A 60,948-nucleotide genomic window follows, 5' to 3' on the forward strand; every position below is an offset into this window, starting at 1 on the left:
AATTTTTAAGAGTCAGATTTTATATAACTCCCAAGCCTGGTCTGGAAATGAATTTAGTTCCTTCAGCATTTTTCTCCCTGAGCTCCCCTGCTCTAACGCTGGCCTGTGTGGCTGTACGGATTTCATGGCAGCAACGATTGTTTACACTCTTCAAGGCACTGACCCCACTTCGTTATGCCCGTACTCTTGTTGTCTCCCTGTGAAAGACACACACCTTCTTTACTTAATTTATGGCACCAGCCTCTGAAAATGTATAACTTCTCTGGATTCTTTCCAAAGCCTTCAGACAGATCACATTCAACAGAGAAACAAAAAGGCCAAAGAAAAGAAAAAACACCCTTCTCACAGAGGAAGAATAGCCTGCGATCTTATAGATGTGGCTTCCAATTTTTGGCAATGGCAGACCCCTAATTTGCATGTTCTAATGTGCACCATTTTGATAGTAATTACACTGCCTGAGGTGCACGTTGAATGAGCCGCCCTTGGTCTCCTGACACAGTGAGTTTCCAGAGGAAAATATAACCCGTTTTATCATTAGCAACAATTTCCCTATTGTCCCTGTTCCCCTCCGAGATATAAAAGAAAACCTGAAATCCTGATTCAGAAAAAAAACTATTAAATAAAACCAACACTTAAAGGTCTTTAAAATGCATAAAATGTTAAGTCTAGAAATTAAGTGCTGGGAAGGGATGGAGGCTGAGGTAAGGGTAAGGTGGACATGGATATGGATTTAAAAAGGGAGAGAGGACCCATGGGTGGGAAGCTGGGTGTAAATGCACATGCTGTACAGGCAGCGTTACTGCACCGGGGGACATCAGCTGCCCCACCTTCTGCTTCGCATGTCCCATCAGTCCCACGTTTCAGTAAATTGCAGACGGAAAATGTGAACGTTTCCAAAACACGAACCCTTCTGCAGCTCAGCTGATGCTGGAGAATGATTTGGTTAGAGGAGAGATGGGAAGGAGATGGCTCGCAACCTGAAGGTCTTCTCAGTCTTCTGAAAACTGTCAGCAGGACCACAAGGCAACAGCCTGTCCCTGAAGATAATCAAGTCCTATGACAAAACACTGGGAATAACGCTGGCAACAGAACAGACAGTCTCTTTCTTGGGGACAAAAGCCAGAACATGCTAATTTATGGCAAGAGGAGAAAGGGGGTTTTATTATTTTTTTTTAACCAAGCCAATCGGAATCACTGTAGAGGCAAGAACTTAAAAATAAAGACCTGATCCCATGTCCTTTCTCGGTTTACTTGCAGGCACTTTAACAGGATTTTGCTAGAACAAAGATGTTTGATATTATGTCTACTCTGAAAAGAAAAATATGTTTTCATTTCAGCTTGGCCAGCCCCAGTGAGCTAGCCTGGGTTAAAATAGAGGTGGAAAGACAAGAACACAAGAACATATGGACTGGTTCAGATCCTTATATGCTCAGGGAGGAACATACAAGCATGGGAAGCAGTGACTAATCCCATGCTATATTCAGCCCTTAGAAACCCACAGCTTTAGAAATGCCTGAAGTCAGAGGTCCCAACTGATGGACGTATTTAAGAGCCTCTCATGGGCCTATCTTTGTATGACAGCTCAGCCTCCACAATATCCCACAGAAATGAGCTCCTCGGTCAGATCATGAATTGCAGGACAAAGTACTGCTGCTCAGTTGGTTGAAACCTGCTGTGTGGGCACCCCAGCTTCTGCAGCCACGAGCCGTGGCCAAGGGGAGGGGGTCAAATCGCCGAACTGAATGAGAGCCTATGCTATTTTTTCCTTCTTTTTCTTCTTTCTTATTTTCCTTACTGTTAATTAATATGAATTGGTTAACTGGCATTAAAAACATCTTTCTGTTTCTGTGTGTGTATAAACATAGCTGAAGATAAACACACCTTAAGCTAAACCAGAATCAGGATGTAGGCATGAGCCCAGCCAAGGATCCAAGCACCATCTAGGTTTCAGGAAAGCCCAGGCTCCAATCTAACGTTTGTGCTTGAAATCAAGACAAAATATATTTCAGATTGGTGAGAACAGTTTATTAGTCTGCAGAATTAGCACTCTACAGATAAGTCTACCTGGGTTTTATTTTAGCTGAGCCTACCTGACTGCAGCAAGGATGAATGACTAGTTTTTTCTTCCTAAGGCTTCAATCCTCATAGCATACAGTCCTTCATTTTTCTTTCTTTTTTTCTTTTTCTTAAGTATTTTTGGCAAATAATTTCCTTCTCTGGCTTCTTACACCAGATTTTGTATAGGAAGGCTAAGGACATGCCTGCCTACACAGAGGGGTCACCGTCCAGGTTACAGATTAGGAAATAGTACAGTTTGTCAACATTTGGCCCTAACAAACTTTTAAAATATAAATACAGATGGTTTTATTTATAAGAGAAAAAATCCAAATTCTCCTAAGGTTGAAGCTAGTTTTCCTTCCAATTTTGGTGTTTTTTTTTCCTCCTGAATGTTTGGTACATTGTGTTCAATTGTTATCAAGCCTAATCACATTTATGTAATAAAATGAAATTAGGAAATGGAAATAGAAATTGAGAGTCCTTTGGTTTTGTGGTTTATTCAAGAAATTCCTAGACCAAACTGACCAAAATTCATATGTCAAATATTTCTGGGAGTATATTCCCAGGTTAGGGGGGAATAAAAGCCTGAGTAAAGCAGAATAAACTCATCTAATTGCTACATCTGTGGACCGATTAATCCCTTCACTCAGTTTGACTCTGAACTGCTGTGGTTGAATTGCTCCTTGCGTGAACTCTGATCCTGTGTAAGTTGCACAGTACCTCCAATGCAGTTCACCTTTTAGCAGTTCTTGCTTAGGTGGACATTTCTACCCCAGAAAATCTAAACTGAAGCTTTTCTGAAGCTTTTACAGTCCAGCCCTGTAACACATCTCTGCATCAAAGCTCACAGGCTGACAGTAGGGTCTTGAATTACCAAAGAAAATTGCACAATAAATTTTGCATAACAAGAACAAACTCTCCACCAAATGCCTATAATTCAGGCCAACTTAATTCGTGTTGATAGCCTAACACATGGCATTCAATAAACCATGTGATCCAGCACCTGAACTTCAAGAATTCAGTCAATGTGTATCTCAGGCCTGACACTTTCAGTGACCTTTGGATGCTACTATTTTAAAAATACCATATCATGCAAAATTCATGCCCCAGGGCTAATAATCAAACAAACTCACATTGCTTCCTGCTTTGCTGTAGCTTTTCATCTCTCTCTCCCCTAACAAAAGCAAAGGGATTCATTCGCTATGTGAAGCACAGAATAGACAACAGCCCTGCACTGAATAAAGTAAAAAAAGTGCTATTGCTTGAAAAAGGGACACACTGAAGTACAGAATCAACATTGCAAAGAAAAGGTCTGGGTTAGGAAAGACCATTGTTTTTATCAAGAGAGGTGAAAAAATATAGCATTCCTTAGCTAAAAGCTAGATCGTGTCCATAGCAGGACACCAGCGAGCACGTAACAGAAACAAAGTTTTGGAGATTTATTTCGCTGCGAATCTTACTGTGCCTCTGCATGACATTTAGGTAAGCTAATATGGGTAAATATGGTGGAGACAAAACCCCTTTAGCATGACTGTGAAACTAATTAAAACATCCTGTTCAATTTCTTCTGGTCTTTGGGGCAGACCCATGAGTCTGTTCTAGGTAGTATTTGTGCTCAGGGCTTGGATAAAGAAACAAAGAGTGAACATGCAAAGGCTGAGATTGTAGCACAGTAGGAAGGTTTGCAAGAGATTTACTAGCCAAGATTAAATTCCAAATATTCTTGGAAAACTGGTGAAATGGGCTGAAACGAAAATTGTCAGATTGCACAAAGAAGAGCGAAGGATTGTGCTTAGCAAAGAGAAAACAAGCGGGAACAGGGAACTGGTGGCAGGGGCTGCACTTGGGTGTGAAGAACCCAGGAGCAGGATGGAGCCGCAGACTGAACAAGTCAGCGGGACAAAGTTGCTTGAGATAAAGCCAACCTCATGCAGTGTTGCAGTAATGTGAGTACTCCAGGGTTACTCCATCCTGCTTGGTGCTTCTGGCTCTCAAACTCAACTATTGCCTTCATTCAGGGATGGGAAAGGTGATGAGAATAAACTTGACATAAGAGAGCAGCTGGGGGAAAAAAAAGTTTGAAAAACACAGTGTACGAACAAGAATTTAATTTGTTTAAACTAGAAAAGCAGCAACAGGAGATGGGAAATGTGTGTTCACAGCTAAGCACATAAAGATCATTATCAAGGAAATAGTAATGAGCCGCTCTCCGAGACTGCTGTGAGGAGCACATGAAGCAATTGGCTTTATTTTCCACAAACACCCTGAACACATCTTGGGGCTTAAGCACTGTGTGTAATAAATACTTTGTTAGGATTTTTTTCTCTCCTTTGCATCAAACATCCTGAAGGCAGCAGTGAACATATAGATATATATCAATAACATGCTAGTTTAGCCATCCACCCCATAGAAATGCTGCAAAAACTTCAGTTTGGCACAGATGCAAAGACATCCCAGCCTCAAGAAGAACGTGGTCCATTTTGCCATGAGGAGACTGGTTTCAATATCATTTTTATACTGAGCCCATAATAACTATGATAGCTGTCCCCTGGACCCAGTAGCTGAAGGAACAATGAGTTACACGTTGGGTTTTCTGTCATCCACACGCAAAGCTCGTTTATGTTATGCAGAAAGCATGGTCCGAATGCATCAAGCAGCACAAAGCATGAATGATGCTTCATGGTCAGATTTTTATTAAAATACAGTTTTGACTCTCCTTTTGGTTTTTGAGACATTCAATTTTAAGAAAATGAAAAGAGAAGTGGGAGGAGACAGCACTTACTATCCTGCCACTTGGAGCTGGAATGTCAAAAGCAAAACTGTGTGTTTGTGTTTCCTGCTAAGGCATGAAGAAACGTCAGCGTTTGTGATTCAGCTGTGGTTGTGCCACCCAGTCTGGAAAGAGTCATTTATTTTAAGAAAGGTGTATGGAAGTAGCAGCCACATTTGCTGCAAGGAACACTAAAGGGCAGCGTGAAGCCCTGCGGTGCCCAGTGGGGAGCGTGTGAGCAGCCGGGTCACTGTCCCACCCAGCGGTGGGCACTGCCTTTCCCACGCACCAGCATGCTTTCCCGTTCCCTGCAGCCACCCTGCTAATGCGCTTGAAGAGCACAGTGACGTTAGGGTGACATTTGCACCCTTGCTAACTGAATGGAGATGAAATATATCATTGAGGGAAGAGCTGAAACTCCCCTGAAGCTGCACCAGTGACCCCAACAACCTCCAAAGCATCCTTTGCACAGGCTACAAAACTCACCCCAAAACGCTGATGTTTGCCCCCTGCTGTGCCTGTGCTTTGCAGAAGACAAAATTCTTGCAGCACCTGTGCTCCTGCAGCACCAGGCAAACCTCAGGGGACGTGCTGGTCTCCCAGCATGGGACAAGCTCCACTATCCTGAACAGGAGTCGAGGTTTGGCTATATGATGTATAACCGTGTTGGGCAACGTTTCCTGAAGCAATCTATCCCCCGACCCAGATGGGAGGTGCTCTAAAAGCTGACAGGGGCTGCAGCTAGCAAATTATACCGGAGATTTAGGAGATCGTAGAAAATATTCCTGAAGCTTTCAACTCCATTGTGCAGCTGCACACAGAAGGCAAACAGGATGCCAGTGGCACCGATAGAGGAATGTAATATGATTGAAAAGATTTGGTTATTATTGCATGAGGAAATGATAAGATCTTGTGCAGAGTGTGGTTTGGTCAAGAAATGATAAGGGAAATAAATTATATCAGTTCTCCAGGGTTAAGACAAGAGAAACATTCAGGACAATGGGCTTATTCTCATTTCTAACAGCCTCTGGTAGATGTACCAGTTGTAACGTTCAAGAGAACGATGCTTTGTGTCTGTTTGCTTTGTCCAGCTGCCAAATGTGAAAAACACTTTCAAGCAAACTCTCAAAAGTTTCCCATTCTCTGTCAGCAAGGCTCTGCAGCCACACACCCAGCCTCACCAGTGCTGCCAGAGCCGGCTCCAGCACCCGGCGCTGCAAAGCACCTTTGGTCTGGGAAGACTTCAAAGCAATGCCACCAGAAACAGTCCTCAAAAACATAAATAAAAGGAAGAAGCTGTCTCCTAGCACCAGGTAACGCTCAGGGTCACCTCTGGTGATGTGGCCTCAGACAGCTCTGGTTTTCATTTGCAGCTGTCATGCAAGGGACTGTGCTCCCAAGATCCCTGAAGCAGCAAACCATTGCCAGCTTGGGCTTCACCCTGAGCAACATTTCACGCTTTGCCACATGTAACCCAAATATTTTGCAAACATTGATTCAACAACTCACCAATGAAAAGAGAGAAAAAGAACAAAACAAAACCGTTACTAAATCAAGCAAGTGACGTAAGGCTGATTAATGAAAGAGATGACTGCTACGCTGCTGTTGGCCTTCTGTGAGGTCAAACCCAGAATGCAGTTGTTGGTATACCTTCAAAAATAGATGCAGCAGCAAGAACAGATGTACTGACATTCATGAAAACACATTTCTGGCCAGATGTTAGCTTTGCTGGGTCAGCCACACATGATGATGTGTCAACCACGGCTCTGAAAAATGTTCATAAAGATCCATATTTAAACTTATACATCTATAATAAAGACAGGACAGCTACAAGATCTGGTTACTGAGAGAGCAGCAATGGTGACACCTGGAGATACCAAATCCCACTTTTCAGATGGGATGAGAGGACCTGGAGTGACTTATGAGATCCCTACAAACCCTTTATCTCCCTTGGTGCTTCTTACACAGCCAAGTCCAAAAACATAACCATTGGTGGCTGCCCTTAACACCAGTTCCAACTGGCTCAGCCTCTCCCAAAACACAGACTTTTCTTACCTCAATTCAGAGCTGACTTCTTCAGGACAATCTTCAAGTGGCTTGTAAAAAATGAGAGATCCCTTCTAAGCTGTGCTTCTTCTCCGGTCTCTCAGCCATCCGTAGAAGACCCTTGGGGTCCCCAGGGATGTCTGTCTGTCTCCAGGGATGCAGAGGCAGCCCAGATGCTCAGCATAGACCACTTGACTCTCATGAGGTGTTGGAAGGTATGAACGATGTCATGGATTCCATCCAGGCCACCAAGCCATCGCAAGCTCAGTTCCAGCTCTGTCCTGGACTCTTTGGTGGTAAATGCTTCTGCTGTGGCGTTTGCTTCAGGAAGGAGAGTCCGTCACCCAGCCATGCCCTTCTCACTGTTAGTGGGCACCGGTTAAAAAGGTGTGGTGGTTCAGTGATTTCCCTGCACTTCCAGCAGTTGTCTAAAACTCTGTGTCTACCAAGCTTGAATGAGTGACAGCTGCCACATTTTAGATCCCTTATTTCACCAGGGGACACCTGACAATAATCCATGGAAACCAGTGGAAATTTCCTAGGTGTTGGTTGTCTAGTGCTTAGTGGTGTCGTAATCTGCTCAAGCACAAGAGCAAGCTTCATCCCTCTCCATTTGAGCTAAACACACCTACCTCTTTTTCGTTCTCCTCTGTATTTCGGTACCTGTTTAGATGATAAAAATGGGAAGAAAAAAACAAGATCAAAACCAAACTCTAGAGGTATATGTAGAGGCACAGGCTTTTCTCAAAACCTCAGTAGTTTTTTTTTTTTCTTACTTTTACTTGTTCTGAGTTTTACAGATCAGCTCTGGTTCTTCTGGAGTATACTTGGATTCCTTTGTACATTTTCACAGTATCAGAGATTTCACACAAACAGCTTGTGTTTTCTAATATCTTCAAGAAAAGAACAAAGAGAAAAATGATGTCTGTGATTTTTGAAAGCATCCCTTTTGCTCTAGTTTGCAAAAGACCAGGCCAGGTTTCTGTCGGAGAAAAATTCACCAAATGGGAGCAATTTGAAGGGAACCTGAAAGTGGTAAAACAGAGAAGGAAAATAAATCAAGGAGATTTATTTTAGTCTATTTTTTTCATCTCTTAAGTCTTATAATTGAGCATTATCTGAATATAGACATAGACACAAGTCATTTACTAAAGCCTTTAGCTGTTTATCTTTTCTGCTCTGTACGCCATGATATTTCTGGCCAGAAAAAGGCTGTATATCAAATTCATACCTTTCTACTAATTTCTTAATAAAAATCAGCTAATTGCATCATCTTTTCTCCCTGCCAAATGGAGACTGTCGTTTTATTTGGCCTACTCCAACTTGTTTTCTGTAGAAGTCATGATATTTCTGGATGTTTCTTTCTCATTTGAGAAAATAAACTTTGCAAAACGGCATAAAACTTCCCCAGACACAAGCTGATTTGGACCTGAAAAATTCTGCGTTCAGACCAGGACATTCCTACTAAGGCCAGCAGAATTATTACTCTGTGTTTGCCAGTGATACCTTCAAAAAAAAGCACAGTTAAATTCTGTCTAAATGTCTTCAACTTGTATTACATCAGGCTTCAGTGCAGTGTTTCGATACTTCAATGAAGAGGTTAAGTAAATGGAAATGTTTGCTGACTTGGTAGATCTTATCTTTCAGCCCTACCAAAAGAACCATACCCTAGAACAGGGCACCCACGTTGCCTAAATGGCTTCTTGGATTAAACAGTTTGTTTACCTCTTCTGCACAAAGAACACATGGAATAATTTGCGTTATCACTTTTACCCTCCCACCTAGCAGAAAGCTATGTTCCTTTCTGCATCTCAAGGCTTTTGGAGAAGCATCCATTAGAAGACAAAGTAGCCTTAAAGGATGGGGTTGGCCTCCTACTGCCTTATGAAGGACAGCTCAGCTACTCCTGAAACGCTGCTGCTCGAGGGAACACAAAGCACTGCTGAAAGGCAAGGTCTTGCCTCGACGTCCAGAAGCACAGACGTCACCTGCATGTGCAGATTCTCCTCCTGGCTCCGCAGTCCCTGAAATCACTACCAGAAACACAGTCGTCGCAACCCAGTGATACAGCTCCCTCTGTGCAGCCATCAACCCTGGCAGACACACCTTCAGCTTGTTGTGCTTGATCATGTTGGTTTTTTTCCTTCTAATAACTGTCTCTAATGCTGGCACCTGCCTCACATGAAACATGACAGAGACGGGGACTCAAAAGCCTTTAAAAAAACCTCTGAGGAGGTAAATGAAGTCAGGTTTGTGGGGAAACATCACAGCTTCATTAGACCAAGTACTTTGGTTGGAGAAGTAAACAAGTGGCAAACCCCATGCGAGTACAGTGCTTGAGACAGAGCTACACAGGAATACTCCGCCTTCCTTACACCCCTTCTTCTGGCAGCTTCTCAGAGAAGGAGGGGTCTCCTGCAGCGTGTATGTACAGTATCTCCAGCCCCCTTTGTGATTAGAGCATTGGTGGCCAATATGTAGTGACACAGTTAATGAAATGCAATTATTTCTCACCAGACTTTCAAGTGCTATTGCACATTTGTATTTCATGAGTATTTATTCTGGGAGGCCTTTTCATGACTGAAGTCTTCTGCAACTTCTATGTGAAATGACAGGACATGAAATGGTGGCCATACCTCCCCTGCAAGGCACCAAGCTTCTTTATTCAATTACACACAACTCCTTTGAATAATGTGATGCTGCTTTTCCTTCGGGAAAGTCTGGTCTGCCCATATCCAAGCAGCGGCCTTTTGATGCTCATGGGCTGCAACGGCTCTGAGGCTGCCAAAGCCAACTGTTGAAGTGCAAACAAGAACAGACCCATCCGTCCCACCGCAGACGTTGCCCTCAAAGACCCTTCCTTTGGGCTATGCTCTTCTCTCGGCTGTGCCGCCTGGAAAAGAAGTCGGGTTACTCACACAGGGGCCGGGCAGTGGAGGAAGGCACCATCTCTCTCTCCTGCTACAGGGCTGAAGGCAGCCTTATATGAGCCTCACTATAATTAAACGGGGTAAAGATGACAGGCCATACGTCAGTGAATTCTGCCTGGTAGTTTCTCTTATCACCTTCCATTATATTAACTGCCTCTCTGCACTTGCATCCCACTGAAGAGGGGCAGGATAAGCAAATCCTCAGCACAAGCTGAGCGGGCGGGCGTTAGGCTGCCTTTTCCTCCAGTACTGCCCTTGGGACCTCCACACAGCCACGGATGGCTCCTACCAGGCATGGAGCTGTAGTCCCCGCTGATGCATCCTCTCCATGTCTACCCCTTTGGTTCCGAGCCCTCTCAGCTGCCTCCTGCATCCTCACGAGCAAACTAGAGGACACTTCATCAACACTTCAGCAGTAGGATCCAAGCGTCTGAGCGCTGCTCCCTGGACAGGCTTCCTCCTGCAGAGAGATAAGAAAGAATAGCAAGAATGTAAACACCACATCGTCAGTGATGCTGGAAGTATCCACTTGGGGGATAAAGCCTTTCCTTTCTAACTCAGGCACTGAGAGGCTGAAAACAATCTGCTGCTGGGAGTTTAGCCTGGTTTTCTAAGGAAACAACAAATCAAATACTGCAAAAGCAGTGAAGGTTGGCACTGGTGCTGTGTGGGTGTTTGGCTGCTTCTGTATTCCCCCACCTCCCTCCAACTCCAATTTCAGCTAATTCCAAAAATGCAACCCAGACTATCTGCCCTGGTTGCTCTTCTAAATTACATTCTACTTGCAGATATCCTTAAATTCGACTCTTATTGACTGGTAGTGTCCAAAAGCTGAGTCAGAGGAGCCAAACACCCCAATTCACCTCCACGGGCACTTCCAACACTTCCAGCCAGTGGCGAGTCCCAGCACCAGCCTTAACGTTACAACCTCTTTGTGCTCCGTGCTAGCGAGAGGATTTGGCCCAAAATTTTAAAGTCAAGCAAAGCTCTGTGCAGATGCCCAGAGTCAGGAAAAGCACAAATCGTTTGCATTGGCCTGCTGAAATGTTGGCCGTGTTGTTTAATTGTACCTTTGCATACCAGTTTCCAAGAAGGACAAAAAAAAAAGCAACTATGTGCATTTTATTGCACATAGGTCAGGTTCCTGTCTTCCCAGTCCTGTTTCTCATCCTCTAATCAAGCCATTACTCTTAATATTACCAGTTCCTAAGAGCCTGTTTTGCCATAAAGTGCTTTAGCCTCAGAATCTTATTTACGATGACCTTAATTGAACTGTTTATTCAGGCTTAATCTATAAACTGTTTTGTGTAATCAGCCGACAACTCAAGATCAGCAGCAGATCTCCAGCCCAGAAATAAGCTGTACCAAACCCAGCAACTCTCAAGGTGACCTTAAACTGGTTAAATAACACTCTTTGGAAGCGCAGACCAATACAGTGGAGTACAGCACGTTTGGAGGAAACCATCCCAGCTACAGCAACATCAAAAAGCCTTTCACGAGGATGTAAGACTAGCCTAAAATAAGCTCAGTCTAAGCCACCTCACCTTCGGACCTAAATTTTCAAGTTCTCTTATGGCGAAGCCAAGAAAAATCTCACCTCTGTGCCCCACTTGGGAAAAGGGACCAGGCATCAGGCATGCACTCAGAAAATCTCCAAGGGAAAAAGCATGAGCTGGTAAATAAGAAATGTCTGTGATCACTTCATCCTGCTGGAAGCAACATAGGAGGGACACAGAAATGCCATGGTCTCATCGTTAATTTCCAAGAAATGATCATCACAAGAATACCTTACTCCAGGCCACTGATGTGGCTGAAGGTACCATTCTTCCGTATACATCTTCAGCTATTGGTTTGTTATGCAAGATGCTTTCTCCTGAATTTTATAAGAAAGAAACCAAGAGAAGTCTCTCATGCTTTATGAGGTTGCTGTGTATTTTTACAGATCACACATTGGTTCCCATACTGGAAGATATTCTGCTCAGCATGAAGCATTCAGCATCATGAACAGTCATGTCTTTATAGTCACAGCTTGAACTCTGCATGGTTTTTTTTCCAAAAAAAAAAAAAAAAAAAAAAAAGTGTGCCCAAACCATGTTTTCTGGAAACATTTCGATTTTCAAACTATTTGGGGATCCTAAAACAAGAAAAATACTTGACAAAAAAGGGCTGCTTGTTGAAAGCATTACTTGTTTCGTATTTCAAAGAAAAAATTGAAAACACTTATGAAGGGTGTAGCTATTTACCAGTCAAGAGTGTTCTTATAAACAAAATAATATAAAACATATCCTCTTTGCTGTTTTGTTGTTTAATATCTTCCAGTGTATCACCATGTAGAGAGCAGAGCAGAGGAGAAAATAGAGTGCATTTCCAAGAAGCCTTGCAATAGATAAAAAGGGTAAAGGGCAATAGTGTGACAGCAATGTGTTTTAGCTTTATATGAACAGGAATTGTGAGACATGAGACAGATACCAATTTTCCATCAGAAAAGCTGAAGAGAGTCTCTCATGGCATCTACCTGCAATTCCAGTTGGGTACATCAGGAAAAGTGATGAAACCTGAAGGCCAAGAGGTGCTGAGTACAGCTTATGGAAAAACACACGTAGGAAATTCTTGAACTTCTTTGACAACCTCTTTGCAGAAATTCAGCTTGAGAAAATAGATTAGTAACAACAAAGTCAAGTTCACCATTAAATTGTTCTTGTTAAACGCTGTTTCCCATTTTATTTACAACTGTTAGGCTCATCGTAATTACTTTACTCGCTCTATTTTACCCACAAAAAACCCTGAGACTATGAAAAGTATATTCATGTACAAAGCCTGAAACACATCTCTTGCAGATGGGTTTCCAGCAGGGAAAGCATGGGAAGGATATTTGTTCTTTCTGCTAGGGTGGAGAGGCTGTGACAGGGCTTAAGAGACTGCATGCTGGAGAAGTGAAGGAGCTGGTTTGTTTTAAAATGAGACAGAACCAAATGGCTTTCCATCATTTCACATCTGTAGAACAGCTGAATTCACCCTGTGCTTCATCCAGCTGTTTTATCACATTTCTGTTCTTTGTAAACCAAGCAAGGGTCTAGAAATAAGAGTATAGTAAGCGAAGAGTGATGCATTTGCTGATGCTGCTCTCTTGATACACCATTTACCTCAGAGAAGCAAGCAGTCAGTTCGAAGTAATGCCATGGGACGTTTATTTCTGTTTCCAGGCCCATGTGATTCCCTGGGAGAGGGCAGCTCTGCCCAAATCCATGCAGCCTTTCCAACCGTAACAGGAAACCACCGTCAGCAACAGCATAATACATGGCTAAAACTTGCAAGCCCCACCGAGTCATACTCTGAACATCGGACAGGGATGAGATTGCTTTTAGCCTAACTTCCCCTGAGTACGGGGCTGGGTTTAGCACGCATGACTTTAGGCGTCTTACTCTGTTAGCAGCAACAGTGCGTGGGTTTTTAGGCTGTAAACACCTGCAGCCAAACTGTGAAGCAGGTCCGTCACCTGCAGTGAGGTTGTGCCAATTTACACCACCTCAGATACTGATGATGGTGGTTTACTGTGCCTTGAAAACCTGAGTGTCCCATTCAGGCACTAAATAAGTCATTTACAGCTTCAATCTCATGGATAACTTGTGGGCAAGAACACAGTCTGAGCCATGTATTCAGGTGCTGCAAACCCAAATATCATTTTTCTTTCATTAGGGAAAAAGAAATTTCTGAGATAAAGCTTCCTTTTAAGATTTTCATTCATTTGGTTAAGAAGTTGAAGTAGGACTACAAACTGTATTTCCCAGATACCTGGGACCAAGAAATCAAAACATTTATCACAAGGCAGAGAAATTGTGTCCATGAGGACATGCTTCTTTGAAACTCAAAAGTACCCTATTATAGCAATATTCAGAGCATAATGCAAGACCGACCTCTCTGGCTGTCCAAATCCATACTGTGCAACATCAGCAGTGTGGGTAGCACACCTACAGGACAGCCTGGAGGGGTTTCTCTAAAGCAAACGAGCAACACACAGTAACTGCACACCAGCTTCTCAGAGCATGGAAGAAGCGTTTCAAGAAATATTTTACTTTCTTTAGTATTTAGATTGGGCATGCTCTCATCTTCCCATGAGAGAACTAAAATTTTCCAGAGAAAAAGTCAACTCCTTACTTAAAATGCCACAAAATTCAGATGTCCAAAGTTGAACTTTCCCAACAAAAAAAGTTTTGATCAGAAAATGGCCACGCCTTAGACCAACGCTGCTAAAGCAGGAACAAAAACTCTCCAAATGACTTGTACATCTCTGTTCCGTATTATATAAAGTTACTGCATGCTCTGATGTCCATTGACAAAAACCCTGTTGCTTTCTTGGGGCAAATATTTCATACAGGAATGTGCAGAGTTCTGTTTATCTGCTTTATGATCAAAAGAATGTCCTGAGTTAACGTGTTTTTTGGAGACGTACCAGGCAATCTTATCTTCATTCCAAAAATAAACCTGAGATGGATACTGGTGGACGTTGTGGCAAAGAGGACAAGATAGGGGTAAAGAAGAGTACAGGAGTGGTGGAGTGAAATGTGCAATATGGAACTGTTTGTTTGTATCCTTTGATGACTGCTGATGGGAAGTTTTAGTTGGAAATCATCCCCACAAGGAACTTGAGAGTCCCACGGAGTGCTTTGGGTGTATTGCAAGCTGTTGGCTTTCTGAGCAGGCAATGCCTCTTTTTCTCTTTCCCGAAGCCATGAGTCAGGCTGTGTACAGGGATCCAACATGAGTAAAAGCACAATGAAGGAAAATCTAGTAAGCTTCAAAATGTGGGTGCTTTTTCTATCTTTTAAGATGTGGCCCTAGGTTTTTTGGCTCAAAAAGCTCCTGGTTAAGACTGGTTCCTCTGCGCGAACGAGGATGTGAGCAGCTCTTGCTGTTATTGTGATGAAGCACAAACACTGCAAATCCTGAATCAGCCAAATGAAGCTACAATGTAATAACATCTTTGACGTTATTGGAAAGATGTTTCACATCTGCCTTCCCTACTTTTGGAAGGGAATAATTGACTTCATTAATAAGTAGACAAGCAACCTTTCTTCTTCCCAGCCCTCCTGTCTAGAATCCACATCCCACTGACCCGGAGTGGTCCAGGCTCCGGCTGACAGGCTGTACTTGGCAGATCCTTTCACCTCCTGACCCGTTTCCCATGGCACATCATGGAGACCTCTATATCTGTTCCTGAGAGTGTCAAAAACTGCAACAGCTATGTCATGCTCTCTCGACACTTTCTTGCTTTTCTTATATATATTGGATCAAAACATAGTCTCTCTTCATAAAAGGTCATTTTATTCCCTCCTGTCTTGTTATTACAGCTACCCAGTACAAAGTAAACTACACCCACGGCCCTAGAGCATGAACTCTAAGCTTGCTACAATGCCAGGTTTGTGGACAACTGTCCCAGCGGTGTGAGGCAGAAGAGTGACTGAGCACCTAAGAGGATGCAACCAAGTGTCAGACCCATCACAGTCATATCCTGTTCCCTGAAGTCAAAACTACTCGGAAATGGCCTTCTCACTTCTGCTGTGCCTCACAGGTCGTCTCCCACAACGCCTTCATTCCGGACTTGGAATCGTAAACGCCTTTCCTGCCCTGCCATAAAACAAGTTAAGAGACCAAAAGCTCATGTTGCACTGATGCCATCTCATCATCCGCTGAGTCACTTGTGTGGCGGTTGGCGTCCCAGCCACCGCGCTGCCAGCAGACTAATGGGGCTTAATGGGGGATTATGTTCAGGAAGAGGTACTACCATGCCCAGAGGGAACCGTCTGTGCAAGACACTCCATTCAAATACCAAATGACACAACGCCCAGACATTGCTCCACATCAGCCCACCAACACTCTGCAGTTATTTTAACAATGAGCTGAAAGCAGGCCTCAATAAAACAAATGAGGAAATGAGCATCGAGATAGTTGCAATTTAGTAAGCGGCTGTTACCAAACAGTGCATCACGTTTACGTAAATCACAGCGGGGCAGTTTGCAGGGTAGGACTTACGCAGCTGCAGTTCAGGTCTGCAGGCTTCCTATGGCACCTGATTGCCTCTTTTTTTGCCATGCAATATTCTCCAACAACTTGTGAGGACCATTTGTGACCCTTTAATTAGAAAGTTCACTGGTGTGCCTCTGTTACAGACCCCCTCCCGCAGCTATGTGGATACCCACAACACACGTTGCCCATACCTTTTGCTTAATGCCAGCTGTAACGGCAGGACCATCAGCAACCAGAGGCGTGGTTTGATGCCATCTCCTGTCCTGCTTCTTCCATGGTGGAAATCATTTCTCTTGTAAAAACATCCTCATCAAGATGCCATCCCTCCAGAAAACCTGCATTTTCCTGCCTGGCTGGTTTAGAGCCTCTAATTTGCGACAAAACCGGAGATCATGTGGAAACCTTAAGCAGACAAATTTAGGGCAGAAGTGTAATGACCAGCTCAGGCCCTGGCTTAATGGTTCCATAAATGAAAACCTGACAGCATTTTGTGAGCCTTTCTTTCAGAAAGGGGGTCTGTGCACCCGCTGCAATACTGGGTTCCTGTCTCAGCCAAAACAAATGTTGAAAGCTACAGTAATTTTCAGTACACTCATTAAAAATGAACCAGTGGTTCATTTTTGCTTCCTCTTCTCACAGTTTTCTTGCCACCCTGCTCTGCCAGGAAAAACTTCCCCCACTGTTAACGTGACAGTGTACCCTGAGCACAGCCTGTGCCTCACGTCACTGCTACCGCTGCCCTCCGTGCTCAGCGCGGCCCTGCCTGCCCCTCTCTGCCACTGGGGAAGGGAGAGGGGATGCAAACGGGGTGGCAGTGGGGAAGTCCCAGGGGCCTCCAGATTGCTTTTAATTAAAGGTAGAGATCACAGAAAACTAGACTGGTCGGCAGGTGATAATGAGAAGGGGCTGGGAGAGCTCAGCACAAAGCGGAGCTTTGATGAGAGATTCACATCTGCCAAAATGACTGTGCCCAGAGGGCTGGTAGTTAAAAGGTGTTGGTGGGAACAGGATTTCCCTCTGCTTTGCATGCCCCCAGCTGTGGGAATGACTCCTCTACCTGCCCACCAAAACTGAGATGCTCTCACGGATGGGATGCAGCTTATCAAGACACAAAGCCTCGCTGCACCCCAGCAAGGGAGCGCATTGGTGCGCCCCAACACATGGGTGTTTCAGCTGGGTCTACAAGCAGAGCAGTTACAAGGGACCATCCATTTGTCAGTGATCACGTAAAAATTAATGATACCTGTAGTTAGTGTAATGGCATAAGCTGGACTTCTGTCCAGGCTTGTAATCCTTGGCAGGTTCAGGGCTGTGTGTGCTATCTGACCAGCTGAGTTAGCTGTTTCACTTCATTTTCTCTGAGGCAGGCCCTCAGGGAAGCCATCGATATGAAGAGGTAGAAATGACAGCCATGCTGTCTTGCCCACTCCTGAGCTGGAAAGATGCCCATTAATTTCCAGAAAGCCCAAACGTTAGCTCAGGAAAAGCTAGGCTGCTCGTGGCTGTCCTTTCCTAGTGAGAAATTTCCTTTACATTGCATTTAGCTGGCAGAGTACCACAATCTGGTATCTCACAGAAGATGGTTTTCATGGAAGAAGGCAGAGACCATAATGGTACTCTTCCATGTGTTTCAGGGGAAGGGTGAAATGTGTCTTCAACATTTTTAGACAATTTCAGCACCGTGTGAGATCTTTCAGTAGAAACTGTCCAAGGCAGGTTTGCAAGACACAGAATTACCTGCTACACCCCTGAGACCCTCAGGTTAAGAGGAAGAGAAAGCTGGCTCCATCTGTACTGGCATCTCCGTGCCAATACAGCTCTCAGCTCAGTAAGAAATATTTCCCCTGGAGCCACAGCGTGCCTTTTCTCTTTGCATTGGATCAAATCCAAGGTCAAAAAGCAAAATGTGAAGAGGAACATCCATTCCCCATTCCCGGAAAGGGACCTCCACCTGCACTGCTGTGCGGGACCAAAAAGCTACCCTCGAGAGGTACAGACCTTCAAGCTAATGTTTGTGCTAATTAATGAATCAAGTGCTCAGAGCAAAAAGCTCTCACGGAGTCCTTGTAAAGCTGGGGTTTAGCTTAAAGTTGCTGAGGAACAAGAAGCCAGAGGTAATTTGGGACCACCTAAGTGGCAGCAGGATCCCCACCACTGTGCTGGACCAGCCTTGGCAGGCTGCGGAGCCAGGGCACAGCGTTGTGGAAATAGGCACTGGTGATGAAACCAAGTCTTTCATAACTGGCAAAATAAAACACTTTTCTTTTAGGGAGGAAGGGGAAAATGCGTTTGTGGGGGTTCAAAGCATCAGGATCACCTCACATCCTGACTTCCACTCACCCCTCTGGTTTTTGGGAACTGGCATTTGTTCAATGTCCAAGGCAAAACTACCCTTAGATTTGACAAAATAAGGTGTCAGACTCCAGTCTGTGTCTTTGTCACAGCCCCTTGCTCTTCACTTCTTTTGCTCCATTCCTCCGAGAAATGCCTTTCTCCTTTGTAGTTCTGCCTGGAAGCTCTGTTTTTCTTTTCTTCTCCCCCCACCCCCCCCCCCCCCCAATTGACACTCCTTTTCCATTTCAATGACAACACCTCAGTCTCCACCACGTGCCTGGTTATACACCGTGGGAAGCTAAAGAAAGAAAAAAAATTCCATTAATGCTTTCCAGTGCCAACAAACTCTTAAGAAGCCATGCTTTCAAACATGAAAAGAAATGACTGAAATAACTGCAATTTCACTTTTTAAAACTCTGAAATTTTTTTTTTTTCCAACAAAACCACTTTTCACTTAAAACTGCCTCGCTAGAAAAATGAGGGGTGGCTCTCACTCCATTTTGCTCCTTAATGTGACAAAAGCGCTTTGGGGGATTGGGTGGTTGCATAAACTTTGCACAAATGCGGTTGGTTTGGGGTTGATTTTTTTTTTTTTTTTCCCCAGAGGTCAGTCTGGTAATGAAAAAAAACCCCTCATTTATCTGCAGTTTGCAAGTATGGAGTCGAACCCCCTGGTTCCCCAGGAGCGCCCCACTACTGACCCCCGGCCGAGGAGCGCTGCTCAGCACCCTGCCTGCATGGATCCCTCCCAGGCGAGCTGCTCCTCGCGTGGGGCTTCGACACCAGCCAGCTCTGCTGACCCCAAGCTCGGAGCAGCTCCAGGCTGCACCTCAGACGTGAAGGGCTGGCACACGCAAGGCAAGAAAAAAAGACAGGAACACATACCCAATTCTGTAATATTACACATTAAAAAGACCTGCCTTACAGATCCTGCTAATATTTCTGTTCCCAATGTATGAATTATTAATATTTAGTATCTGTGACTCAGTAATATTTACTTTAGGAAGTATTTTTATAAAGTTTGACTGGTTTTTTCGATGTAGGAGCTAATGGAAGCTCCTGGTGTTAACAGCCAGGGAGCCCACCCTGAACAAACTTTTCTGGTCACTGTTTAAACTGGGCTGCTGGGCTCTTTTATGGCCCTGAACCTCTAACGCTGAGCGCTGAGGCTGGCAGGGATCGCTGCCGATGGCTCTGCTGAGGCGCAGCTAATTTTAAATCTGGATCTCAAGGCAAAGGAAAAACCTCTCTTTTACTGGCAAAACTGTCACAGTCGAACGCTGTGTTCACATTACGGGAAGAAGCTGCGAGAGAGCATACACAATCCCTTTTTTGGGTACTTGGCATTGATTTTATCTGAAGTCATGGATTATAGAAGAGAAGAGCACAGACCTCACACAAGCGTCTCCTGCGTCAGCACGGGGGGCCTGGGGGGCCGGGGACCCCCTCTGCAGCGTGCCATTGCCTTCGCACCGTGCTGTGCACATGGCCGAGGGGCCAGGGCTTGACCACTTTTCCAGTAACTTGCCTCAAAAAAGGTTCACGAGCATTTTCTGGATCTGCATCCCGAGCTGTCCACAACATCAGCTAGAGTTGGCTTTCAAGATCCTTTTCTTGGTCTGGACTGGAGAGTTTTGAGCTCATCAAAACTCCAGGGTTTTCATAATTTTATTGCTCTTGTTAAAATGGCTGTGTCCAAACAAATTCCAAGTTAGCGCTTTGGATTTACAACAAAAAATAATCATTGTTTTCTGATAAAGATGCTGTCCCCCAGAAAAGCACTGATTGAGCAGCAGGCTGCTTAGCTCTGTGCCTCTGTTTTGCTGTACAGGTTTAAGGCAGCCTGACTTCACTCCTGTGTTTGGAAAGGCGAGCACAGCCTGCTGAGCAGCCCGGCTGCCCTCAGATGCCTGAGCTTATTTCATGACTCTGCAGATGTGAAAATTTCCATGATCTCCGTCTTCCCACCAAAAACCTGTCCTCAGCTGGTGCTACGTGCCTGGCGCTGGGATGAGATGCGTTCCAGCAGTCCGTGCTGCTCTCTGACAGCCAGCCCTTGGTCTGTGTTGCTCTGCTCAGTGACAACCCTACAGGGATGCCCTAAGTCACCCCTTGCTGGCATCTCACATCAGCATTTTTCTAGGGTTGTCCCCAGTGCCTTACCTCAGTCGTGGCAGGAGGCCCACAGATCCATCTGCAAACCAAGCTCAGGGTCCCACAGGACTCATTTGTCTGCCAGAAGACCTACAGGAAAGAAAAAAACCTGAGCAACAAACAGTTAGCAGAACAATGACTAGTTTTTGTCATCTCAGTCCATACCAGCAATGATGCTGCTCACCTTCACCTAAGGCATTTCTACTGGAAGGTGTCTATCTGTATCACCCACGGAACACCACCAGTCCATGGCCGCGCGCAATCCCGATCCGGGTATCTATCCAAATAGGTGATAAACCTTCCCATGTGATTTCATGTTTACTTTAACCTTAAAAATTATAGAAATTACAGTTGGGACAGCCATCAAGACATTTTCTAGTCCGTTCTCCACTCGAAGCAGGACCTCATTTGTAGGAGATGCCATCTAGCATTTCCTTAAAAACTTTGAATAATGACCTGAAAAGACCACACAGAATATCTGTTCCTGTTGGAGCCTGTCCTAACGGCCAGTCTCAATGTTTCCCACTACACTTCAAACCCATTATTATATCTTAGTGGGGCCCCTTTGGGCATGAAGAACAAATGCCTCCCTCCCTTCACGGTACCTTCACACACTTCAGGAGTCCTCTCACTCTCCTCTGTTATCCTCAGCGAGCTTCTTCCCTTCATGGAGGTTGTTTTAGCTCTTGGGCCGCTCTCTTTTCTTCCTCCTGGGCTGCCCACGGTCAGCTGCACGCTGTCGGGGCAGCGGGGTACCAGCCCAGGCACCGTGCTGCACCGCAGAGCTTAACAGCACCATGCAGAGCTCCGAGGTTTCTCACGTGCCTTGCAGATCGTGTCCCTCTTTGCGCATCCGATAGGACATTTATCTCATTGGCAATAGTGGGATGCTTTTGACTCTTCTTTATCTCAGCTGGGCTGAGCTACTGCCTTACTGGTTGGTCTCCATCTTCTATTATTCCTTGTAGTCTCGCCTTCCAAGTGCTGGCTTATTTTTGCAGGCTGGTTCTCCAACTTCCAGCAGAGTCACTATGCAGTTTTGGAGCGCCCTGCGTTCATCTAAACCAAATTTTGATTACAAGCACGTCAAGTGAGACTGTATCAAAAACCCTCCCCCAGTCCATCTGTATCGGGTTTTACTCTTTTCTCCCCAACTCGCAAAGCCTGTTAAGCTGGTAGAGAAGGAAATCAGGCTGCTTTTAAGATTTGTTTCTGACAGACTTGTCCTCTGGCCCCTTGGCATAGTTCATAGATGCTCGTTCCTTAGCTTCCACAAGTGCAAAAGACAGATGTGCAGAAACAAGCCTCGGAGCAGCTACTGAAATAAAAGCTTGAGGATATCAGTGTCAAGCACTTCTCAGGATGGTGTGCCTGTTGGCAGGTCCTTTCTCAGGGTCATGGCCACCCTGAGCCAGAGGAGCCCTAAACCTGAGGGAAGCGACACTTGTAAGGCATTCTGAAGCACTGAATTTCTTTTGCAAACCTGTGCTCCCTTTTCCTTTCAGCTATAATATTCCACCTGAGCCTCTTGACTTTTTGCCTGCTATCAATAACCTTCTATTCGGTTTGACACTTAATAGCACTACGATGTGCTCAGCTGTGCCAGGCGATGATGAAGGACACTGCGTATAGCCCTTGCTCGCCCGCGTGGGCCGAAGGGTGAGGAGCAAGCACTGCAGAAAAGACCGCTGCATAAGGGAGACCTTGTCTGTTGATTTAAGTCCATAACCCTTTTTTAACCACTGTCAACAAGATATAAGGGCGGTTTCTGTTTACACTGAGGCTTCTTTACACTGCTCTGTCCACACCCTAAAGTGGCATAAATGTCTTCTAAGTGCCTTAAAGTAGGTCCTTAGTATAAATGAGAACCAACCCCATCGTTTGCAAAATGGCTTTGAAAACATTGCCTGGGTGCATCCTATAAATGAATGTGGGTTTTTTTTAAGAACACCCATCCCAAGGTATGCCCATGCTATACATAGCCTCTGATGAGCTCAGCACCGGGTGAGGAGCAGGCAGCAGAAGGCAGAGTAACAGGCAAGATGACATTTCTCCTGAAACAGCAAGCCGGGAGAGCCCTGCAACTTGCTGATCCCAGAGGATTACCAGCAACATGGGAAAACAGGGTTGCCAGATCAGCTCAGCTCCTTTTGTAGACTGCCAGCCTCACTCAGGTCCACATGGGTTTCTCTTTCCTTTCCCCTCTATCTTCATTCAACCTCCCAGTTTTGTGCCATCTCCACTAAAGCATGAATCTGAATCCCACCTCCAACTGGGGGGGGGGGGTGTATGTTAAATTTTGCTCTTACCTTTTTTGTTTTGCTCTCCTTCCTCACTTACCTGAGTGCATACCTGCTGTACAGAAGGAAGACACAGCTTTGCCTGCAGTGTTGCTCTTACACAGCCCCCGTGATAACACCATTTCCTTGGTAAAGAACACGGGATAAAGCACATGGCTCAAGCAGGAGACGACAGCAGGTAACAAAACCAGAACCAGCGTCAAAGGGTCAGAAGCTGACAGGAAGGACGGGAATATCAGCCTCAAATTTCGGGTGTTACACTGTTTTCCTCTTTAGGCCAACCAGGACCTAATTTTTGCCATGGCGTTTCGCAGCGCTACCAAATAGGAAATCAAATAACTGTTGCAATTAATAGGACAGTGTGAGCAGCCTCAGCATGACCCTGAGCATTAGTCTGAATACCCTTCTCTGCTTACCTTTAAGCTCTGCTCCTGAAAATCTTCCCCAACATTTTCAGCAAGGGAAATGTTTTTGCAGCTGTAAGACTGGGAGAAAGCAAGCATAAATTGGGCATTAGCAAGGTAAAACGGGCAGTTTGTAATTGCAGGGCATGCACTAGCCAAGAAACTTCGCAGAAATAGCTGGCAGCGCAATAATGCTGTTATCTTGTCAGTCAGGTAAATACTGTTCAACCATAATGACATCAGGCCAGCTTCAGAGTAATGCAAACATCTCCATATTTTATGTTGACCTGGTTGTATATGTAATGGAAAACATAAAATATCATGGCCTTCTTGTCAGTCAGGACTCCCTCCCGTGGCTCAGTCCACATTTTTGGACAAAAGCCATGCAGTGCTCGTTGCCTGGAGGCTGAGCTGTAAACCTTGTCCTGTCACTCCTTTAACCGAGATGGTGTTGAGTTACCATCGAACAACCCGGTTTGATTTGTGGTGCTGTCAGCACATAGGAGCTTGGAGAAAATTCAAATGGAATTAAAAAAAAAAATAAATATTTATACATTTATCTTAAAAAAAAAAAAAAGGGGGGGAGGTGTGTGTGTGTACATTTAACAACAGCCTGGTCAGGCGGGGAGCAGTTTCTCTCAGTTGTATTTTGCAGCACTACTTCATTAAACACTTTTTCCAACCCCTTAATCTACTTCAGCCCTTATATTGTGGGGACTTAAAGACAGAGAGTGATTTTCCCTTGCTCTCAGGATGGTTCAGGAAAGCATACATCTTATTCTTGATGGGGTAAAAGTTGACTTTTAATCCCTGGGTACGGGGCAGTTTTATTTATTTGTTTGTGGAACAGACTCCGCACATCTCAATCTCGCTCGGGCTCTACAGGGAATACTCCAGTCCCCAGGAGTAATCCCAAATAGCTTTTCTAAATACAACCCCGGCTCTGGCTGAACATTAAAGACAAGGGAAGCATTCATTCTGGGAAGGTTTTATTTCACAAATAATTCAGAAATCAAAAGAAAATGGAGGGGGAAAAAAGATATTTTACAATTCTGCATTTAGAAAAAAAATTATAGTTTATAAACAAAACACACGGCCCCTCAAAAAACATGCAAAGGCACACAAAAATTTACAAGAAACTTTTACACATAGGAAGTAAAATACATCATTTTTCATAGAAAAAAAAAAAAAAAGCAAATTATGAACTGGCCCTAAATATTTTGACTGCACAACCAACCAACTGGAGACTCCTCAATCAGCCGTTGGCTGAACATCTTAAAATAAAGATACTCATGGAGCCAATGGACCTGACAGCACAGCGGCACCTGGGGAAGTGCCGTGCTTTGGTTGTCACACTGGTTGTGTTTTCTGGACATTTGGCTATGCTGGGCCAGATGCTCTGCAATGGCAGTGTCTGCGCTGGCAGTCTTGGTTTGAAAAATAAATTTATCGGAGAAGAACCACCAGGCAGCATCGGCTTTGCCAGGGTTTTAACCAGATGCTTCAGTAAGACTACACCTGGGTGCTTCAAGCCAGCACGTGCTTACTAATCTGCTGAGCTGGGGTCTAAGGACGAACGGATCTGGTGATATTAAGATGTGCTGCATCTTTAAGCTGCATTGAAATATATTAGGCTGAGAAATGTTTCGGTATCAGAAATAAAATCAGTAAATATTTGGCTAAAAACTGGTACTGTCCCACCTATAATATGAATAGCTAGCACCCATGATTGCAAGTAATTGATACATCATGACTGCCTTGGAGGACCTGTTCACCCCTAATTCTGGTGGAGGTATGTTTAAATTAATAGCACCCAGGACCTCAAATAATATTTGTGTAGTAAAGTCACAATTTCTCTTTTGTACAACAAATATAAAAATAAACAGATACAGACTTAAATTAATATCGGTTTCCCAAAATCCAAACCAGTTGGCTGAAGATAAAAATACACAATTGTAACTTAAATGAAGCATTTTAGGATATTTCTGTTGGAATAATAATTCTTCCCTTGCCCCCCTTTCGTCAGGTAGATACACCCCAATCTGTTTGGATTTTTATGTGCCCACAATAATCCCCTGGACTTTTCTGCAAAAGTCCTTACATTTTTTTCCATCGTTTTGCAGCATACGCAATTATCACGGACAGCACGTCAGAGGTGGGATCCTATTAGCATGAAGGCATTGTATGTGCTCCTGCAGTCCCCGTGAAGAATACCTGACTGCATCTCTTGCTCCTTCCAATTCAATAAATTGCACTGTGACTACCATCTGGCCCGTGATGGTCCTAGCCTCACGCTGCAGTATTTAATGGGCTTGAACCAGGCCACGTATAGCATAATTATTCACCGTGGGCAGACACAGGGAAGCCTTATCTCACTGCCAAGATCTCAAACGCTTCCAACCAGCAGCTTTTCTAAGATATGTTCCAGCTGTTTTGAACACCAATTTACCTAGTAAGTAAAAAAACAGTTCAGATTTCCTATCTAAAGCAAATATTGTACACCTTGGAAGATGATACTATAGAAACAAAGACGATGCGTAGAGTCATTTCTCTCTGTCCCCCCCAAAGGCAGGCTTTCTGTGCAGCGCTTTCGGAGATGATGCAAAGCAGCTCCAATTTCATATTTTACAAAAGGTCTCTTTCCGAATTCAGATTTCACAGAATAACAAACTCCAACAGGGAGACAAACTGAATGAGAAATGTAATTTCCTTGCCGATTTCATGGTGTTTACAGAATTAAAGAAATGCTTAATCATATAGACAATTTTGGTTTGTGTTTTGAAACAGCTTGAACGTTTTTATATCTGTCTAAATTAAACCAAACATAGCCTGAGCATAAGAGCAGCTATGAGACATCTGCCAAATAGAGGGAAATACTTTCCCGTTTGTAACACAATATTACAACCAAGTTACTGAGCAGGAGGACTATGCATTTACAAGAACCGAAGAACTTAAAAGTTTGCGTTGCCTTCTTATAACTAATGAAGTGACTGGTGTCTGTGCATCAAAAGACAGACAGATTAATGTTTAGACCAAATCTAAAAATTCATTTCCAACATAAAGCAGAGAATAATTTCCAACATAAAGCGGAGAACACTCTCCCACCTTAAAGGAGGAGGTCAGGCTAGGCTCTTCTCTTGGCTCTGAAATGCATTTGGGTGCATGTGGAGGCATAAATAACAAAATAGGAAATACCATCATTACAACACCGACGGGTTTTGCAAAACACACCATTCCTGGATATCAGATGCTGACGGGCACCGCAATTACACGGAAAGTGGGGATCTCTTGGTTTCACAAATCAAAGGGGAAAAATTCATCTCGCCCAGTTTATGCCATCACTTTAAAGTCTCACAACTGCACCCACCGCAAAGAGCTGCACAAAGGTGAGGCGAACACGCTTCCTATGGGTGCAACCATTCCTAGCAGAAACAAGATTAACTTTACCACTACTGAACTACTACAGAGAAAACAACCAGCACTGCTGTATAAAACAATACACTGCATTTAACTGAAATTTTATTTGAAATGACGTATAGTATAGGATGAGATATGCCAGCACAGGAGCCCCGGTTCACTGACTTCTCATAGGTTGCCAGACCAGCAAAATACCTGTGAATGTTTGACCAGCAAACACTGAACCTGCTGTTTGGATTATCTGGTGGCCTCATTTTCTGCAGTGAGGATCTCTGCCACCGTTTCACACCCTACTCCAGTCCCCAAAACACCTTGATGTCCAGCCAACAAGAACGTCCTCTCCCCAAACACGACACCATCATTGTACAACGTAGCCTGGTGTGATGCCCCAGCAGCCTCACACAGGAGTGCTGGGGCATGCCAACTCGTTGGGAAAACCACCACATTTTCCCTTCTTTTGCACAGAAAACATCAAACATACACAAAAACACTCTATCAAAGCCCAGCGTCTCCCCAGAAGATGCAACTTTTAAAACAGTTTCTCATTTCAAAAGGGTCCAGTGCCTGGACAGCTGCTCACTTCTGATTCTGCTTAGCAGTGCACGTCCTCATGCCCATCGCAGCAGAAGCTTCACACCCTAAAACGCTACCAAGGGCCAGGCCGAGATCCCTACGTCTGCTGTACATTGAGCCACCGCCGTTCTGTGTAGCACACCTCTTGCAAATTGAAAAGTTAGAACAGTTTATCACTGCTGAATGCCCCGAGAGAAACAAAAACACGAAACAGAAAGATACAACGCTGAACGGGTGCGATGAGATGCAAACAGCTGAGTCAGAACCTGGTGGTTTTTTTTTTTTTTTTCGTTTTTTTTTTCCCTTTTTTTTTTTTTTTTTTTTTTTTTTTTTTTTTTTTTTTTCCTATTTTAATTCCCTGAAAGAGATTGGCAAGGAGGGTACGGTCAGAGCTGATGCCATCAGAGGAGCTTTCCTGTCTCTAGAGATCAACAGAGTGCTCTCCCAAAGAAACTTGCACCTTCCCTGGGAATTTACTGCTTCACAGCAAAAATTCGGAAAGCGTTTCCATTTGAAGGATTCTTCAAGCTGCAGAAAAAGAAAAAAAAAAAAATTCATGAACCAAATGTTGGTGCCACAGGGCCCAAAGTTCAGCTACAGGCAACTTCAAATTTCTTTTGGGTGCACTGCTGTAGCACACTGCCTCTGGGCTGGTGTCGCCTTATCAGGAGCAGGAGAAAGGGACAGGATGAAAAAGAAGAGGCACAAATCCACAAGTTCACCTTTGTTCTATGTTTCCAGTCCAAATCTACAGTGCTAATGCCAACAAAAGGAGTTGGGAAGCAACAGCCTCTCTTACAGGGTAGCTTTTATCCAAGGAACACTGTGCTCCCTTATGCAGAGATTCAGGCGTAAAGAGGAACATGTTTTCCTAAAAAACAGTTGTCAAATAGGTTGGCAGGTTCCCAGGGCCTGTCTGGCCCGTCTCCTGCTGCTGGCAATGGGAGCAGCCAGATCAGCTCGCATTAAATGACAATAAATACAAATATTCATTTTCAACCTGCAGAGCTGTCCCCACCAGCTCCAGTTCTGAGCTGCTGGGGCTGGCTGTGTCCATGGGGGCAAAAGGGGCTGTTTCTGTTACCAGCCCTTATTTCTTCAGCCCTGCTGGGCTGCAGAACCCCAGGAAAGGGGCAAAATGTCATATTCCTGCAAAATAAACATTCCAGAAGGGGTAAAGGCTCAGTAAATTTTAAAGGCAGCCTTGTCCCATACCTGTTTGGGTATGTCTCTTTACCAAAGGTTATTTCCAGTGTCCTCAAGGGTAAGGTTTTCACCTTGATCTTTGAAAAGCTATTTCACTCTCTGGTGAATCTCACAGTATGAAGGTGCTCCTTATTGCTGAGTGTAAATAACACTTTGTAAATCTTCATGCTCATCCCCACTGCGAGAACGTCTTTGGTTTCCCTCACCTCCCAGATCAGCACCAGGCGCTCATATTGCATGTCACTGCTAGCAGTGGGGTTTATTCTTAGCGAGGGCAAAGTTTGCCCGCTGAGTAAGAAGTTATCTGTTAGTGTAAAAGGTAAGGGAAAGCAAGACAGAGATAGAAGAAAACTCATACGGATAGGAGGTTTGACACTTAAATCCAATCTATCGAATTGCAAATCACAGAACTGCAAAACGCTGGCCCTGGTAGATCTCTACTAAAGCAGCCCGTATTTAATGCCTATAGATTTCCTGTTGTGGTCTTATTTTTGTTTTGTGAGATGCTCTACAGCATCCTGGATTATCCAGTATTAGAATAAAAACAGCAAACTTTTTTGGATTTCTTGTGGTAATCATAAAAGAGGAACTACATAGAGCAGACAGAGTTATTAGTTAGTAGTTAGTAGTGACCAAACTCCCCATAACAGTGGGGAATGCTACATTTGCAAAGATAGCCCTGAGAAATTAGTACCATCACACTGGTATCTGAAAAAATACATCGTGGACTGAAACAGAAGTTTCAAATTAGAAAGGACTGAATGAGTTATGACTTGATCATTGCCATCATCCAGAGGTGTGGGATTTTGGAAGCACTGATCTACAACTATTCACTGAAAACAGCAAGGTTGGCCCAAGAGAAACTACAAAAAATTTACAAGGGTGACAAATCGACCTTCAAAAACTGTTTGATCGTCTCTCAAGAGGTTCATTTACTTATGCTTCTGTCCTGGTTTCAGCTGGAAGAGTTAATATTCTTAACAGCTTCTTTTGAAGAGAATAGAGGCAATTTGTTAACAAATACAAGTGCATCCCACACCCCAGAACTGAATGGAAATCGCAATTATAATCCTCAAAATATGACCCGGCTGAAAGCTGCAAAAATACCCATGCTTATCTTTTAATGTGTTAGACACACACGACAAGATGTATTAATATGGACTCGTACTGTAATAAACCAAGACAAGGCTCAACCATCTTTCCTACCTTTCACACCGATCTGAAAGCAGCTCCTCAGCCGTGGCAGATAAGAGCAGGACAACACGCTCTATTTATTTGGGTCTCAAAATTCACAGTGACGCTGTTAGGTCACATATTTCCAATTCACCAGCCTTTCTAGCTGATGTCTGCGGACTTTGACGCACATCTGAACACACAGCTGAGAATAAGAGGAAACTACAAAGGAAAAACATCCCACCTCTCAGACTGGACGCCATTCTTTAAGGAGCCAACATAATTTTTCTTCTTTTCCACAGGCATCACATCCACAAAACCACCTCTTTCATCTGGAATGACTCCTGCGTGCACTGCAGTTCTGCAGATACTGGAGCTCTGAAAAAATAGTTAATTATTTTTACTTATAAACTAGAAGTCTATGTTTTACATCTGGAGATTTCCTATCTCTGTAAGCACCAAGAAAAACCAAGAATTTTTTTTTTTTTTTAAATTAAAAACATCCTGAAACAATTTTGTCCCTCTTACGGACAGACTAGGGATAAAAGATGTTGTGGACCAGATCTTGCAGGTATGCCATAAGCCCTGGCTATAAGACGATCCACCACCACCACAGAGGAGAAGCAGCCCTTCCACCGTTCCCATCTGTGATGGAGCTGTACCTGGGAGATTTCCCAGGGCCAAAGCTGAGTGGAGGAAAACCTTCCAGCCAGCGCCTCTTGGGTCTGCACCACAGAAACCGCTGCAGTGAAACTCTTTGCTAGTGACCAGCCACCTCAGCAAAGTTTGTTCACTCCGTTGCTTGAAAAGGAGACACTTTTCCTGAAGGAAGGTGAATGATCTCCTATTATTCAGGACAGTTCACATCCTTCTTTCTAGGAAAAGCAGAAAGACTGCACCCGTTGAGCTGATGTAGCTTTTGGACAGGCATTATCCCGTAAGGCAACACCAAGCACGCAGGGAGATTAACATTTCTGAAAAGACTAAAGATTCTCGATTGCACATCGTGCCGTTACCCTGCTCTCCGAGATGTGCAGAGTCAGAGCTGCTGGAGGAACACAAAACACCAACAACTGATGACTAAGCTCCCAAAGCATCCAGAAAAGACAGCAAAAGCAGAGAAGGCTTAGGCATAGTATAAATTTGGCCATCGAGTGGATTCTAGGGAATTTACATACAGCAAGGTGGAATAACAAAAAGCAAAAACCAGCTTTGCACAGGGACTGGCAGCAGGTGAAAAGCCCAACCCCATAAACTCCCTGATCACTAAAAACTGGAGTACCCCAAAACCAGCGACAAGGGCAAACGTTCCCGCTGCGTACGTACGATAGGGATGGTGCCGTTTCATTCTAGCAGCCATATATGGCAGGTTTGCCTTGCCCCCTATATATTTATCACTTTGGATGGCCTATCTCTTGGCAGCCCTCTGGGTTTGGAGTGCCAGTTTGGTATTTTGCTTCTATATATGGCCAAGGGAGCCAGCGAACACTGCGCTTGGAAGATATGCTGTGAATTCACCCTAGCATGCGGTGGGAAATCTGTAAATCTAAAATAGGCTCATAAAATTAAACTGTCCTGAATCCATTTGCAACACTCTCCACTGGGAGACATCCTCAGCTGTTCTTTTCAAGGCATTCCTGGGTTTTTCCAGGACTTGCTGTTCTGCTGCTTACTAAAAGCTTTGATCAACAGGCTTTTTTACTGCCTCACCCCCACCCTCCTCTAAGCACTCTGTTGGATTACAGCCCTCTTCTGTCCCAGGCCAGGCTTTGCTTTGATGAACTGATTGAAGAGCCTTTAGAAGATGAGACATTACAAGAATAAGGCCTTCCCCTCAAATTCAGAAGTATGACAGCTGCACAGACAACGCAACGGCTTTCCGTGGCACAGCCCCTCGGGATGCTCTGGGAGCGTTTCCTGATGGACTGGGAGGCACACACCATAACACGACAGTACTACAGTGGGGGCCATTAGCAACAGTCGGTGGCTATGAGTTTAATCACTCGTATTTTCCTCATTAGTATGACTAGTTTAATCATTAAATTTGTATCTCCTGAGAGCTGAGCCATCCGACTTGATTTGCTCTGGTGATAAACACCTGCCTCTTTTTGCAGGTGATTTATCCTCCTCCAACCAATTGCCCCACAAGTGTGGATGAAAGACCTTATCTCAAGCGCAGAGAGTTGTTTCTCTCCTAGCTCTGTAGGGCTTCGAGCAGGGATGGGGATGGGTTTCCCTTGCAGTCTTGTGTCACACTAGGAGCCAGTCAGAGTGACAAATGACAAAAGTGTCTCATTAAACTTAAAAGCTCTTTTACAGCCTCGATGAAGACCCTCAGGTGTTCACACAGCTCCAGCATCACCCCAGAAATGGTCCTGTCCTCATTAGTAAGAGGTGAGGGTTTATTTCCTAGACACAATTACGTGCTCAAAGACCTTATTCTTTATTTATTTTCCTCCTCATTTACATGGCAGCGTAAAGAATTTCACTGCAATGTGCTACGAGGGAAAAGGGGCAACAAATTTTCTGTTCCCCAGCCAGTTGCTTCTGGCTCCTAATTTCAGCACTGAGAGGATGCTGGAGATGCTCTCCCTGTGCTGCTTCCATCTGCAAGCCCTGCATGATGGCAGCAAGTCTGTTCTCACCAAAAAGTAATGCCATTCAGTGGAAAGACCTGGGATTTGGTCATCAGCTTTTCCTGTAGCATATTTTCTTGCATTTTGTTCATTTACCCCAAAATTTAATGCTCCTTTATGTCCCTGTTCCATCATCTTACTAATTTCATTACAAACAATTCCCTGCACTGCTTTTTAAAGCAAAGCTTGCCAATATCTCTTTGTGCTTTAAGCCAAGAGAAGTACCCAGGAGATAATCTTATAAATACACAATCCAAGATAATTTTATAACGATGAGTAAAAAAAAAAAAACCCGAAAAACAATCAGAATGCATTTAAAGTGGGTAAAAACCCATTAACAAGAAATGGAGATAATGGCTCCTATGCCCCCTGAATAAAAATCAGAATTATCCCACAAAAACTGCCAATTCTTCACATTTCTTTGTTCTTCATGGCAAAACAAACTTCCACATGCCTGGCTGGGATGGTGTAAATGTGAATGCTACCTTGGGCCAGAAGCACAGTGAGTCACATCACTACACGGACTAGCCAAGTATTTTGCCATCACAGCTTGGACCATCGGCTCCTCACCTGCAAAAGCATTTAGCAAATCGACCTTTTGGAGAAGGTGCTAAAAAGCCAGAGGGCACCTTGCAGGGAGTGCAAACTGGACATGGGCAAAATGCTTCATTTCCTTTTAGACAACGTATTTAAGATGACATAGTTGAAGCAGAAGTCGCCCCAGGGCCATGAAGGTGCCCCCCTAGACATGAAGCCAAAGAGCCCTCCCAGAAGACCAGCACTGGTCTCATGCAGCTGGTTGCTCACTTTAATTAATCCTCAGCTGTGGGCTCAGGTTAATTCACAGCATCCCCTCCTGGAGAGCATCCTGCACAGCCCATGCTCCCTGGGAGAAGCCTTTTCCCAAATTCTCCTTGCATGGCATGCGTGTTTCACTTGTCAGCTTTCCAGCCTCAGCATTTCTCAGCATCGGTCCCTCTTTGTACTGATCCACGTTTGTATTAATCCAAAAATCCCCTTTGCAGCGTGTTTCACAGCCACCTCAAACTTTTTTTTTCCCCAGCTGGTTTCACCTGCTTTGCTACCAATCTCGCACTCTCGTAAAAAACTAAATGCTTTCCTTATTACACTCGCATCACCCTATTAGTACAGTCGTCCAGAAAAAGGTTAACCAAACCCTCTAGGAAGTGGCCAAATATTTTTATTTTTTTCTATTTTATTTTCCTCCCAAATGGCAGTACATGCCCTGGTTTATGAAACAATACCCAGGGGGTACAGGAGGAAATGGATTCATTGCAGGACACTAATCCTTTTGCGTCAGTACAAATCAGGAAACAACACCAGCCCGGGATGCTGGTCCTCACCTAATTCCCTTGTAATTGCAGGCCCCGTTCGGGGGTAACCCGAAGAAAATTTGTGCTCAGTAAAAGAGAGAAAACTATTTCCCATTTCCTGAGGGTCGGAGCACGCACAGAGGCAGGTACCGCGGGGCGGCAGCTGCCCGATGAATTTGCAGGTCTAGGCTAACCTGTTTGTGCAACTCTACATTTAGAAAACATTAGTCTCAAGTGAAATAAAAAATAGGGTGGTGGTGGTTTTTTTTTTTAAATTGCTTTCAAAATTACTCGTCCCAAATGATTGTACCATTTCTGCAGGATGTTTTTTCTCAGGAGTCTGCAAAGCTCCACGGTGAGCTCAAGCTGGGGGCCCTACAGTTTGCCGGCTGCTTCCCCCAGGCCTCCAAAAAGCACGTTCCTACAGGCTACTCGCCCGCCAGAGAGCTGGCATTTCTAAACTCAACCTCTGATGGAAAAAAAAAATATGAAAAAAGTGAGGGGAAAAAAAAAAAAAGAAAAAAAGAGAAGGGAAAATAAAAAAGCACCCGCAAATGGAAAAACATTGAAACCCAGTTTTTAGAGGCCTAATATTAAGAGATTTCAAAAAAATGACTCTTTGCCTAGTTTTAGCATCAAGTCTCTGCTCATCCCCATGAGCAGGGTTTAGAAAAACAAACCAATAAACCCAGCTCGCATGCTTTCTTTCCACTGCTCTGCACTCTGTCCTGCCCGCTCAGAAACGCTGTTCAGCTCCCAGAAAGAGGAGGGCAGGGGAGGGGGGAGAAGGTCTATTTTTGCCAACTGTATAGTGTGACAGTGTGTAATGAAAGCCCTTGGTGCTCATCTGTAGATCCCAAAACACTTTGCTGAGGTGGCCGAGCGCTACCGCGGTTTCACAGGCATCGCCCGTGTGGCACGGAGCGGTTGAGTGACCCGACCAAGTCCCCACGAGTAAGTCGGTGCCGGAGGGTGGAAGGGCTCCCCAAGCCCATTGGCCCCAGCCTGGTGTGGTAACTGCTGGTGCTGCTTCTTCCTTCATCTCCATCTACCCACCCCCACGTGGCAGTGACCACGGAGAGTCTGATTCTCTTCCCTCAACGGCGGTGTATGACCCCCGCCCTGTGACACAGATGTCACGACACGCAGGGTCACCGGGGGAAGGAGCGTACTCACATCTGCATAAACGTTTGTGCCAAACACCGGGGCCCAGTACGACGGCTCATCTTTACAGTGGGCTGGACAATAAATCCTAGAAAACAATTTATTCATATTTATTCTCTATATCAAGGCTCAACAGGAAAGCAAGCTGCATTCTTGGGAGATTTCAAGTGCCTGCATCTGGTCTGCAGGTGGCAACAGCGAATTTAATTATTTGTTCCCCTCAGATGACTTTTGGTAGTTACTGCAGAACTGTAAATAGAGGCGTTCAGACCAGGAAAAGAGGGATTGGTCTTTTATGACATTTTCAAACGGGAGGACCCGTATTTCTGCACAACGCTGTGCACATAAGTATTTGCACATGGTTGTGGCCCCCTGCCCTGCCACGACTTACACCTGCACAACAAACTTCTTCCATGTTTTAAGGTGGAAAGGAAAACCACATCCAAAACCCAGCAAGTGCAGCAGAACAAATTCAGAGTGCAAAGTCGCACGCTCATATATATAGGGGTGTGCTGAAATGGGATTGCGTAGCCTGATATGTCACTGAAGCAGTCTGAGAACATAACATGAATTTTCTCTCACGATGCCAAGAAAAGCACGGTGGCTAGAGGAAACATGCCATTCCCAACCCCCTCCTCCAGTTCATCTGGTAAAATCAGCTCCGTCCCTGCTAGCCCTCAGGTGTGGGGACCTCAGCATCCTCTGTTAAGCTGGCCCTCCTCGGAGCTGAGCAGGTTTAAGGTGAACATAGAATCACTTAGGCTGGAAAAGACCTTTAAGATCATCAAGTCCAACCGTTGACCCAGCGCTGCCAAGCACACCACTAACCCATGGCCCTGAGCGCCACATCTACACATTTTTTAAACACTTCCATGGATGGTGACTCTACCACCTCCCTGGGCAGCCTGTTCCAGTGCTTGACCACCCTTTCAATGAAGAAATATTTCCCAATGCCCCACCTAAACCTCCCCTGGTGCAACTTGAGGCCGTTTCCTCTTGTCCTGTCGCTTGTTACTTGGGAGAAGAGGCCGACCCCCTGCCCACAGCCCCTGCCGGGTGGCTGCGGAGACACCAGGTCTCTGAGCCTCCTCTCCAGGCTGACCCCCCCAGCTCCCCCAGCCGCTCCCCACAGCACTTGTGCCCCAGCCCCTGCCCGGCTCCGGACACGCTCCAGCCCCTCTACGTCCCTCCTGGAGTGAGGGGACCCAAAACATACATAAATGGGCTTGTGGTACCTTGGGCAATGGGTCGCCGGCTTTTTGAACTGGCACAGCTCAGCTACTGTAGCATAGCAATCCAGCGTCTGCGCTGCGGAGATAAACATGGAGAGGGACATTACTAGACCTACAGCTCAGGCAGCTGCGGAGAACACAAACCACAGTCACGCAACACATCTGGAGAGACCCATGTCCAGCTGAGGGCACAAGGAGGAAAGCTGCTCGCTCCTCTACCCATGGCATGCACCCAGGAGAGGGCTGACCAGCTCTCCGGCAGAAATGCTGCTCCCACACTACAATGTGGCCTTGAAAATGTTACAGCTTGCAGAAGAAAAGTAGCTGCTCCCTAAGACGATGTTTTTTTTCAACAGCTCCAGAAGTGGCACCCCAATACCTGACACCTATGGTTTTCCCTGAAAGTAGGTCAAGTGGATCTAATCAAAATGATGATTGTATGTATGAGGAGGAGGAATTTTTCAAAGATATTCAGAAAGTGGAAACTGTTGAAAAAGCAGAACTCCACTGTATTTATTTACATGCTCACCATAAATATGATGGCTCGCTGCTAGAAACTGATCTCGTATGCATTACGTGTTTCATTATACTATCACACTATTATCTTAGCCACTATTTTTTTCAGGTTTTATACAGTGTTCACACTAGACTGAGGCCTTCATACAAGGATGCCTCAGCTTCCATCACTTTGCTATCAGCAGCCTGTGACACTGCAGCTGATGCCTGGACCCGGCCACGATCCACCACCAGGAGATGCTGCTGGAAATGGCCCATTATCACCTTTTTCTGAACCTTCCTCTTAGATCCCCACAGAAAAATGAGGTGGCTGGCGGTGGAATTGCCCGTAGCAGGTGATGGATCACCACTCTAGGGCTTAGCTGTGGTACTAAACCATTTGATATGACCCCTTGAAATGAAAGAGCGCTGCAAGGAACGATGCTTTTCAAGTACCCCATTAGCAGCCAGGGTTTCTTCTCAACTTTTAAAACTTACTTGTGACTTTGGAAACCATGAATGCATTTGAAGGCTTATTTTTCCTGCAAAATAAGCAAACGAAAACATCTATTAAAAAAATAAGCTTACTTGAATCACTATGTCTACATATGAGTAACAAAGATGACCAAACATCTACTTATATTTAAAGCAAATACTTTTCATGAAGGTAGTACCTAAAAGACTCCACACCGTTCCTGGTAGACTTCACAAAAGCTGGTGTCCTCCCCTTCCTTGTGATATCAACCAGTCCTCCTTTATTGTCCAGGATGCCGTAATGAATTGCAGCTCGACATATGCTTGATGACTGACAAGAGCATAAATGCAAATAGCATGTGAAATAAATCTCATTCACAGAGCCACGCTGACCGACCGCTGTGCGAAAAATGAAGAAGAAATGAAACCACCACCGAAGTGCCAAATGGAAAAGAAGCTGAGTACACTCCTTTGGAATCTGGTTGTTAAATCTTACTCTTCCAACACAGCCTTATTCTTTTTTTATTATCATTATTATTGTTGTTTTAAGCGCTGCCTCACTGAATGGCAAGCTTTTTTTAAAATAACAAAACCATACATTTAGATACAATTTAGAAGAAAAGCAGCATTGGAAATTAATGACTGGTATGAAATATTTCCAGTTCTCAACAAAATATTCAAACCCAAAATATTTCTGCTGAAACCACTTGGAGGAGGTGGCTGTCTGCAGTCACAGAAGTTGCAGGGCAAAGATGTACCATGGGCGATGCAGTCACGCACCAACAGTGAGAACGGGGAGGGCAAACATGCTTTTCAATAAAAACCCTTTTATTTTCAACTTTTCTTCACCCCAGAAGTAGTTTGATGGGAAAACAGTGTCATGCTTTATTTATAAACGATCTTGCTAATTCAAGATCCAGCAAATCAGCCCGAAATATGATTTGGTTACAACATTTAGCGGTGTTTTTCATCTCAAGTTTCTGTTCAGCACGACAGCTGCCCACACTACAGAAGAGATCTTTGTGAGAGCTGGCTGGTGATCCCCATCCCTCACTTGCCATGGGTTTCATTGCATATTAAGGGCATTCATGAGCAAGTCACGTCTGGAATCACTTTGCCTTTCCAGACTTCTTCCTTTTATCATCAAGATGAGGAAAATAGAGATCATCTTTATTAGTGCTATTTTACACACCACAACTGGGGAATCTGAAAAGCCAAATTACACTAGAATTGCTGGCATTTCCCATTTCTGTTATTACTGCTAACTCCCCAAAAATTACATCTATGAGCTATTAAAAGGTACTTACACTTTCATAATAAAATGTTCCAAAGATCTTTGCCTTACTGTACAAGCAGCCAGCTGGGCACAAATACCTAGTAAAGATATATATCTTTGAGGGTGGCAAAAAAACAATTCAAGAAAAACAGACTTTGACTCTATTTCATTTAATAGTCATTCCATCCATTTCACGTAACTCTTCCATTTAAAAACAAGATTGCAAAATAGCTACTTTTTGAAACAGTTTCTCCACCCCTCCTTAAAAGCCTGACCAATATTTAGATTCTGTGGATTTGGTTTTTCTCCAAGTGATAAACTGTCCCATTCTTTGCAGAAACCTTAACCAGAAGTTCTTGACTGGCTGGGAGGGGACAAGCCATGAATTCTTGGTCTGGCTTGGCCAGTGGCGGAGTGCTTAAAAAGGGCTCAAAAATTACTCTGCCAAAATGTATTAAATTATTTTGGACCCCTGAAACTGTGGGTCATCATGGCTGAATGAAATAAACTGAGTCACCTTATTTCTAGGCTTGGCTGAAGACTTTGTATTAAGAGAAATTAAGGCTGTTTTTTTTGTTGGGTTTTTTTTAAAAAAAAAACAAAAAACAAAAACAAACAAACAAAAAAGAGAGACCTGTCTAGGTAGTCACAAAAAATGCAAATATGAGAGAGGCTATACTATGTAAGTAGTGCATCATTTTTAGGCCACTTTTTCCTGCAGAGCTCCAAGAAGTATCAGTAAAATGCTACCTGTTGCATGTTGAGCCTCTGCATTTGTCTCTCATCTTGGTTTCACAGGTAATGACTTGTGCTGGGGAGAAAACAATAAAATAAATCAATAGTTGTAAAAGGAAAGAGACTGCCACAGTCTGCTTTCGGGCTATGGAGATGTGCAACCACCATGCATCTTTCCTGGAGGTCTTTGGTGCAGCAAGATTAAAATTTTATCAGAGCCCAGCCCAGCCCAGCCTGGAGCGGTTTGTGCCTCTTTAGCCCTTCACCTGCGACAGGTGTCTTTGGAAATATTAGCAAGGAAGAAAGATCTGACAGCTGAAGGCTTTGATTTACAGCCTGAGGTCTGCAGCCAGAGCTCTCATTCTCCATTTAATTACAGACTCTCAAGATGCTGGTAGATAAAGTTGAAAAGGATGCGTTGGCTTGCCTCGCCTTGTTGTCACAGTAAGTCTCTTTTAATTAGCAGCAGTTAGAAAACGGAGGAAGTACTTCCAGCTCCACAAATAACTTCAGAAATCTTCCCAAGCATGAAATAAAAAGGAAATGAACTAAAACCCCCACAAAAGCTGCCAAGAGGGTATAACTGTTGAGGGCTGAGTATTTTAAATGGGAAATACATTGATTGCTGATGGGGGACCTTTGATTCATTGATACTTCTTTGAGATGGTTTAAAAGGTCAAATAACTATTGCAGTCTGACGTGCAGAAGGCAGAAGTGGCTTTTGAAAGCTTCGCTCCCTGCTTCTGCTATAATTAAGTGAATTTTTGCCCAGATGACCTCCCCCTCCCCTCAAACGTCCCCCCAGTTACTTTTTTCCTGAGCCTCCTCAGCGCTTTCCACACCTTTTCCCATGGATGTACTTTAAAACTTATAGGACCTGAGAAAGAAAGGAGCTGTCTTACTCATGTAGGAGTCTAGGATGGTTTTCACAGCTTTGCTGGGCTTGCTTTCTGGAGGGTAGAACTGCACCGGTTTTTGCTCCGCGACCTGTGAAATCTCCACTTCATTGGTCTCGTCCGTCTCAGTGATGATGGGATCTTCATAACGGTAACCTTGTTAGAAGTGGGGATTAAAAATAATTACAGTGTGTTCGCACTGACGGGGAACTTGGAGAGGTTCATATTTTGAGAGAGGTGATTTAGTTTGACAAGGATTTGCTTTTAAATAGTTGGAAGCTCAAAAATGGCCATTAAATGTAGCACAGGGCTATCGCCAGGGCAGGTGCTGGGAGGGGAGACTGCCCCTCTCCCGCTCCCCTGCACACAGAGTGGCACGTATAGCATCGTACACCAAAGGTTTGAAATGATCCCCACTGATGAGTGCAAGGAAGCGTTGATATTTTTTCTTGTTTCCCATACAGGTCTTTCTGGAGGAAAACACAGATCTGCTGGAGGGCACGCAGAGAGGACTCCAGTATTTGTGAAGGTGGCTGAAACCTTTTCTCCTCCCGCCCGGGTTTGCTTCCCCAACCCACCCCATGAGCAGGGCTTCGGCCAAGCCTGCACCGAAGCTCAGGTCCCGCTACAGCCCGATCCTGGCTTCACCACCGGCGGTGGGATTACCCCCGGCTTTACCTCCGCCGGAGAACAAGCTGCCGCCTGCTCTTGCAGCTGAGCAAAGGGATTTGGGAAACGGTGCTGGCAAAACTCATTCCGCTTGTCCAGCCCTACCCAAAACCCCTGCACCGCTCTCATCCTCGGCCACAAGGAACGATGCAAGCAAAGGGGTGATGGATGGTGGCTCCAAGAGGGCTTTCTCCCTCTTGCTGTGCCACCGGGGCATCCCTTCCCCTCTCCCCGCCGCAGCCCACAGGCGCCCTGGGGTCCTCCCCCCAGACCCCGCAGGCTAAAAATGATAAAAGCAATTCTGCGGCAAAGCAAGCCTCTGCTTTGGGCAAGTCTCCAGGGAACCTGCCTGCTTCTGAGAACCCAGCTCTCCGTGAAGCAGAACACATGGGAGAAGGAAAACACCTTCAGTGCATGACCCCAGAAAACGCTGCGCGCCGGGGGGATAGCGCTGCTTCACCGGCCCTTTCAGCATTCACCAGATTTTTCACTCCATTGACCTCTATTCTGAGAAAACTCCACAGGTCAGGAAAAACCGTCCATGATCCCCTCCTGTCCTCCAAGAGACACAAATTGCTGTGTTCATTTCGCAGCCATGAAAACCAAGGTGGGGAGAGAGGGAAACGCTCCATCCCTGGCCCCCGAAGGAGCGGGGCAGGCGGCCAAGCTCTGCCCACCCACGTCGCCGCTGGTAAGCGCCGGAGAACATTCCCTTCCCAAACAAACCCCTCGAGGACGGGATCGCTCCTGCCTGCAGCCTGCCAGCACTCAAAATCCCGCCGGAGCTCCCGAGCCAAACCCACGTAAGCTCGGAGCAGCTTCCCCCATCCGAGCGCTCGCTCTCATTTTCACTGCAGAAAACGCACCCAATCCAAGCTCCACGTTTTAAGCAGTTCAGCGCCTTTCGGATCCAGCAGCGGCCACCGATTTACCGCGTGTCACGATGTCGAAATATTAAGGAACGCTGATTAAAAGGTGCATAAAGCTGCGGCTGCTTCTAATCAAAAGTTTCCAGGCATAAGTTTGCTCCAGCCTTTTCCCCAGCCCCGGAGGGTGCCCCCTGAGCCCCCCAGCACGCACCTTTATAGCAGAGGTTGTTCTGGCAGCCTCCTCCGTAGCTCGGCGGGCACTCGGAGCAGGGGCGGCCGGTCTTGTACGGGGCTTCTCCGATCCAGTTGCCCCTGCAAGCACAGGAGCCAGGCGCACCCGTCACACACCCACACACCCATCCAAGCCCCCGGCACCGCCCGGCACTAAAGCAACGGGGAGAACGGGTGTCTCTGCTGTGCTCGCCCTGGGCTGTAGATGGGGAAAGGCAGCCTGTCCCGGCTCTTTCCATCCCCGACCCCAGCAGTAGCTCAGCGCCAGCTTCCCGCTTGCCTTCACCTCTCAGAGCCACCAGGCTCCCACCATCTTGTGCAACACCCCCCGGCAGCTGCATTGGGACAGGCTGCAGCGCAGCTTTTACCATTTAAAAGCAGCCTCATTTTCCATCTGGAACCTTTTCCAAACAGGAAAACCACCAGAAATACATGGACCCTCGTGCCAGATCATCTGGGAACCAGAGCAGCACCCCGCATTCCCTCCTCACCCAGCCTGGCCACCCTCGCGTCCCCAGTTTTGCCTCCGAGGCTGCAGAAACATCACCCTGGCCCAAAGCAACCAAGCAAAGACTGAACAACCAGCCCAGGAGAGCCTTGTAAGAGAAAAGTTCCTCCCTGTTTTGCCTCCAAGATGAGATTTTTTAGGGGTTTACCTAAATGAACAGCATGCAACAATCACTTTTACATTAGACTCCAATAGATATACTGCGATCTTAGGTAAACAGGAGTAAACCAATGGATTGCTGCATTTTCCTCAAGAAACTACCCAGAAAAACAGCCCCTTCTGGCACTCCGTGCTGCTTGAGGGGCTGCGAAGGCTGGAGGAGCCGGAGCTCAGCCCGTGGCCCAAACCCTGGGGGTGTTGCTCTGTCAGCTGTCTCCACCTACAAGGCCAGCTGAGGACAGTGCGCGCTGACGCCAGCGAGAAAAGATTAAGCAGAAACTGCAGGAATAGACTATTTTTCCATCCAGCAGCCTGAATGGACGACATGCAAGCAGCCCAGCCGGCTGCAGGAGCTCCACGGGAGATGGTGATTCCTTCCGAGGAGGAGGTTGTTAAATCCCACCAAACCACAAGCAGAATGTGCTCGGTGTCCAGCATGGGGAGAGGGGCTTAGGCAGCCCCCCCCAGCGCTCTGCCGGGGTGGCACTGCCAGCTCTACACCCGCACGGCTGCTTTCCCCTGCATCATTCTGCCCGGGGATCTCCAGCAGTCAGATGCTCTCCAGGCCACTCAAATACAGTGCTTTCCCTGTTTTGTTTTGGTTTTACATTTTAAATTGCCAAGGACTTGGAGCAGGAATGTTTCCCCTATTAGCCATTAAAGCAAAAATATTAATTGTCCATTGTCAGGTAGAAAGCTCCTCCTAGATGTAGTAGCCAAGAAAGATGGATTTTCCTTTTGAAATTTAATCAAACCATTGAGCCAGCTAAATCTTGACCGATGCAGTAATTTCACTTGTCTTTTTTAAGCCACAGGGAGCTCATCAGGTCTGGGATTTATCTCCTCGCAGCTCCTTGGCTCTCTCCCACCAGCGGCTGCCGCAGGGCTGGCTTTGCACGAAGCAGCAGTGTGCTTAAACCAGCAGCTTTTGCAGGGAGGGGACCGCAAATGCATCACGGCACGGCAGCTTACCTGGCCGGTGGAGAGGCTGCTGCTGCTGCCGGAGCGTTATTCACCCCCATCCATCCCCTCCCACCCTCGCCAGCAGCCCAGCCAGCTCCATCCTGGCCATCTCCCGCTCCTCCTTCCCATGGCAGGAACATCAAAGCTCCAGCCTGGCCCCAGCCCCTCGTTCGGTTTTCCAGGCAATGCTCAGAAGTCTTGAACCAGCTCTGTGCTGCCGTCTAAAGCGAAAATTTCAAGCCACAACCACCAGTCTAGACTGCCTGAAATCACTTCCCCAGATCCCGGGCTAGCGGAGCAACCTGCCAGTTGCAGGAAAGCTGGAGCGAGCCCAGCTTATCTGCCTTACTTTGGCGAGTAGTTGCAGACCAGGTAGACGGCGTTCTCCCAGATCTCTCCCCAGACGTTCATCTGCTTGCAGACGTTCACGGCGCAGCCGATCTTGTTCGTCGTGGCCCAGACTATCTGCAAGTGCGACGCAGTTATTAAAATCGGCAAAGTACTGCGCTGCGGGCACGCACTGCAGTGACAGCGGGGACACGGGGGGTGCGGGGGGTGCAGGTACAAGGGCCTTTCGTCTCCCTTACCTGGGTGTAATGCGTGCACATAGAGCCAGTACATTTGTCTGGGCACCAGGGGTTGCACTCGTGAGGATATGGGTATGTGTAATCTTTAACCTCATCATACCAAGACTGGACATGGAAAGCTGGAGACCGATACCTGAAGGAGCAAAGAAAGTTTAAAATCACAAAGCTCTGGTAGAAGTTTGCAAACAGTATCTGTAGCCTCCTGCCATTGTTGTAAGCTCAGATTTTTTTAACGCAAGTTTTGCTAATTTTTATGTAACAGTTTCTTAAGGCAAGTTCCATTCATTGAGAAGGCGTTGCTTAAAGACCCCAGTAACATGGTCTAATGGGCAGCAAAGAAATCTCATTGAAAATATTAAAGATGATTGTTTTTCCCTAAGATTCACAGCCCGCTCTGACTCGGTATTATTTATAGGTTTGACATGTTCTTCAAGTGCCGCTGACCTGAAATGTCCTCTTGACTTTTTCCACAGAACTACAAAAAACTTCTAGTTGGGCAGAAAGTTGTATTTTGGAAGTAAACAGAAGTTAAGGTTTGCCAAACACCTTAAACCGAAAGCCATCGTGCACCTATTTTACCACCGGGCAATTAGCTAAATCTGGAAGTCCGCTAGCAGTTCATACTGTAAGACCGTTGAAAGCGAGTGGGCTTTTGCACCCCCACATCACGCCTGGAGCTGGTGCACACGCAGCCCACCTTCCATTGCAGCAGTGCCCCCCCGCAGCGAGCCCCCGCGCAGGCTGCGGGCGCTTGGTGCAAGCTCTGCACCAGCTGCTGCAGCCCGCGGCAGCACTGACGCCACTCGGGCCGTCTGCAGGAGCACCAGTGACGCTAAAACTACCGATAGAAACTCGTACGCATTTTGCGTGCTACGTACACAGCCGGCAAAGGGAGTAATCTGCAAAGTGTGTGTCAAAGCAGAGCAGCGCTTCGAGCCCACTGCTTTTTATTGCTTTCAACAGCTCACACGAAGCAAGCGGCCAGAAACACGGGTGATATCATTACCAACTGGAGTTTGTTCTTTCAGCCAACTCTTCATTAAAAATCATTCATTAGAAGTATTTTAAAAACATTAATCTCATGATGTCATTAAGTGAATACTTTCCGAATCCTATTTTACAGGAGAGGAAATTGAGGCAATCAAGTTATGGCCCGTTCCTGAAAAAGCTGAGATATATCTGCTTTCTTTTTCCCTTCAGCGACTGCAAAGGGAGCAAGATTGGATCTACCTCCATCAGTAATCCACGGCCATCTCGAACGTTTGTAGGAGAGCCAAGAACAGCATGATCTTTTGACTTTGTTTCCAATGTATTAACCACCGTACTTTCCAATCATTATTTAATTCTGCCAACAAAAACAGGCCCAATTTTTATATTGGGCTAATTTCACACCAGCAAATTTCCATCGCTTTCGACCAAGTCCTACCTGATTTACAGCAAACATAACTGCATTTCCACCCATTAGGGCTCCTGAGCACGTACAAAATGTTTGCTGCGTAAAGCAGACTTAACCTGTAACAGGCTCAAGGATAGGGGCTTAACAAATTTCACCATGAGACAGAGAGGCAAATCCATCTGGAAGTCTTAACAACAGCTTTCCTAGCTGGGTTCACAAATCTAGGGTAAAACCCTTCCCCAGGAAGTCAAAAAAAAAAGAAAATATAAATCTGCAGTGTTTTCAGTAAAGGGAAATTAGGAGCTGGATAAGTATTTATGGGAAATTCAGCAAGAGATATTTAAGTTCCGAACCAGCAGCTGAATCCAAACATTGTTTCTGAGAAACTTCAGCTTTCAGCCAGCTCTCAGCGTGGTGCCAGAACTCCCCCTTGAAACAGCAGATTTAGGAGCAAGGGTGATGACTTCTGTAGCTGTTCTTTAAGAGTAAGAGTGACCTTAAGCACATCACAGCTGCGTTACTCAAGGCTACAGATAAATGGAGTTACGCACACCAGCGTGGCTTTGCTGGGAACGGGGAGCCGAAGGTGGCTGCAGACGTTGCTGCTCTAACCGTTTCACCAAAGCAACGGCAATTAATGAGCCTCAGCTTTTCTCCCGTCTCCCCAGTGCTCTGCTAAGTATCAACAAAGCACAACCTTGCAACTAGCTCTCCAGAAGCATCCATAAATTGCTTTTTGCAGTGAGCTTGTAGCACCCCGACTCTTACCTGCCCCAGTGAACCGCCAAGTTCTGTCCAATTGACCTGATGAGGACACTAGGCCCATGGTCCCAGATACACTGCTGAGCCCAAGCTTGGGCTGATCTCTCCAGCTCATCATCCCAGGTCTTCAGGGTGCGGGGAGAGAAAAGAACAGGTCAATTTGTCATCTCAGGCATATTACATCAAGAGACCCAACCAACAGCAGCTAGTGGAGAAAGACTAAATTACAACTCACCCCGGCCTGTCATTGTGGAAGCCAGGACATTTCAATAAGGTGCCCTAACCTAAGAGCAAGTTTCTCAAGACAACCCCCTGCCATGGAAATGCAGGGCACTAAAGGGTCTGTTATTTCTCCTGCTTCATGCCATGCTTATTAGGAGGTGCTTTGCATAGGTCAGCAGAAAACACACCTGGGAAGACCTCAAGAACCTCAAGACTATCCACCCTAAAACAAAATATTCTTGGCTCGTGTTTGTCTAATCAGTTAAAAACAACAACAACAACAAAAAAATAACACCCCCAAAAAACCCCAAAACCAAAAACCAAACCCAAACCAAACCAACCAACCAACCAACCACAAAAAAACACCACCACCCAAAACCTCCAAAACCCCAACCCGCTAAAACATCAGGGATGGAGATCTTAGCAGTTCCTCTTGATCACCTATTCCTGAGCTCTGCAAGAATTCTAACATGCAGACAGTGCTCTGATGTAGTTCAGCATGATTTTCCATCTGTTGTCCATACTATCAGGACATTTCCAGGCTTTCCCATCAACCGGAATTCCAACACTGGATGTGTTCCTGCATTCCACCACCAACGCAGCTGAAGATCTTTTGGCCCAACCACTTAACCAAGAGGTGTGTGGGTATGTCTCCTTGTCCCATCTCCCCTTCTCCTTCCAGAATAACTGCCGAGTCCCCCAGTGGATCCAGTCAAGTTTAACAGAGGTGGCAAAGCCCCAGAGCTGTCAAGTTAACGCCACTCTTGCTGAAACAGGCATCAGGTTAGAAGTGACAGCTCCTGTTGAGGTTCCCCCCGAGGGAAGGGTGGTGGTGTGAGAACACTCCTCACTGAGCACCGCCAAACGAGAGCTCAAGCAGGGTACGTAGACTAACAGGAAAGCAGGCTTCGCTGGCTCCACTGCCCAGGAGCGTATTTGGTTTGAAGGCCAGACTTGCTGGACCCAGTAGACAGTGCCCCGAATTCCTTGTGTAATTACTGATGGCTGGCCTGTTCAGAAAGTCCTTAGAGGCTAATTTGTTGGGATTAAAATATTACTGCACATTCCTACAAACAAAACCAAAGAGAACAGAGGTCTTGCAATGTGTCTCCAGCCCATTCACGTGCCAGCACAAGATTACGGTCTTTTTCAACATTTACCATCACAACCAGCTGGTCTTTCCAAGTCCCGTCTTCTCCAGAAGGAAAGCAACTTCTGAGCTCAAACATCGGACCTGTCAGAACCTGTCTGGAGGACTGGAGGGCATTTAGGCTCTCAAACACATTTAGAAAACAGCAGGTGCTCATTCTGAGTAAGTAGCTGAACACAGTCTCGGGCAGTTATAACCGGGATGGGGATGGACCGCATGTCCCTGGCTAAGGCAACAGGAAAACACAGCGTCTCCTGGAACTTGGTGTGTCTACACTATCTTTGTAAGGCAAACATGAGCTCATCTAACTGAGCTAAGAGCCCAGATCTCTGAGAACAGCTTATCATTAAGCATGCTCAGCAACCCAGCTTCCAACAACATCCCAGCGCTGCTCTGAACTCATCAGCTTGGCTCTGAACTGAGCAGCGGCCAAGCAAACCCATGTCAGCCTGCAAAACCCCGTGCGGACACAGCTCCGACAGAGGGAATAAACCATTTTCCATCTCAGCCCTCCAGCTCCTTGAAGGTGTATGGGATCTGTCCCACCGCACACATGTTTCCAAACCTCTGCTCAGGCAGCTGTATGTCTAGGCACAATCGCAATAGTCTTTTTGTGGTCTCCCACTTGCTGCACTAGGCAATGAGCAGCCACAATCTGCCTTCCCATCCAACACATAAGCCGCAGAAACTCTCCCAAGCACTGCTAGTACTTCAGACTTCCTAGCAGAGCATTATTCCCTGCAGCCTCAGAGGCGGAGATGTTCCAAATCTCCTAATTTAATGCAGAGACATTATAAGCAATAGGCCATTAAATGGAAATCGATGCAAATGTATGCGTTACATCGTCCTTTGATGCCTATGGATAAAAGAAATGAACTCTGACAAGAGATGCTCAACAGGTAATTGGGAACAAGCTACATCTTTGCATGGCTTTGTGCTTGGGGAGTAGAGCAGCTCGTTTCTGCAGGCGGCAGATTACAAAGCCATCCCATTTAAATTACAGCAGTTATTCACCTCTTGCTTCTCAGACGTGAATGCGGTCAGGAGGCTGGAATTATTTCAGAGCAATAAACATATTAAAAAAAATTATGCGATTTCAGACTTTCCCAGCTATGCTTGCAGGAATCCTTTATGCCAATGTTCGTAGCAGTATCTAGGAAGGCTGCTGAAGGCAGAGGGGCCGTGTGTGCCTGTGCTCAGATCCCTTCTCAAGCAGGGATCGAGAAGCCTTTGGGTGTGAGTGATTCCAAGTGATTTAGCACAGGGACTCTTTTTTACTCCCCTGAATTTCCTTTCTGCCAAATTTCCAAACTGCCTTTCAAAGTACAATATACACTGTATGTAAAACACACGCATGGCAAACATACACTATACTACAGTTTGTAGGTTGATATTTAGTAAGAATACATACCACAACGAGTCTGCTTTCTCAGCCTAACTAGTTTGTAAACCTAAGCCCAGACACCTGAATTGCAGTGATCAGGTTTCTCACACAATTTTCTCCCCAGCTCAGGCTTTTTGCAATACTGGCAATTGCTTTTAGCAGTGGCAGGACAGTCCAGGACTGACAAGTCCTGGCAGAAACTTGGATAAACTTTGCTAACCCACACAGAAATACCGTCCCACCCTGACGAGGAAAGTCACTACGCTACAGTTTAGAGGAAGGATGCATACCTTATACATGAAAACAAACTATTTTCCTTCCAGCAATCTGTACCAAGAACAATTTTGCCTTATCCAGCTGTCCTTGAGGCCTCCGCAAGAGGAAAGATTTCTGCCTTTCATCACTGCTGAAAGCCATCTGGCTAAGCTGTCTTAAAAGGTCAAGATGTCCTAGGAACTATTACGTCCTTTTTACTCTAGGCTTATTAACGAGGACTTTGGTTTGGTCTTGGTGCCCATGCATTGCCTGCTGTTAAAGAGCCCAAACCCGCTGTGGAAGTGTTGATCAGAAAGCTGTCAGAGGGGCTGAGGGAATTCTGGATGCGACCAGCTTCATCAGGAAGATGTACACTGCTCACTCATTTCCCATTAACACTGAATACCTGTCCTAGCTTTCATTTATACAAACCCCATAGCAAAACTGTTTCTTTCCTCATTTACTCACTCCACATTACCTTTATTCCATATGTGAATAATTCTTTTGATCTCAAGATAAGTCATGGGACCCACTGTGTTATTGCTTGCTTATTAACAGCCTCCACTAACTAAAGTTCACACTGTAACAGAAAGATACATCCCTTTCCTGAAATACATTAGGTCCCTTTGCCACTTTAGATCTCTTAAATACGTCAGATATGGAGCTGGGAGAAGGGACTTTCACGAGGCAGCGTTTGGAAGCTGATGGGCAAGAACAAGTTTACCTACTGATCCCTGGACCAGCACTGCACATCGCCTGTGATGCCCCACAGCAGCACCAAAGGAAAAGAGAGAAGTTTATCTACGTACTAAAGACAGACCATCCTCTTAACAGAGTCCAAATGAGAAGTGTCCTATGCAGAACAAAGGATTAAAGTGAAATTCACGTTCAGCGCATACACAGCATTTCCAAGTAGTATTGGGTAAACACGAATACATGAAAGGCTGATTATAGCCCTTCCAAGTAGCACCATCTTATACTCAGCTTCTTTCTTCACGGCATATAAGGCTTTCATTTACCCTCAATTGCCCATAAAAACCACTAGAAAAGGGCGCTGAGCAAAGGCAAATAGAACAGTGTAACCACGCTGCAAGCGTCAACAGCAGCCGGCCAGCGGGCAGCCCGCCGCGGCAGCCCTCTCCGATCCTCAAAGCCAACCAACACACATTTGGCTTTCCCGTGCTTTGTGTTTACTGTCTGGCGATGAACCAGGTCACCTCTCCTCCGGCAGTGCCTTGCCCGCAGGGTGACACGGGAGCCCGCTGCGAGGGACAGAAAGCACGGGTCCTTAGAAAGGCACGCAGTGTCTGGCAGAGGTGGGATAAAAGACCAGTGGTGGGAACACTCACGGGGACCAGCTGATGGACAGCTGTCCCTCCTTACTGTCCTCTGCCCTCCCTTCTCTTTTCCTTTTCCCTACGGTCACAAAAGGCAGGATTTTCCATTCGTAGCTCTCGTTTCAGCACAGCCGGCAAACAATTTTGTATTACATTTAAGCATACTTTGCTTTTACCCTTTTAAACGTGGTCTTAACAAATCATTAATCGCTTGATCTGTCAGCAGGAGTGCAAGCTGAAGTCAGACCCGTTTTGGTTGTAACTATATTTGCACACTGGGGAAAGGCACACACAAAAAAATTATTTGCCTACATCATTTTGTGGCCCCGCAGTATTTTGATGGCATGTCGAAAATAGCTCAAAATGGGGTCACTGGCATCAGGTGAAAAAAACTATTCATCTGAATTGTTGATGATAAAGGCATATTTCATACGGACACTTTTAAGTTCTCCCTCTGAAGTGGGAGAATACACTGACCAAACTTTTATTTTGGTTTCCTGAACTACAAAAAGCCAATAGCACTGACCCATCCACCCATGAACTCCCAAAGTCTTTCCAGCTACTTCCAGGGACTGAAATTCTTTGCAGATGGAGCCACATTCCTCGAGCCCTGTTTCTCTAAGGTCCTGAGTGGATTCCCAGCAGCATCATGGATGCTTGGCTCACGTTAGTAATCTCTGGTGACCAGTGTATGACAAAAGGGCAGATGGTGGTAGCTGATCAGTTGGGTGGTAGCTGATGGCAACCCATGGACCATCAGAAGTTTCCCTGAGTAGACTGTGCTGTCCCAAAACACCGGTCGCAATGGTCTGAAAGCTTTCACAGGGAGAACGTGGGTTAAACACCAAGGAAAATTTTATGCTTTTATGACATTAAGGTAATGGAAGAACCTGCTGAGGCAGGCTGTGGAATTGCCATCACTGGAGATGCATCCAGGGCTGGGCCAGACGCTAGTTTATGAATAATGGAACCAGTCCTGAAACTATGCAGCGGATGGACTCGATGACCGATTAGTGGCCTTTTCCAACCAAAACAGTCCAATGATCTACAGCATCATTCGCTCCGGAATGAAACTGCTCCAGGAAACCTCTTGAGAAAAACTTAACTTTAGAGGAAATTTGCTACACCTCTTGCACCATAAGGAAAATTAAAATAAAGTTTAAAAATGTAATAATAAATGTAGGTATCAGCAGCTAGACTCACCATGTATTCCATATTAGAGGCCACTGGGTACACTTGACCTCTCAGTTTATTGTGGAGCATCACTATCTCCTGCCTGTCTGACAATAAGATGGCTCTCTTGGATCTGGAGTGAGTTTCTCCATCCTGGTATTTACTCAGAATGCTCTCCAGGTGACTTGAGTTGGGCAAGATGAAGCATTCGGCAGCCTTTGTCAGGAGCAGCACGCATCCAAGGGGAAGGATCCAGGGCAGGGCAGGATTCATGCCGCCTCCTCGCTGGCCGGCAGCAGCAGGGATGAAGATGACGGGAGGTTTTCTTGCAGGGGCTCCTGTGGCTCAGCGCAGGTCTGGATTCTGGGGAGAAAGAGGCAGTCAGAGGAGCGCCAGAGAAGCTCTCGGAGCATATAGCCCTCAACGATGAAGCCGCACAACCCAGGTTTTGGCTCGGAAAAGAGCAGTGCCTACAGTCTAAGCAATTACTGCCCACCCCAAGGATGGGCAGACCCGAACAGCACCGCCAGTGATGGGCACTCAGTGCACTGCACCAGGGAACGCTGCTGACGGCGCACTGGGAGCGGGCATCACCCCAGCCTGGCGGCAGATGCCTTCACCAAAGATGCCAGGGGTGCAGGTGTCACCCTGCGACACCCAGCAGCTCTCAATAACCCCAGCTCTATCCCTCCCCAGGCGGGGAGACATTTGAAGCTATTCACCCAAGAGCAGCTGTTAAAGTAGAGAATGGATATGAATAAAAGGGAAAGTAAAATTCCCAGGAAGCCAGATCGCAGAGGTCAGACATCAGCAAGAGCTATTTTGGAGGCCCCAGTCTGCCAACAGACTCCAGCGGAGCAGCTGGCAGACCCAGCGAGAGTGGCTGTTTATGTGAAATGTCACCGTAATATCGAACAACCAAACTCCCTGCTGGCCCGTGACGCACCGGGGTGTTCTCGCTGACGCATCGCTGTACGGCAGTGGGCCCGTGGCCAGCAGCATGAATTACGGCAGATGACGAGAGGAGCCAGAGCACCCGTCCTCCCCTGGCCAGAAGATGAGGTGTTCCCATGCCCACTAGGAGCCATTGGCACCAAGGGCTGAGAGACATGGTCCCGATTTGGTCATTGCCAGCCTCAAATGGCTTCATTTAATCCCCACCCCCACCCCCTTGCTCCATGGTGCTCCCGCTCCACCTGCCATTTCCAAAGTAAACTCTTCCTCCCTTCCTCTCTCCCCTGCCCCGACCTCTCCATCTAATGAGCCTTGTGCGTCCTGGCCGGTTCTATTTAGCCCACAAGCTATTCAGGGAAGGAAACCTGTGTCGCCGCGTGGCTCTGCAGCACCTACTGCTCTTTGGGCAGGATTTAAGAGCCACTAGAGCAGAATCAATCCATCGGGGCAATAAGCACCCATACTGACAGTGCAAACACAGCATCTCTCTCCTTAGGGCTAAATTTTGGAAGAAACCTTTCCCATCCCTTTCTTCAACACTAGGCGAGGATCTGGTTTTGACAGCACTGTTACAAGGCGCGCTGAAAGCATTCCTATGCAGCGTCATGAAACAAACCCCAGATCAGCAAGAATTATTCGAGAAGGTTCAGCCCAGTGACAGGGATTTGGACACTCCGAGACTGGACGAGTTGGAAGCCACTCAAGGCAGGGAGGCACCTTCCAGCTCCCAGGTGGAAAAACTACTCTCGAGCAAAGTCCCAACCCCCTGTCCCCTGGCACAACAGCACCTGCGGAGGACAGTGGCAAGCACGAGGTGCTTAGCACAGGTGGGGAGCCCCAAAAAACTCTTGAGGCCACTGAGAACCCCTGAAAACTTGTTGGCTGTCTACACAAAATGAGACAAAGTCCCCGTTTGAGGTTTCTTGCTTGTACTGTATTAAGGCAGATGAAAACCAGCTGCCCTCAGCCCCTCTCCAGGCAGCGCACGGAGCCTTTGCCTCACAGAACAATGCAGGAATGTAATTTGCTCGGTTTAGGTAACGGCTGCTTATTATTTCCTGCTCTGCAGAGCACGTCGAACACACACGCCTTGTCCCCAGCTCCAGGCACACCTGAAAGACAGGACGTTCGGTGGCAGCGGGACAAATCCTGCTCTAACCTCATCCTCTTCGCAACCTTGTTTGCTGGCATGTACTTCCCCCCCATGCCAGAGCCCAGCTTTCTAACCTGGCTGCAGAGGGGCAGGGGAGGCAAAACGAGCTGTTGCTTTTGTAGACTGTCTGACCCAAATTCAGGGAACAATTCCTACTTTGAGGCACTTCCCAACGAGTTTAAAAATAGATGCTCTGCCACAGCCGTTTACAATGTGGCCATTTAGCACCAGCAATGTTCCCTGCAGCCTGCCCTGTAGGTAGAGCAGGCGCAACAGACAGCTAATACACGCTGCAGCTGTACCCCTTCATTTGGCCCCGTGCCCTTTGCTAAATAGGAGCCGGCATCCACTACCCATTTAAGGCAAACACTGAACTTACAGAAAGGGCAGCCTGAAAAAAAAAAAAAAAATCAGCTGTAACATCTGAAAGCCCAGAGGAGCTGCCCCACTCACGGCTGTGCAATGAAGCCAGCGCGTCTGGTTTCGCCATCCAACCAAAACCTCGCAACAGATGGTGCATTATTCCTCGGGATGCTCTCCCCTGGATCCCGTTAGCGAGCAAGAGGATACTAGCACCTCTCTTAAATTAGGTCGCTTTGGCACTATCTTCTTTTTCACTTGGGGTGTGCAGGTCCTTCTCCCTGCTTTGGCTCGCACTCAAAGGAAGAATGAAGCAATCTGAGAGGAGCAGGGAGCAGAGAGCTCCCGGGCCAGAGTAACTGCAAACAGCAGGAAGATGCTCACATTTAGAAAGTTCTTACTGATTTCAGATGTCTGTCCATTTACCTCTCCTAATAGCCTCATGCCCAGGTGTAACAAAACACGTGGGCACGTGTTAAAGCTCAAGCAGCCCAAGCGCCCTGCAGAGCCGGGGCAGCGGCTGCCGGCTGGCTGCACCCGCAGCTCCTCGTCGGGGAAGAGCGAAGTCACACTGCCTTTCAGTTCCGATCTGACATTATTCGGAGAAAATTATCAGCTGACAGTCAGCTGAGGAAGTCTCTGCTGTTGTTTTCAAAGGTTCAAGAGAAGCACTAGCCTCCCTTCAGACACATGGGGCCCTTGATACTGGTGCCAGGTAAACATCTGGGAGCATTCAGGAATGAGTGAGTCAGCAGAAACCCAGTCCTTAATATGTTGTAAAGCCTGTCCAAACTGGGGACAAAGGGGAGGCTGCCTTCTGGGGTCTGAGGAAGTTCCAAAGCAGCACCGGACTTTGGAAAAGATTATTTTTAGAAAGCTATTTCCCCAGCTAATGGATAGTGTCTGTCTTTCACAGAAAGCAGAAGAGCTGGTAGCATTTGAAGCCTGGCACGGAGCACTGCCTGCTAAAGCCACACGCAGGCTGACTTCTGTGCTCCGTTATGTCCTCGCTTCACCTTATTCCTTACAGCTATTGATCTTTAACTGCCCCCCTGGTAAAGGATACGAGTGAGGGTCTATTCCTTGGTTAAGGATGATATTCGCAGCCAAAAAATCCCGGGACCTGTGGAATTATACTTGGAACAAGCAGACAAGGCAGGAAAACGCAGAAGTTAGCTTGGGATACTGGCAAAGCATCCAGAAGAGCAGAACAGAGGGAAGTTAGCCTAGGACCAGCTTCCAGCCTGAGTTAGCCCGGGATGAGCTTCTAACCTGGGCCAAGAAACGCAGTGATAAAGCCACAACATACTTAAGGCATTAAACCCCAGGTCGTTCATTCATTTAACAGAGCTGCACACATTTCAAGCTTTGAAGAACTGGGTTGGGTTCAAAATAAAAGCGGGATGACAGGTTCCTTGACGCAGGATATAACATCATCTGCAAAGAACATGCCGCAGATTCAGCATCTTCAAGGCCACGGGCCAAAGCATCTGGATCTTCCATTACAATCCACTCCCACAGAACTGAAGTGGGTGAGTTTCTATGCAAAACCACATGGAAAACCCACTGGTAAGAGACACAACATGTGGCGACACTCTGAAATTCCTTTCACACAGGACTTTAGAGCAGAGCTGCACAAACAGGCTGCCTGGAGCAGACTAGATGTGCCCATGGGTAGTCAGCTCTTAGAGACTGCTACAGCATCCCTTAGATATTTTCTATTTGCGTAGAAATCCACTCCTGTACTTGAAAACTCCTCCTATTCATTCAAGATTCATGTTTATTAATCTTGCATTAACTTCTGCTAAAGCATAAATAAGGGAAGCTCAGGCACATTGTGCTATTTTATACCATACAGGCAACTTTTCAGAGCAGCTCCTAAAATTGTGACTTCTTAATAGAGCCATTTCTTGCACACACCCCCCACACCCCCCAACCACATTTCAGAAGCAAGGACCAAAGCTGACACTTACCTTACCGAGTACTTCCAAGTCTCCAGGAAATTGTAGCTCCTCCAAGCCTGCTTGTGGAAAATAAATTATATATCTGAAATATTTAAAGGAGGAGGTGGGGAAAAAGGATGAAATAAGCCTTAGGAGGTGTGAGATGTGCAAGGTCTCAGCTCAGCAGCTTGTACCAACTGCAGTCTCACAGAGCTCCCCAGTGGTATTTATGCTCTCCAGGCAAAGAGGACAACCCTGGATCATCCTGTTTGGCAATGGGCCTGTAGCAATAACGACAAGGAGGTAAAAAAAAAAAAAAAAAAGGGGGGGGGAAACCCCAAACCACAAAAAGGAGGCAGGAGCAAGGAGCGGAGGGGTGTCGCTTGGGATCTCAGCAGTTTGAAGATAGTCATTGGGGTTCAGCAAATTAGGACCATCCTCCCAAAGGCTGAAATGCAACACCCGGGGAGAGGGGGAGAGGAGGAGGAGGAGGAGGAGGAGGAGTGCAGCCAGATGATCATATAAAAGGGTTTTGCTTTGCTTTCCCTTGCAGTCGGCTCTCGGGCAGAGCTCAGAGCCCGGCAGGTTCCCAGGGCCATGGGAGCATCCTCCTCAGAGCCGAGGGGCGACCGCCGCGACGCCTCGGTGTGGGGCTCGGGGGACTCGGGAGGGGGAATTCATGAAAGGAGTTTTTCTGCAAGGGACTGAAGCCAGCTGTCTCCTCCCGGCTGCCAGGTCAGCCATTTTCTGCTTCCCACAGGGAAATCCCACCGCAGGTCCTGCTGCTCCCGGGCTGACAGCTGGGCTGCACCCCCACAGCAAAGCGGGGTCCCAGCTCCGGCAGCAGGGCTGAGCAGGGTGCAGCCCTCGGGCACACCCCATGGCATTCCCCCCCCCCTTTTTTTTTTTCCCGGAGCTGGGCATTTGCTGGGAAACAGAAGATTTATCACCCTCCGCAGTTTGTTCCCAAAGCTCTTCCAGCACTGACATTCCCCACGTACACCCACGGTTCAGTCCTGCTGCTCCAGCGCGACAGACGGACTTACGGAGATTAAGGAAATAAATAAGTTAGCAGCACGTCCAGGCAAGGCACGGCTCACCTCTTCTGCCGCCCCAAAAACCCCAGTTTTTGCATCAACCTCTGTGCCCCCTTGTTGAAACACAGTTTTATTTGCTGTGGAAGGAAATGACTGAGCAAAAGACAAGCTGAAAGCTTGTTGGTTTTTTTTTTTTTTTTAAGTAAAAAAAAAAAAAAAACCAGGAAAAAATAAACCAGTATCATGAGTAACAACATGAGTGTATTACAGCATCTCTGTTGCAGCAGCCACAAGCCTGCAGCAGGATGCTGCAGTGCCCGGAGCGAGCAGGTCCAGGCATCACCACCCATGGGAGTCCCCTGGGGTCCCCACCCAGCAGCACTGCAGGGTCCCCCAGATGCTGGCACGTACCCGGGGTCACCCAGCCCGGGGCAGCCCCCTGTGGAGGGGGCACCAGCAATGGCCCAGCAGGGAGCCAGGGCAGCATCCATCCCCTGGATTTGGCACATCCAAGCAAAGCAGCTATGATTTTTCCAAACCCACCACCTAGTTCTCTCCCCAAAGGTCTGGGAAAAAAAGTCCTTCCATTCCCCTCAAGAGTCAATATTTATTTCTTTGAGCAAATCACCAAACCCTTTTATTTAATGCTTACAAGAAGGGAGCTTACAAGATACTCTGCCACTGAGAGGCTTATTTTAACCCAGCAGTGCTCAAAAAGCAGAATGACATTTACCAAATTTGTTCAACAGTGCGTGAGCAAAGCAGCAAATATTGGCAGCCGAGAGAGCAACTCCACCGAGCAAAGAAAACAACCCCTCTGAAGTCAGCCCTAAGACATATCTGCCGATTTAATCTTTTACACCATTTTTTAAAATAATTCTTCAGTAAGTAGCAGATTCTCATCACTTGGGGTGCACCTTCAGCACTGTGCGCGTGCTGCCTCTTTTACCCAAGCAGAGCTGTGACATGGGGGGGACCCAGCCCTCCCCCAGTCAGTCCCAGTCCCGCAGCCTGGTACAGCCACAGCCCCCCTCCCTGCTGCCCTTCCCCACTGGCCACATTCTCCCAGCTGTATTTACAAAGACTTTCTGTGCGCTTCAAAACAAACTGTGTATGTAACATATGGCCCGTCGTTTGGCCCTGCCAAGGCTGCTCGCTCCCGAGAAACCTCGGATGCTGCCCCGACACGGGCAACTCAAAGACCACACAGCCCTGGGTCAGCAGGAGGTTCTGCACCGTTTTGCCTTAAAAATCACTGTATCATCCCCTTACTTTCCTTGCTCCTCTGATTCACTCTGGATCGATGAGTTTGCTGTGTTTTCAGAAGGCTGCTTCTGTATGAAATGATGAAGTTCATCAGCTGAATGATGCTGCAGCCCCCTGTTCCCCAATGCCCCTGAATAAGGAGGGCCAGCGGCAGTGAGCCACCGTGCCCCCCCGGCTGCCAGCCTGAAACCACGCAGCTCCGCAGCCCTGACTCACAGCCCCCAGAAAGTGCTGCTCACTCCAATTACCAGAAAGCTGAATTAACTCGCTCTACATCTCACATACCGATGTACAAATGATTTCCAGATCTCAGAGAAATCCAGTATTTTGTAATCTCCCCAAATGTACCCACGGGAAATGAATTCCTTTAGGATGGTTTGGGCTGTCTGACTTCTCTATCAAGCCTGCTGTTTTACAAAGATCTATTTTTTAATTATTTTTTTTTAATACACACCACCACGGTTTCCCTGTACAAGCTGTGCACGGTTGTGCTTAGGGATGAGCACAGCCCAGAATGAGACTTTTTACCCACCTCATTTTGCCTCGAGTCAGCAGTTTCAGGTCATACATTTGACCCAAGCCAAAACAATCAGAAGTTACTTTTAATCATTCAGCGTTATTACTGCCTTGATTATAACGTCTCCATTTCATATGTGGTAAAAGCCACATAAAGCAGGCTGCATATGTAAGTATCTATTAGGAGAGGAGGCTTTTAATGTAATAGCCAATGAAGAGGAAGAAACACAGATTTCGCAATGCCCTCCTAATTGAGCATGCAGACAGCACGTCTTCATTCTCAACGTCAACTATTTTCCCCTTTATTTACTATTCCTATAGTAGCAGCACCAAACCTGAGCAGGGGCAGCGCGAAGAGCAGGGCAAGAGACCCAAAGCCCTCGTGCTCCGTCCTGTTACCACCTGGCTTTGTCTCTGGCTCCAGAACAGAGCGAGTACAGGGGGGACGGGGGGATGGAGCAAACCCAGTGGCAACAAGAAACGTGCAGAAACTTCAGAAACTTGGTGTAGTTGTGTGCAAGAGCCCAGTGTGCCCAGTGACCCCAGCAGCCCGAGCAGCTCCCGCTGGGTGCCAGGCAGGCAGTGGCATGGCCGTGCTCCTGCTTGGGGCCACCAGCCCCTACCTCGCTGCCTACTCACATCTCCCTCCCCCGCCTGGGCTTTGTCTCTGCTGGAGGATGATGCAGGGGGGTAGAGGCAGCCAAGGAACCCTCCTGAATCCATCCTGCCCTCCCGCAGGGATGAGATGAGGATGCTCCAGTCTCCTGAGCGCACGGCACAATGCTGCCTTGGCATTACGCAGCAGATGGATTAAGAGCGCGGGGATTCTAAATCACGGGAGCGAAAGCCAGGCATTTACAGGTTTACTGCGAAGCAGAACTAACCTTTGGTACCAGGAAGGCCTCTTCGTTCTTTGCCACTGCTCTCCTGTTTTGGGGCAGCCCGGACTGTGACCGCCAGGGTTCATCTGCGGCTTCTTTTCCTCCTTCCTATAATAAAAAAAACATTTCCCCAAACATTTAATCTGCTGAGGATATGCAAGAAAACGACTCCCCACAAAACTTCCCCAAGCCTGTGCTGTTTCACCAGTGCCCAGGTAAGACAAGGGAATCGGTGCACAAGCAGCAGCGATTTTAGAAAATTCTGGGGCACCGCTGACCGCACTGAGGACGAGTGAACGTACAAACCACGAACCTCCTGCCCACGTTGCCACAGCTCACCACGCCTCCCAGGCCCCTCCGCAGCGAGAGATGCTAGAACACACTTTTTTAATAATAAAGGAGCTGGTACATGTCTGCAGACTGAAACAGTTCAGAAATACTAACCCAGCGCTCATCTTTGGTGATTTCACCCCAAAACAGAGACGGCAAACTGCAATCACAAGCTCCGCAGCCGTTACAGCTGGTTATACGCTAATATAAATTCTTTCCAAAATCCTGCTCGGGACAAGAGAGATTCAGAGTACATGTACGAAGAGCAAGCCCCTGCCGGCAGCCCACCTGCTCTTGGGGGATATCATGGAACCCCCCACGGTTTCGTAATTAACACCCAGAGACCTCCCCCACCCCCAAATACCCTGTGCTTTGGGTAACCTCTCGCCTGCCCCATCAAACGCTCCCCGCGCAGAGCCGGGTGATGGCCAACACTCGTCTAACGGCCTCTTGGACTTCCACATCCGAAGCTTCTAGTTTTGAAAACTTTGGGTCTGAATATGCATTTTTAAAAACCACATTTCTTAAGACCTGGTTTAACCGTCAGTAAACAACCACGCAAATTACGGTGTACTGGAGGGGGGGTCGTCTTGGGTGTTGGGGTTTTTTATCTCTTACATAATCACTGACAGTCAAAGCAAATAATTGGCTGCAAATTCCTTGTTTTGCAATGATGGGAGGAGTTTAATATAGAAAATAAAAATTGCGGTTATGTGTTCACATCAGTGTTGCCACATACTTTTTACTCCTCCCCCCACCCTGAGTAATACACTGCAGAGGACAGATTTTAGCAACAAGTGCATTTGTAGGATCTTAGTGAAAAATCAAGAAATTAATACCATCTGAACCACTTCCATTTCATACTAAGAGAGGATTTCAACACTTGCTTTTTGAATTACTCATTGCCATTTCTTGTGAATAATTAATAACACCTGAAGCCTGTTCGTGTTAAGTGAAATCTAGAATTGAATATACAGACTCAAGAACGAATTGCATTTATACAGCAGGAGTTTCTCTATGTCACCTTCTCCGCTCCTGACAACTTTTATGAGATGTTGATACAGGTCTTTTACGAACAGGAAAGATCTCGGTTGTATAAATTCGGTTTCTATATTAATTCAGTTTCTATTCTTTAACCTCAGGGGATAATGCACAGGGGACAGGAAAAGTCCTTGAGCTCCTGCAGCTGCAGGCACCGTTCAACACCAAACC

The 60,948-nt window shown here is 46.3% G+C and overlaps 1 protein-coding gene across 2 annotated transcripts; it reads right to left on the reverse strand.

Annotated features, from left to right (window-relative positions):
* Positions 1-24,053: 24,053 nt before the first annotated feature.
* On the reverse strand, positions 24,054-59,658 carry CRISPLD2 (cysteine rich secretory protein LCCL domain containing 2). Of its 2 annotated transcripts, XM_037409385.1 has the most exons (16): positions 59,410-59,658; positions 55,737-55,783; positions 51,327-51,659; positions 45,782-45,900; positions 43,618-43,750; positions 43,380-43,495; positions 41,381-41,481; positions 39,638-39,787; positions 38,751-38,811; positions 38,032-38,098; positions 36,925-37,055; positions 36,749-36,792; positions 35,759-35,831; positions 34,536-34,611; positions 29,634-29,767; positions 24,054-27,538 (listed from the first exon to the last, which is right to left on the reverse strand). In XM_037409385.1, exons 3-16 carry the CDS (start codon positions 51,567-51,569, stop codon positions 27,484-27,486), a joined length of 1,503 nt encoding a protein of 500 aa, XP_037265282.1. In that variant the 5' UTR covers positions 51,570-51,659; positions 55,737-55,783; positions 59,410-59,658; the 3' UTR covers positions 24,054-27,483. The 2 variants fall into 2 exon arrangements, with proteins under 2 accessions (XP_037265282.1, XP_037265283.1); XM_037409386.1 differs by lacking the exon at positions 55,737-55,783.
* Positions 59,659-60,948: the final 1,290 nt, after the last annotated feature.

The sequence above is a fragment of the Falco rusticolus genome, chromosome 15 (genome assembly GCF_015220075.1).
Source record: "Falco rusticolus isolate bFalRus1 chromosome 15, bFalRus1.pri, whole genome shotgun sequence".
Classification (NCBI taxonomy): Eukaryota; Metazoa; Chordata; class Aves; order Falconiformes; family Falconidae; genus Falco; species Falco rusticolus.

Coding starts and splice junctions, on each gene's coding strand:
- CRISPLD2 (XM_037409386.1), bottom strand. CDS start 51,569: ATGAATCCTGCCCTGCCCTGGATCCTTCCCCTTGGATGCGTGCTGCTC. Junction 37,056..38,031: donor GAACATTTTATTATGAAAGT/GTAAGTACCTTT, acceptor TGCTCTTGTCAG/TCATCAAGCATATGTCGAGC. Junction 34,612..35,758: donor CCGGCGACCCATTGCCCAAG/GTACCACAAGCC, acceptor ATTGTTTTCTAG/GATTTATTGTCCAGCCCACT.